Source organism: Numida meleagris, chromosome 3 (assembly GCF_002078875.1).
Source record: "Numida meleagris isolate 19003 breed g44 Domestic line chromosome 3, NumMel1.0, whole genome shotgun sequence".
In the NCBI taxonomy this organism is placed as follows: domain Eukaryota; kingdom Metazoa; phylum Chordata; class Aves; order Galliformes; family Numididae; genus Numida; species Numida meleagris.
The window spans coordinates 77,132,295-77,188,730 of NC_034411.1; the positions used below are offsets into that span (position 1 = coordinate 77,132,295).

Consider the following 56,436-nt stretch of genomic DNA (forward strand, 5'->3'; position numbering starts at 1 on the left):
GAAGTTGAGGGGTATAAATTGATAAAAAACTGATTTGAGAACAGACTCAGGTTCCAAGTATAGTGTTATGAAAACATAACTAAGAAGCATAAATCTTTGAAACTGAAAGCAAATGCATGTTTTCAGTAGTAAGGGACAAATGTTGCAAAGGCACACAATTGCAAATATGCAGTTGTAAATAAGTCACAGCAATAAGGAAAAAGCGTGGATTTGTTCCTTTCAGGGGAGATATGCTGCATAATCATCATTAATTAGAATACACAAAATTAAAGATAATAACTAAGTAAAGACGAGGGCCATGACTACTCTGTTTATTAAGACAATTAAAAAAATCTACTATTCCTTCATTGCTACTTCTTGTTTACCTTTTGTATTATGTGCATAGCTTAATGAAAATTGCCTGACCAGATTTATTTCCTGAATGGTGTGCATAAGCACAAGTAACACAGGTTTGGGACAATGCATGTATTGATACAAAATACTGAAGAACATATCTTCTGTCTGCACTTTTTCACTTATGTGTGCTGGATGCTGTTCTGTTACAGCGGTGTTTATTCTTCTGCATCTTTGGTGTGCTCCGAAAAATTTGTAACTCAATATGTGATAGAAATCAGAGGATACACATATCATCCTTCTTTGTGTTTAGAGATGTCATATGTTAAGATTGGATAAACCTCTCCTTCCTTCCTCCTCTCCCTTGGTTTCTGACCATCCTTATTTCTTTCCCACTCTTTCCACTTGTTTTCTTCTGATGCTCTGTGAGTGCTTTATTTATGCAAAATTTAACCTTAGAATCTCTGATTTTTCCCCCAGCCTGGCTTGGTACGGTGGAGATAAAGCTGGAAGATTTAGGTCTGTAGTTTTCGATGTATGTCTGAGTTGGTTCAAGTTTTTCTTAGCTTTCTTGTTGCAACAATAAGTTGTTTTTTCTTTAGACTGCTTCATACTTCTTACAGTAAGCATTTGCTCATGGGACATGGGGAAGGCTGGTGGTTTTGAACCATTGACTAAAATCAGCGGGCAGATATTTGTATGTTGCTGTGATCCATCAAGCCTGGAAATCTTTCTAGCCTTGGTTTCTCTCAGGGCAATTTGTTGCAGCCTGGGAAGAGGGGAGATCTGGGGAGACACAGTCATTAGGAGGTTGGTGCCTTCTTTACCAGCGTGCCATTGTGTTCGCATGGAAATACTGTCATCTACTGCCTTCAGAAGGTCTTTAAACCCCATGTCCTGCTGAGGCAAAGGACTCCTGGTAATAGCTCTGTTTGCCATTAGTGAGCGGGGAGGCACTTTGCTTGTGCTTGTCATTGCTTGGATGTTTGAAGGAGGTTGGTTGGTTGCTGCTGTGGTCTGTGATCTTTCCTGAAGGCATGATTTTCTGGCTTCAGTCAAATCCTCAAAATCCTTCAGAGTCTCCTGGAAGTCCAAAAGTGGCTGATATGTGGGTCCACATAGTGTAGTTTTGCTTGATGATGTAGGAGGCCCAAGATGAACCAACTCTCTGTTTGCAAACTTGGAAACTAAATAGAATACAGGATAGGTCAGATTGGCGTTTGCTGCAATGAAGAAAAATAACATTTTAATATCAAAACATCTTTGTCACATATAACAAAAATGTGATTGAATTCAGAGCTCTAGTAAAAGCATAAATAAGAACAGGTCTTGACATGGGATGCAATTTTGCACTTAAGATTAAAAAAAAATAATTATCTGGAGGTAAACAACCAGCAGTTTTCTGATTGGATGAACAGTCTTAAATGAGCATCTCTGCATAAAGCTGCCTGATTTAATTTTGGTGATTATGGTGATTTAATTTTAGTGATTACCTTTATGTTTCTGGGGCTATTTATCCAATTAATTTAACCATATCTCATATGTGAATAGATGTGGGCATGTAGTAACCAGAGCAGGAATAGGTCGACATTCAGATTTGGAGTTTGATGATCCACTATTATGCATCTACGAGTACATATGTTTTTAAAGACTATTGAAAACGATGCCATGGAAGTGAGTGCAACACCTTCTTGAGTGTAGCAAAGGTGTGACTCTTACACCATACCAACATTCAGCTTGCAAATTTAAATAATTTCCTTTTTTTTAACTGATAAATGTATATTTTTAGACGCACTGTAGCAACTTCCCTGAATAACAACATACAATTATTTGTAAACAGAACCTGCAGAATATAAATTAGATCAGGTGTTGGATTGCTAATTTGTTTTTCACCTGATCATCATTAAATTAATAACCAAACTTAAGGGTGGGAAACAATTGCTCAAAAAATTTGTCATTTCAAACAAAGTAAAAGGATATTTCTATGGCATTTTCAGGAACTGTGTTCTCTTTTATTTTTCCCAGACATACGTCCTAGAACTCTTTCAGGCTGAGATGCCAAGACTGTATTTCAGAGCAGTACCTTTTGTCAGTTTTTCCTGTTTTTCAGATGTAATTGCAATCTCATCTTGTTGAATAGCGTCTGGCACTGCCAGGGTTACTACAGAAGGGAAAGTCTTACTGTCATGATTTCTGAGATTTTCCAGAGTGTCCATTTCAGCTTGCTGGGAAATTGGATTTTCTGACTCCCCATTCATGTGTTTATTGGGATTAATATTGTGTTTTTCTACAACGTTTTCCCTCTGCAAAATTATCAAACAGCATTTGATTAGTATGGAAAAGAAAAACACCTTGAACTTCAAAGGAAATCACAGTACAACATGTGTAATGGGAAATCTTGCTTATACACAGACCCTGTTTCTACAAACTAACTGTTCCTCTGAGCAGATGCCATGCCAGAGGTTCTTCTTGAAACTACACTGCATGTGGACTGACAGACCCTTCCTCCCACTGTACAGGACACAGGGAGTTTTCATGAAAATCCACATAAATATCCTGCTACAGTCTGAAACCCCATGATAGCTATCTGTACTATTTGCTGTTTCTCCTAAGACTCTCTTCCCTTAGGGCTGGCCCTCTTGAAAAAGAAGCTTCTGCAATGCATTAATTGTCCACATGGATGTTCCAGTTCATACCAAGCTTTTTTTTTGCACATTCTCTGTATCCTCTCTGACAGACCCACTTTGCTGACATGCAGCTGCCACTTCAAGGATTATCTGTAGTGAGTTTTGATCTTTTCACTGGCATCCCCACCTCATGCAATCTTCTTGCTTCAGAAAAGAATGTCTTTCTTTCATTCTTTTCATAGAAAAATATTCCCCTCGTGAAAGATACATTTTTAATTTAATGAGACATCAGAAGAAAAGTGGGAGTAATTTCAGAGAAGAGGTGCTTTTGAAAGTTTGCATGTATTTTGTGAGTAAGAAAAATGTTTGGAAAAATCTTAAGGGCCTCAAACCTCATGCTTGTGGGGTTACTCCATCCTTCCTACATATTTGCAGCACCCAATCACAGTCAAGGAAATTATTTTTTAAGTATTTATAAGAAGAAACACAATATGTTAAAGTTGACAACATATTGCTAAAACCACACTAGGTCAGCTGGGAATTGGAGATGTCATAAGCATTTTAGGCTATGCAATCAAATAGTCCCCCAGGATTTTACACACTGCTAGTTAAGAAAACAAATTTTCATCTTACATTTTGCAAGCTGTCACCTTATATACAGTATATCAGAAAACTTGCCATGACTGCTTTTACTGCCAGACCTCTTAAGAGCTAATTGGTTAAGCACCTGGGCAGGAAGCTTTTTGGCAGAACTGCTATTTTCTGCAAGGGCTAGCTATAAAGTTCTGGATGGCAAATTGTAATCATTAAGGCTCCCTCTTCTACAACAGAACACATAAAATGTAAATACATTGCTTGGAGAAATTACGATGCATAAAAGGACAGGCTGTGTTTTAAGTTTATCCAATGACTTATGGCTCAAATTTGAACATGGAAAGGATCTTATGCCTTTTTCAGGGTCAGGCTTTCAGCAGACTTCTCTAATTGCACCCAGGAAAATGAGAATCCCATCTGTTTGCATCCAAGAAAACTATTATTTGTATGTACAAATGTTAGCATGTGTATACAAGGAGGAGCTGCAAACACAATGACTCACACTGTTTTCCCAAACACAGTTTTTTTGTACATGAAAATAATTTCCATGGGCTTTTTTTCCAGTGGTAGAAGTGCTGTTAAAAATTTGTCCCCAGGAAATTGTACGTTTCTTTGGTATTGTGTTAGAAATCACACAGCCCAGTCTGCTGCCTGGAAGGAGCTGAACATGGTGGTTTATGAATATGTGTTTGAATTCCAAACATGTTTTGCTCTGATTGTATTGGTAGAGCTTTTATTGCATGTTATTCATGAGCACTGTCATGAACACAAATACTTTTCCGTTTGTGTTGATATTTGATATGTTTGGTTCTTTATGGGCAGAACTTTCAGAGGAGCTGGATGCCAACTTTCTCAACAATTAGCTGAGGGAAGGGAGGTTTTTAGTTTGCTTGTGCTCCTTTCCAAACGTTAGCTCTCCATCAACGTCTCTTTTCTTAGGCAGACAAGAACACACCATATTCTTTATGGTCCTAAACAGAAATCATTTCAGTGGATGGTGGTTTGTTTTCCATCGCTTGGTTTCACCTGTGACTTTGTTAGTTGTTACTTATTTGCTTCACTCAGATTTAAATTGGCACTCATTCAGATGCACAAGAAAATGCTTATGCATTTATTTTATGCCCGCCAGTTCTTGTTGAACTCCATAAAGTTAAAGCAGATGCTATGTTTGCAAGCTCTGGAAAGCTGAAACAATGTTGTGAGGTTTAATGACAGCTCACACACTGCTAGTAATAAATAGCAAATAGCTGGCATTATACAGAACAGAAAGAATGTCTATCTATGCATTTTGAAGTATCCTTTGCATAATTTGCAGTACAAGTGTCAAATATCCATGCTGTTGTAATTAAGCTCCAGTACCATTACCAGAGGCTCAACTAGAAGATGAAGAAAAAGTGGGAAGCTTCCCCCTTCACCCTCTGTTGACATCCTCACACTTTTCACTCTGCTTTGCAGTCATGGCCAGGAGGTGAGACGGGCATGGCAGCCTGCCAGGGAGGTGCCTGTGCTTGGCCTCTTCCGGACCAAAGAGAAGGATCCTCCCCAGGGCTGATGTCCGACCAGTGCCTTTCTTTCTTTTTCCTATTTACTCCATTTATGCTTTGGGCTAAGTTTTGTCTTTGTGACAGCATATGTGTGAAGGAGCTTTTGCTGAAGAACAGGCCAGAGAATACCGGAAAAATAAGAGCATCCAGCAATAAAGCTCCGTGTGATTTCTTAGCCAGCCTTCCCCAATCCCTCCCTTTTTGTTGCCTGAACCTCAGCCCTTCTAGGCAATAGGAATACTATTGGAGAAATTGGCAAGGAAGCAGCAGCACTGGTAGTCATTGTTTGAAAGAGCTCTTTGGGAAGACTGACTAAGGCTTGAATGAAAAGCAGCCGAGAGGTGATCATTGTTAACTACAAGTGTTTGCAGAGCCTTACTGCCAACAAGGGAGAAATAATAATTTTCATAATGGAAAAGATTGTAAGTGGGATTAGAGGGATAAAATTATGGAACAAACAATGTAGAGTGAATATTTGGGAAAAAAACCCATGAGCTTTATGAAAACTCTTTGTTAACAATAATCTCTAAATGGTGCTCTGAATGGTGCTCTAAATGGTAGCAGGTTGTGAGTTTTTGAGTTTAATGGTATCACTTACAAACTCTGTGATTATAAACAATAGGAAACAAGCTTTTAATGACAGGGAAAGATTTCCATTATTCTCCGAGTAGCAGATACTACAAAGCATTGTTTATGTTAGAGTCCAATCTGCCACAATTATTCATCGGTGGAAAAAAACCCTAGTCATGCCTTCCTTAAGTTTTTCCTCTTTTCCTCCTTTCTCTACCAAAATCTTCAGTCTGCCTGGGCAACATATATATACTAAGACTCAAAACAATAATCCATACCATTATTAGCCAACAGTCAGAACCATTTTTGAGGCTGTGTTTGAATTCCACTTGGCCCTCTGCCTTGGGAGGACCCTTTGGTTCTGGATGGCAGGAAGCAGCAAAGCCCGATTCCTGGTCTGTAGCCTGCTTTGCACACTTGCTCGCTGCCCTGCCCTGCTGGAAGAAGTGGCAGAGGATCTGAAATCCTGCCACTTACCCAGAAGTTTCCATCACTGCAGGCTGTAAATCAGCTTGATATCCAGAGGTTCAAGGGAGCTGGTCCACAGCCTTGACAACATGGCTCTTTCTGTCTGAGTTGTGATTTAGCGGACTCAATTTAAAATTATGATAGGAAAAAAGCCAGATATGGGAAGGAAGCCTCCTCCCCCTATGTACGCACACACTCCTCTACTCATATTTTTGAGTTACGGCTCTGCCTGCAAACACTGCTCAGGCTGCTGCTACCTTGGGGCTGTGCATTGGGATGGAGATCTGGATCTGCTCAAGCTCATCTAAATAATTTCTGGAGGAGTCAACTGGACCTTCTCAAAATACAGCTTCTCCGGGGTGAAGGTTTTGAATGGGAGGCTAATCGCTGATGTGTGTTGTTTTGTAGCTGAAACTTTTCCCACTGCACTTGTGTGTTAGAAGCTGGAACTTGGCTTCCTGTCTGTCCAGTTTCTGCCTGAAGCAAAATTTTTATGACTGAGCTGTGAACCCCTGAGTGGAGATGGTTGTAAAAGAAAAGCTTACAGCTTTTTTAACTAGTTGTGGCCTTACTGGTGATTACTATAATATTTTCAATTTGTTTTTTCAATTTTTTATTCCCTCTGATCTCGCTCCATGTCCCTGAGTGAGTAAAAGCTGGAGTCCAGGGGTAAGATATAGTGGTAAAAGTGCCAAAAAGATACTGGCACAGGATTTTACAACTTTCATAGTTCTCCACTCTCCTCCCCAGACTTTGGACCATACCTGCATGGAGCAGTCTGAAACGGAAGGGATGGTAAGGTTGCTGGGATGCTAATGCTCCTTTTCCCAAAGGAAAAATAATCTTTTATGTAATGCAAATTAATTCTCAATCCCATTACAACCAGCAGCTCATTAAAAAAAATAATTATTACTCTTAAAAAAAAAAAAGATATTTATCTCTGAGAAAAATCTTTTAAAATAATCACTGCTGAGAATGCCAGAATGCAGGCTTCCAAAGGATGCACTTAGATCTGCAATTTCTTTACCATTTTGGGTAAGTTTTGTCTCCATTCCACAACCTGCCCTGTTTTCCTTGGTGCTGCATGGCTGTACCAATATTCCTTGTATGAGTAATACAAGGGAGAACACCATGCATATCATGATCATGATGTCTTACCTGGGTTCTTCTGTCTGCTTTCTGGTACCTGAGCAGTTTCTTCAGCAACAAGCAATAAGATGCCATGGCAGAAGAGGGTCTGTTATTTATTAAAATTCTGGTAACTTCTGAAAGACTGAATTCCATCATTTCTGTCATATAGTTTAAAACAACAGGATTCAGTTCACTGAGGCAAAGTCTGAAAAAAATAGTTAAACACAAGCAGTGCATCCAGGCACTGTATCAGGATTTACTACAAGCAGGCAATGTCATTCTCATGCTGTAGCTAGAGGTGGCTGAGCAGACTGAATAGGCACACTGCGGTGCATTGTTGTGCAGAAATGCTGCGCCTGCCGTGCTAACCTCAGTGCTGGGCTGAGATTCTGTGACTGTATTATTAAACGTCCTATTGTTGATACAACTGATTATTCTGCAAGGACACCCACTAGGATTAAGCTTGAAAAATTAGAAGGTGGAAAACAGCATTTTTTCATTCCAGTGTGTGTATTTGGGTTCTCAGTACAGTAGTCTCAAATGGATTAACAGAGGGAGACAGCAACGGCATAAGAGGAAAGGAAGAAACCCAAAGACAGGAAAACTTGAAGGACAAAAAGATAAAACCCTAAGGAGAGTGTGTGATTTTTGTTTTTAGAGACATGAAATAGTAAAATTAAACTAGTTATGTTGTAATGAGAAATATTTTCCTCAGAGGATGCTGAGAGTAGTAAAGTCTACTAGAGGCATTTTAGAAATACTGCAGCTGTGGGTCCTAAGGCAAAGAAGACATATTTTCAAACTTGTCCACAGAATCACAGAATCACAGAGGTTGGAAGGGACTTCCGGAGGTCCAACTTTGATGTTAATGGGAACAGCCATATTTGAGTAGAGGGAGGGTCAGAGATAGGAGCAGTGGGCAGTTCTCAGAGAGATGAGTAAACTGCAGATAGGTTTCCAATAGCCCTGGCTATGGTTGGTGGTAGATGACACAGATCGTGGTAGGAAAGCCTGCAGTTCTTCCTGTGAACACGAGCAAGGAGTTCAAGCTTTTATAATAGTCTTAAACAATACAATGGCTTGCTATGAAAAAGTGAAGACTAATTATGTCCAATTATGAAGATGGATGAGAATCAAAATCTTTAGAATGATAGGAACTTTGGTGAAAAATAAAAATATCATTCCCTCAGGTAGAAATCTGAGACCTTGTTAGGCAGGAAAGGATTAAAAGCAAACTCCAGAAATTAGTGGCACCATTGAAGCATGTCAGGAGCAAAATTACTTATACCATGGATATAAGCAGTTTCATAAGAATGTTTTCTCTCATGTAAAATTTATCTATGGTAAGAAAAGTTGACCTATTTTCTGAAATAAAAGTCTGGTATTTTCGGACAGCCTGGCACCAGTAAAATAAATTTCTAAACAAACAAAGCCATTAAAAAAAAAAACAATTCTGCCCTCCCCAAGCCCCAAATCCTGAAAACCCATGCTAAGAGGGAGATGTGAAATTTATTACCTGTTCTCACTGGTAGTAGTGTTCAGGATTTTCTTGGTGAAACCTTCATTCAACCATTTGTCTTTCATTGCTTCTTTGACTCCAGGCCTCTTAGCAGGGTCAGGCTCAAGTAAGGACTGCATAAAGTGTACAGCTCCTGCACAGGATTCGGATGAAATGGTATAATTTCCAATAAGCCCTGGTTATTCAGGCAGGTCAACAGTTTCCTTCTTCAGAAAGCGTGTCCCCTGCTTCTCTATATTTTAAGAACCTAAACTAAAATCCACTCTCCAGGGCTATCTGCTCCACAAGACAGCTCCAGTTCTCCTGAGGCTGCCCCTGTGTCCCCAAGGATGTCTGAGCAAGTTAGACAGTGTGGGTCCTGCCAGGAAGGAAGATATGGATCTGTGGATGCTGCTATGCATGCGGCGCTGGACCTTGCTTCCTAATTTGCTTGATTTATCCTGATGAATGTGGCATATGGCATAAATAAGCAACTGCAGCATTAAGCCCACTCAGCATTTGATCAAAGCTCTGCAAGGGGGCACGTGGAGTTATTTCAGTCCAACAAAGAAACTAATCACACTGATAAAACTCTGTATGGAAGGAGGGAGATGCACCCCTGTGCCTAGATAACATATTGTGCTTTGGCTTCCTGGTGTTGGGTCACAGCAAGCTTAAACATTCCTATATGCTGGCCACTGAGTTCCAATACTGCATGAAGTCCCTCTTTTTTTTTTTTTTTTTTTTTTTTGAGAAAACTCTACCAAATTCTTCCATATTCCTTGGGGATTCTTTTAAATGAGCAAAATGGCAAGTGAGCATTAAACTGGGGACATAATGCTCCTTTTACTTTGTAATCTCCTTCAGAGGAACTTAGATCTAAAATATGCAATGCTATGCTACTGCTGTCTCACTAAATTCCCAGTGGACAAGAGAACAATGGAGTTATCCACAATCTTCCACTGACTGTGTGGGCTTTGTATGAAAGCAGAGATAATGTATTTATTAGTAGCAGCTATAACAATAACATAAATAGGAAAAATCAGAAATATTATAATTGCATCAATGGAGAGCTTGTAGGAAAATGGATCTGCTATCTGGTAGCCAATCTCCAAGGAAAGATAAATGAGAGTTTAATGTACAAACATTCTGGACAGCTAGAACAGATATCCTCATACCATTTACTGGAGGAGAATAAGAAATTATATTATCACTTTATCTTAATATTGTGACTGCGGACTAGATCCAGCTAGCTCATCCTGGAACTGTCTGCTGCTTCCCAGTGCTTGGCTGCAGGCAGCCACTGCAGCTCATCTTGGTTCCCCTGCTCATTCTTGCCTAATGTCAGAGCACAGCTACACAAAGGGTTGAGGAGGTCTGAACTTGGACTGGTAGACAGCTGGGCAAGACCTGGCTCATTCTCTGCCTTCTGCCTTCATCACTGAAACTGCAGGATTTAAGGGGCTGTGAGAAGTTGCCAAATTCTCTGATGGTCAACAGAGATGGTGCCAGTCCGGGTATAGAGAAAATAGGGACTAAAGCCAGAGGTGTGTAGGAATTTTGAGTTTTGTGGAAGTAAATTTTTGACCACAGATCCAGAATGCACATACACCAATATTGCTTCTATGCTTTAAAACTACAGGCTCTAATCCAGGCTGCAAACTACCTTTCCCAGTAGAAGACTCTGTAGGCTGTAGCTTGTTAAAGATTGTCAGTAAAATTCAGTGGAGAAGGGTGTATTTCAGTGTTTGGTTTTTTTTTTATCATGAAAATGATCAAGATTCATCATGAGAAAAAAAATCCCAAATCCTCTCATTTCTTTAATTACACAGATGCTGTGGATTTTGTTTTAGACAAAGATAAGTTATTCAGGAAAAAAAATCTAATGTTTTAATAACTTAAAAGATTTTTGGGAAAGACAAGAAAGAGTGCCTGGCTATAACCTGCATATGACACACTGAGCATGAAGGTGTTCTCATTTACTGCACAACTGCTATTCTTGTGTAAAAGTAATGTACATTTTATTCCACCTGCAATAAGAACCAAGCACAGTGGTCTTTTGAAAAGAGACAACAGCGTCATCTTCCTACCAGGCTGTCAGACACAGATCTTGTCTAAGACACATAAGTTATTTCTAAGAGGAAACAAACAATTTGGAAAAGGTTCATACTGTCTGCCAAAGAGAATTTTATAGTACTGATAAATTTATCTCATGAGTTAGATCTTATTTATATATATATATTAGTATTCTTTATAATAAAATTGAGTGCATTACCAGGGGAGATATCTGATGGAATTGGGCTGATTTCTCCAATTACCATCTTTTGATGTAGTTGCTTGATATTAAAAGGCTCCACCGTGAAAGGTAATGTGCCAGTTAGCATAGCAAACATGCTAACACCTCTGTAAAAGAAAACAAACAAACAAACATTAGAGCCCTATATAATGCTAATAAATATCCTAAAAAAAAAAAGACAATGCTGTGAGTTGGGTTTCCGAGATTTGCCTTCAATGTCAAGAATGAATTTACAAATTATCATCTCCAAACAGAAATTTGCACTGAGGAGACATCTTACACCTTTTCTGTTGAGTAAATGCTGTTTTATTGATAAAAGAATACTGTGGGATGTGTACATAAAAGAGTTGTTACAGTGAGTGACTGGAAAGCCTCCACTGTTGAAAGTGGAAATCTGCTGTTTATTTTTAAAATAAACTCACTGAAGTGTTAGTGCAATGTACCCAGCCCATCAGAATAAAGTATTTCTGTTTCGAGGCTGAGTGACAACACAGAACGGCAACTGATCTGGTAGATCCTGTTCCAAATAGTAATTCAATTCTTCTTGCTTTGCTCAGATTGCTAAATTAGGTGTGACTTATGCCTAGAAGGCACTTGTTTGGTAACAACTTGCTGTTGGCTAGAGACCTAAAGCTTTAACTCTTGCAAAATAGTAATAGTTTGCTAGCATGATGATCAAGCTTTAGGAAGGCTGAAGACACTTGGGCTGTCCATTCTGGAGGAGGCTGAGAGGTGACATCACTCTCTGCAGATTCCCAAAGAATGGAGAGGGAGAAGCTGGGCTCTGCTCCCTATAACTGATGACATAACACATGGAAGTGGCACAATGCTGCACCAGGGGATGCTCAGACTGGACATCAGGAAAAATTTCTTTGCCTTGAAGGCAGTCAAACACTGGAACAGGCTTCCAACCAACGGAGGTTGTTGATGTCCCATGGCTGTCAGTGTTCAAGAGGCATTTGGATGATGCCCATAATAAAATACCTCATCTTTTGGTTGGCCCTGGAGTGGTCAAGCAGTTTGATTTAATGATCTTTGATGGTCCCTTCCAACTGAAACAAACTATTCCAGCCTCGCCTCGCCTTGCCTTGCCTGGCCTCCAAAGGTAATTGTAGCTGGAATTGTAGTGGGACTCAAACATTTATTAGTGACAACAGGCTACTTCTTCTCTACCCACCAACCTCTCTGGATTTGTTTGAATACAGCAGCTGCTTTCTTAATTCAGCTTGTGCACGACAGCTAATCATTTTCCAGTTTTCCAAAAAATCTTTAAAATCTTATGCAGAAAAATCATCAATAGGCAAAATGGGCATTGCTGTTCCATGTTGCCTCCTAGGAGCATCATCTGTATTGCACTTGAATCTGGTTAGTTTTCTGAATGTGTTTCTGAAGGAATTTAGCTGCCTCCTTCATCTGTAACTACTCCTTGTCAGTCTTACTATGTAAAGTCAGACACTGGAATCCTTCAGTTCCAGGGTCCAGTTGATCTGTAATCCTTTATTTATTTTGTGACAATAGGAGTAAATTATCTTTCTAATCAGTGTTAATCCATCAGAATTCCCTTTCCCACGCTGAGAATGTGAACAATTCAGGTTAAACTGTAAATATTCTTGTATGGGAACTGCTGAGTCATGGCCTGAACCACTGATTGAGCACCTGGAGGAAAGACCCAGTCAGCCCTGGGAGCACAGGTGAAGGCAATTCACCATGTGACTGGAAGGGGAGGGGACGGGGAGAGGGGCAAGTTCCACCCCTCTTAGGCTTCATTTGAGGGCTGACTGCCCCTGAGGAAGGATCTGTTTCTGGAGATCCTTCCTTGGTGGAGGCTTTTTTGTGTGAAACCAGAATCTCCTGATATGGGTGAGCGATCTTCTTCCCTTCCTTTGTAGCACCTTGCTATCGTGCTGGTCCTTCTACGCCTTTTCCATCGTGTTGATCTTTCTGATCCCTACGTATGCTTTATGTTTAAGGCTCAGAATATGTCTGTGTTAAATACTGAGGGCCTTGTATGAATTGTAGCCCTTAATCAGTTATGTGATGTTTATTAATAGAGTAAGCTCAATAGGTGGTTCTAGGGTTATTGTTTTGCCTTCATTCAGCCATGTGAAACACGAAATAAGTATAATCCTATTTAAGTGCTGTCAGCATCCTTTAGACCTGATTCATCTGGGTAATGTCTAAATAAATTCAGAGTAATGCTTTTGAAATCCAGACATACTGAAGTAGTTCAGTAGAGTTTGTCCTTCATCCTTAACTTTGTGTACCACTAATATCCTGTAAATTTAGAGGAAGCTGAGGTATGAGAACCATGGCTAGGTCAAAACCCTGATATATTGTATGTCTGTCAGAAACAGGTCTTGAGAAGAATAATGTTCATTATTTATTTACATGCATATGTGCATGTGTGTCTGTGTATGTACACACAGTGTTGTAAAGCTGATTGAGAGAAGCAGTCTCTTAGATGCTCTGAATCATTCTCTGGGTGACATAATCCCTCTCTCTTTTGAGCATACAGTAACACAAAGCTTTTACTCTAGACCTCTGTGTTAGATGCTTAAATGTAGCTACCAGCGCTACTGTAGTTCAAGCTAAAACACTCTGTCCTTTCTAGATACACAGTTTAGTAAGGACTGCCAAGACCTCCTGAAAGAGACTCCGTATATTTGTAGATAAGCAAGGAGGTGGGCATACCAGTTCTGTACAACCTCTCTTTCCTTCTGGCAGGTGTACAAAATGAGGATGCTTGCATTTGGATCAAGTGCAATATTGTATGCTGAGCAGCAGTAGAATATTAAGATCCATTAGATCAATGCATATGTGGAGTGGGATGGGATGAGGCACTTCTAAGTTAAAAAGAGCAATTACTCTTACATGCCTCGTGAGCTATTTAAAATCCACTTGCTTTTATCATGGGTTTGGTAGCACTCTGAACTTTACCCTACCACTTGTTAGTTGATATACTGAAGTTTTGAAGTTTTCTTTTCTGGCAAAATATACCTTAGACAGAAAATGCCCGTTTTTCAGCACAGGACTTCCAAGGAGCTGAACTTGTGTGCCTGAGTGACAGGAGGGTGAGAGATTCATCTGGGGGGCTGTTATGTGCGACTTCTTTATCACTTCAGAATATGTTCCTATAGCCTGATGGCTCTACCTTCTGCCAGCTTCCCTTGATACAGGGTTACTCCAGAGCAGCATGCATATTGCTCAGTCATTCTTTTTCTACAATGTTTTGCAATGAATGCATATTTCAAAACTCATTTTTCACTCCTCTCTTTTTTCCTAGCAACCCTTCTCTGTTGTCTCTCTGCTTTCCCCATTGATACCCTGAAGCAGAGTGCTCCCAACCCATTTAAATCAGGGTCATACCCAAACCATTCAGTGCTGAGAGTGTTCCAATAAATATATTTTTAGATCTACTTACATGGACCAGACATCCACCTTTGGGCCGTACTTTCTATGAGCAAGGAGTTCAGGGGCAGCGTAAGCTGGGCTCCCGCACTGGGTATGTAACAGCTCCTGAGAGAGACCCTCAAACTTTGCAGTATTGCTCAGTCCGAAATCTGATGGTTATAAACAACAAAAGTAAAGCCAAAAATAGGAGAAAGATACAGAACCAATATGCACTATGGGTGCAGCTAACTGCTTTATCTCCTTGCACAGCATTGTAGTATTGCAGATGCCTTTAGGGCAGAGCTTTGTGATTGTTGCACATAACAGAACAATCTTCCGTATCTGAAAAATGAGGACCACAGGAAGTTTGATTTCCTGAGGGACCATTACTTAAAGCAGCAAAACATATGCAGAGCAATGGAGACAAATAACCCAGATGTGCTGAGGCAGATGATGGAGCCGTTGCTGAGTCCATGCTACTTCACTGGTGGGCCTAATGTGATGGTTGATAGCATGGGTACCCCAGCACACCCGAAGCAGTGGGTTGAGGGACTGGGGCCAAATGGTGGGTCTCCTGCTGCGTGACTGCCTCAGGAGTTAGCCTGGGGTTTTCATCAAGAGAATGGGGCCTGGCGGTCACCGTTGGTGGCCTAAACAAATCCCTGGGATTTGCCTGGAGGAGGAGGAGAGTTCCTATAATCATTTACAAAGGGAAGACAAACTGAGTAACCGTCTCCTCAGGCATCATCTTCTCTTGGCTATATTTGCTGACAAAAGCTTCTCAGCTAGCATTAGCATCTGGTGAAATCTCAGCTTGCCTGCTTGAGTATGAACAAATAAATGTGCCATGAATGACTGGAGCAGTAACAGCAAAGCTACCCAGCCATGAGGCTGTACTCTGGCTTTGGTTGCATTTGGTTTACCTCTTTTGGCTTGCCTCAGTTGACTGCATACTTGTACAGAAGCTCAGCTCCACAGCTGAGTGAGCACAGCTGAATGAGTTACAGCATCTAGCTCAGCAGGCTGCGCTTTGAGCCTGTTGTAAATGTGGGGTAAAATATGTTGGTTTAAGCCTTTTTCTCTGTATGTGTGCATGCGTGCGAGGGCAGGGGGGAGAAGGTGCGATTGTACAGGATTGGCTGGCAGTCAACCTGGGATGAAGAACTGGTTCCTTTTTTTTTGTTCTCAGAGGTGTTAAGCTTTTAAAAGTTTGGGAAACACTGGCTTAAACATGTGGTGCCTCTAAAAGTGAGCTTCCCTTGCGGGGATTTTTCTGTGCGGTTTCCATAGAATAAAATTAATGTTTCTCTGAGCTGTGTTAACTGCTTGGTGAAAATTCCCCCATTTTTCTAAATGTTTGCTTCAGAACCCTCGCAAAGTTTCTGTGAGTGACCAAATGGTGAGGTTTCTAGTTCAAGTAATGACTTGACAGAAGCTAGTGCTCCCATACCTGCGTTTTGCCCCAAAAGATTTATTTCTTTCTCTACAAATCACTTCTACTTGGAATGGCTTTCTACACATAAAAGCTGTAATTTTTTTCTTGCTTCTCCAGCAATACAGTAGGGAAAATGCCAGACAAAATTGTTTGCCTTGTTTTCCTAAAAGTATGTTTCAATTCAAACTCAAATAAACAAGCTGTGAAGTTAGACTTCATAACTTTCTTTATACAAAAAGCTGCAGTATGTTCACTGATAATTGCAAATTCACTCATACCAATGTGTTTTTTAAATAGTAGCTGAATTGTCACTGAAAGCTGCCTGAAGTAAAAAGCTGAAAACACAGTTAACATGTACGTACCAACAATTTTGATGTTGTTGTTCTCATCGAGAAGAAAATTTTCAATTTTCAGGTCCCTGAAGTGAAGACAGAAAGCAAACTTCAAGATTTCTGGTGTCCCAGCTAGCTATTTGCTGTTATATTTTAGCAAAACTTAGTTGAAATAACAGCAATAGCGCTGCACAGCTCTGCCTGCAATTGTAACAAGATCCTAAAATTTTCATGTTGTGGAGTTGTATTTAATGGAGTATTTTATGAGTATTTTTAAATAGATTCTTCATTTTAGAAATAATCCATTCTACTGGTGCATTAGTTTGGAAAATAAATAGTATTTATTTCTTTGTTTGAGTGAAAAAGGACGTTGCAGCATGCTTGGACCTAGAGCGTTTTTTGTCATTGCTTGAAGCACTGAGCGCTGTTGAATATTTCTACTTTCCTGTGGAGTACATTGTGTCTGTGGGATTTGGATGATGAGGGGGAACTGGGAAGAGAGCCATGCCTCGCCCCCAGTGGTGTGTCTGAGCGAGGTTAGAGCAGATACTTGAAGGTGTAGCCACCTCCAGAGTGATATCTGTGGAACCAGGACCATCTGGGAACAGCTGCCCCGCTGGAGGACGTAACTCAGAGCTGCAGGAGGAATGCTGCTAGCTGGCTCAGTGGCTTGCTTGCTTATTGTGGGAATGCTTATATCCTTACAAATTAAAACCAAAAGACAGAATATTGCTCCACACTGGGGAGTGCCTAAGTGGCAGCTGAAATGTTTTGCAGTGCAGGGGAATCCTCTGCTGGTGTAGGCTGGTTGTTGGCAGCCAGTCCAGCTGCCTGCAATGCTTTGCTGGACCCCACAGTGGCCTGTGAAATTGGGACTGGTGTAGCTGGCAGTGATGAAGAGCTTTCCCTTGGTTCTACGGGGATGCAGAAAGGAGACAGTAAATTGGAAAAGCAGCTCTGAGTACGTGGAAGTGCTTTTGCTAGCCTAAAGGCCTGCTAGTGTAGAGGAGAACAAGTCAGGAGGAAGGATGGGAGGAAGAACAGAAGCACAGGGCATGGGCTGGGAGAGCCAGCACCATGATTCTGCAGGGATGAGGTCTGGCAGTTTAATGGGGCTCCCACCAATGCCTGTTTTTTATGGAAGCATCTTTTTGTCTCAGTGGCTCTGGATGAGACAGTATTGCACTTGAAAAACTGACACCCCAGGCTGAGAATGGGATGGACATGGTTCTAATGATAACTTATTAAAAAGTTTTCATTTGAATAGAGTGTGTTCTGGGATGGCAAAGCAGTTGGTGCCCAGAAGCTCAGAGGTAGATGAAAGATAACTTTGTACCTCTGTGGCTCAACTCTGCTCACTAAACTGTGTGGCTTAAAACCAGTTGGGTTTCAGACCATTGCAAATCTGACATATCTATTGTTTTTAACACCCCATACAGCACCCTGATGACTTTTACTTCTCTCCAATTAAATGATGTTACTTTGGATCCCCACAACTGCTGGTCTGATCTCAACAACAGAGATGAGCACTTAGTTAAATGGAACACTTGTTCTCTTGCCTGATAAACCTGATAATGATAGCTATTAACTTTTACAAAGTGTCTGAAGTTATCCTGCATCAAAAATACATTTTGTTCTTTCTTTTCTGAGGAAACCTTCCAAGAAATGGTGTAACTTTAAGCAACTTCATGCAACTTTTCTCATTTCCATGGGGACTTTGGAAAGAGTGCCTAGAGGGCAGCTTATGATGTTTGTCCAGGTCTCTGGTCCAGTAGTGATTCAAAAGGATATATATGTGCTTTTTTTATGGGAGAGGGGAAAATATCCAGGAAAAATTAGGAATTGTACACACAGGCAGATTACTGACACTTAGCAAATGCCAGCTGTAGGAGTTGGTAGCTGGCTATGTGTGTGCACTACCCCAATCCAGTTGCGAGGTAATGTGCTTTAGCTTATATGTATTTATTAGAGGCTTCAAAGCTAAGATGCATTACCTCACTGCTTCAGCATGTCTAGAGCAGACACAGGGATGGTTAGCAGGGCTCAGATGATGACTGCGAGCTTGTGATGCTGCTCTACCTGGTCTTGTGCTTGAGCCCTCTTGTACAGGGACAGCAAAAAGTTGTGTGATGGATGAACAGGCAAATGGGGCCATGCTGTGTCTTATTGCTTATTTTGTAACTCAAACATCAAAATCTGTGCTTTCTCGTGGACAAGAAAAGTAGACTCTGCCTTAATTTAAGCCTTAAGCATTTGTTGGATCAGTGCTGATTTTTGTGCTGAACAGAAGTGAAGCTCAGGGAACAAAATAGCTGTCAAAATAGGGCACAAGGTTTCTGATGGGCCATATTAACTTGGACTAAAAGCAGTTAAGTAACTGGCCACTTTTTTCATCAAGTATCTTAGTAAGACAAAGGGGAATACATTTCTTTTTTTCAAAGGTATATCTCAGGGTTAAAAATCAGAAATGTGCATGTGATCAAAAGTGAATTAAATTAGCCAATTCCTAAACTCATCACTTTGGAATGAGACCTGGTAATCACTAAGCATCTCCATTCTAGTAAAATAAAGAGGCCCAGGCACAGCTCAAGCACTGGCACAGTTATCCACCTCATGGAAGTGTTACCATGATGTCTGGTTTTACCAGCACCTCCCTAGCTGTGCCCTCACACCCACAGGGCAGACCCATTCCCAACAGCAGCTGAGGATCCCTCCCTTCCTTTGGTGGAAGTAATGCAAGCAGTTGAGTTCTACTGAGTACTTAGATGAGAAAATCAGATTGACTTTGTGAGGTAACTTTCCTATTTCTGCGCTCATGTTTCTGGAAACATTGATGCCTTCTTTTTAGAAGAGGATACACCCACAATTATCCTCATTGGTTTAACCTCTGCAGTGAGTTGCCATAAATCACAGCAATTGGAGTTGAGTGCAGGAGCCCTTCCAGATCCACAGGATGTGCTGAGGATGGCAAGCCATCACCTGGGCAGGAGAATTTTCTGCTCCTTTTCAGTCTGCTTCAGGTTGCATGTCATGGCCATTGTTGTGACCCTCAAAGCTAGCAGCAGATCATGAGCGAAGGAACGTATCCCCACAAACAAGTCTCCATAGGAGCACCTTGCACTGTTTTGCTCCTGACTGCTCTTAGTGTGCGGTAAATGTCTTCTCTTGCAAAGCTTTCCCAGCAAAACAATAACAACTGTTCAAGAGAGAAGTAGGGGAAGAAATCAGATTACTCCTCTGCTCACTCAGAAGAGCTGTTTCCAAGCAAAGAGAAGGGAGAGGGCTTGTGAAATTCACGAGGAATGTTGTCATGGGAAGAACTTAAACGTTACGTCTGTGGGCACTGAAGAACTGCTGTAAAACAGATTATCTAGGGAACCAGCAAGTCAGAGATGTCAGCCTGGACTGAACATGTGAAGCCCCTTGCGTTTGTTTTCTGGTGTTTTCTGCTAGTTTCTTTGTTTAAATTCTCTAGCTAGATAATGACTCTTTCTGTTCCTTATTATTAAAAAAAAGTCAATAATTACATGCTGGATTGCAAGCATTTCAAGTTTAGCAAACAAAGCACTTGCAAATGCTGAGCCATCACATTCAGAGCTTATTTGTTTAATGGTTGCTGTAATGATGCAGTCGGGGAATTACTTGTTAGGTCTTGGGGGCTTTCTCAATGAGTGCATTTATCATTTAAATTGAAGGATCTGATTGACTGTGAATTATTACAGAAAAACAGAAAAAATATTGGGAAAAATTGCTTCTTGCTTTTTCTTCTTCTTAAAATGGAAGTTCTTATTCTCCTGCTCTTGGCATATGCTCTGGGGCTCATAGTGGAAGGAAGAAGGTCGGCTCTCTTTGCTCAGGACCCTCCAGCACCAACAGAAGTCACGATCTGTTCCAGTAATGCAAAAGCCAATGTGGCAGGTCACCTGATGTGACCCACTGTAAGATTTTCTCTTTGCAGCTGGTGACCTGTGATTCTCCAGTAGCAGCTCACTCGATTGCTGGTCTGTCCTGGGTGATGGGTAGTTGTTTCAATATGTTGTGGCTAACCAACCTATTTACATAGTCACACTGGAATTTTTCAAACTTGATCCAGGTTTGTCATCAGCTAATACTGAGATATTTGTGGCAAAGTGTTAATTTGTTGTGTTCATCAGCCTCTATCCCTGGACTTTGTTACTTACCCCTCCCTCCCCCCCCCCCCAAAGTACTGCACAACATCTCAATGTCTACAATGACTAAAACAAAATGCCTTATTAATATGGGCTGACAGAATGTTGTCTTTGGAGACACTATTATTGGGAGGGAAAATCAAAGGCATTCTCTTTATGAAGAAGAGTTCTCTTTTCTTGCACACTTTCTTGCTTTACTGTTTTTTGGGAGGGAAAAACATCTTACCTGTGAACAATCCCGTGGCAATGCAGGTACCCAACCGCAGACAGAATCTGCCTGGTGTATCTCCTTACTTCCCTTTCTGCCAGCCTCTGTCTGTCACAGATTCTGTCTAGGAGGTCCCCGCCAAGACACAGCTCCATCACCATGTAATAGGAGTTGTCAGTCTCCAGTGTCTCGTATAGCTGGACAACATTGGGGTGCTTGATCATCTGATGTATCCGAGGCTCCCGCTTCATGTTTTTTAACACGTAGGAATCCTGCTTGGCTTTTCTCTTGTCAATGACTTTTATGGCCACCTGAATTACAGGGTATATGTAAATAGGCAACAAGCTTGGCAACCCAGATTAATTTTCAAAAGTACAGGTGGTAAGCTGGCATGTGGGAGAAGCTGATGCAGTCATGGTGTTGATAACTGCTACCACCAAGGGGGTCATCCCCCATGAAAGGAAACACTTCACTTCTCTTTAAGGCCAAAGCGGGAAGGCTGAGCTCTGCCATATACACCACTCTGACTGCAGTAATCAGTATATTTGTAACACTCTCAAAAAATCTAAATGCTAACTTCATCTGTAGTATACCACATCTATTTTTCTAACATGTTCCCCCCTGGTTTGGTCTAAAAGCCATTCATGATACAGCAAGCTGGGATCAAAACCTTTGCAGTTTGGGAAACCAGCCAAACAGTGATGCTACTGCAGCTGGAAGGAAAGTGAAAAATCAAAAAAATGATTCAGATAGGATGATAATCCACCTTTCCACAGTTAGGGTTTGTGGTGCATTATTTCAGCCCATCTGGAGACAAAAAATTATCCGTGTCCTGCCATACAAGTGAATACACTTGGAGTGGGTAGCTTTCCAAACGTGTTGTCCAAAGCCTTAAGGGTCAGATACATGTCCCTAATTACTCAGTAAAGATTACTAGGTAAGCAGGTTTGAAATTGTCCTTGTGCCATACCCTACTCTCTTTCATAGGGAGTATATCTTTGTTGCCTGTATTGTCTTATAATTGTGGAAACAGTTGTACTCAGTACATAATCGCACATGTGACTGATTATACATGAGCAATAAACTCAGTTTATGAGGTTAATTTATGAGGATAAGGTTCAGAGGATAATTCACCGAGTAGATTGTGGTTTGCAGATTAAATGGTCTGCAGTTCTCTGACATAAGCTACTGCAAGGCTACTCACAGTGCCTGGTGTGCGGTGCCCGCCCTCCCACTGGGTGCTTACCTTCTCCCCCGTGGGGACATGCAGCCCCTCCATCACCTTGGCGAAGGAGCCCTTGTTGATCATTCTGCCTACTAGGTAAGTCCCCACTTGTTTGGTGTGAGGGAAATCCTTCCTGCTCTCCTGAGGCATCTTGCTAAAACAAGCAGGTATTTCTATAGCCTTTATGTTTTCCTCCCATTCTGGTAATATCGTGTCCACATTGCCAGTTTCTGTCATTTTGTCCTCCAAGCCTGCTTTGCTTGCTGTGGGCATCCCTGAAGAGGTGCTGCTGATTTCTAGATGTAGCTTCTGATTCCTGGCAGATCCAGGCACTAAGTCTGCCCGTCCTGTGGTGCAGGTGCCACCCGCTGAGCACAGAGCAAGTAATCCTTTCCTTCTGTGACTTTGTTTTGTCACTGATCTCCACCCCGGGCATACAGCTCTGCTCAAGCAGAACCAAGTGGGAGATGATTAACCTAACCTGATACACGGTGTCAGTGAGTGTCCCAGAGCTGCCCGGCCAGGTGACACATAATCCCAGCACCAGCCTGCAACGCGTTGCTCTCTTCCACCTGTAACAGCTCTCTAAACATGTACGCAGTGCAAGCTGCACCAACCTGAGCCGTGTATCTCCTTGCTGGTGCACGAGGGCCCGCGGTTATTCTCAAAACACAGCGGTAGTGGGCATCAATGCAAAGCTGAGCTATGTACCTGATGCTGTATGAATGTTGATGCATTTGTTGTACAGAGCACATAAATATGCACTTGTAGAGCATTTAAGTCCCAGAGTGCTGACCTGAACACAGGTCTCACAGAGGTGTTTTTCACTTCCTGGGACTTGATTCCTCTTCTGTAAAATGTAGCAATATGTGAGAGCATTTTTATCCCTAGAGAAATGACTCACAAAAACAAGAAAAAATAGTTTTGTAGTTTTTTTCTACAGCTGTTGTCCATCTACATCTGGCTTCATTACCTCAGTCCTTTCCAAAGTCATGGAGGGAAAAAAGCCTTTCCAGAGAGTGCTTTCACATACCTGCAATTTGAGCCGGGAGTTACCATCTCTCTGCACTGACTGCAATGAAACCTCAGAGAACCAAAGCTCTCCCCATAACTTAGCATGATGACGAATCCTTTCTCCACCCTTCATCACTTGGAGACGAACAATAAGCAACGATCTGCTCGCTTGATTTGACTCATGAGCTCAAGAGGAGCAAAAATTTTCCAGGATGAGTGAAAATGAGAAGGAATTAAAAGTGTTTAAAATCTAAAGTGGATTTAATGTATGATTTACAGTTTCAACTGTTGTGGACAAGTTCAGTGCATCGCCATCTGCGCGCAGCTGCTGGCAGGCACAGGCACTCCTTGCCTTTTTGTGCCTAAGGAAAAGATGAAGCCCCGTGAAGCTGTGCATATTGTCTGCTCATAACACAGTTGTCATGCTTTGAGCTCTATCTGTAGTTATGCTGGAATGGGACTTCACTTGCTAAATTACGTGTCTGTCTTTCTGTTCTGCACAGAAATCCAGGAGCAAAGAGACATAGTTGTCCAAGGAAAGAAGGAGAAAATTCTTGATTTGTGCTTGCTGTTTGCTTTGCCTCCTTGTCTTCCTAGACCACCGTTCATCCACTTTCCCACTAAAAACAAGGAAAAAAAACAAGCGAGGGGAACCACTGCTTAGGACAGAAACCCCATATTTCTGGCATGTTTCAGCAGAAAGGAAAAAACCTCTTTAAAAATATAACAAACCTTAAAACATGATAGCTAGCTAAGTTAACTATTGCTATTGTTGGGGAGAGGCCCAATCTGACGCCTTCGAAAATGTTGAAATCGAAAAGCTTCCAAGTACCGTCTAAAATGATTTTTTGGCACAGTGGAGGATTAAAAAGGGGGAGACAGGGAAGAAGGAGCAAAAAAGAGTCCATCGCTGTTAGAGAGTCCACTATTTCTGATCTCAAGTCTCATGAGGATGTAATCCTGTATGAAGACAGGAGCCATCAACCAGCGCTAGTAGTGGCTCTTTTCTGTGATGTAGTTAATACATGGCTTTCTGTACTGCAGTGAGAAAACAGTGTGAGAAGAGACAAAATAAAGCAGACTGCTGAGAGAAGAAAGGTGCCAGTAAGGGTTTATCTCCAGCAGGGAGAAAGGTTTAGCACAGCAGAAGGAACGACCACTTTAATGTCTTCAAAACTCAAGCAGCACTCTTCCCTGAACAGGCGTTACACCAAACCATCTCATATTTTTACCATCTTGCATTTGTTTGGTGGGCAGTAATACTGCCTTGAGAAACTAAAAACCAAACCCAGATGTGAAGGAAGCATACAGTTTTCCTATCTGCAAGTACAAAAACGTGTTTTTGTAGATTGGAGACTAATTCCAGGTTTGAGAACAGAAAAATTTACTTTATCACTCTATACTCTCAGTAACCTTGTAGGGAAACCGAAATGAAAAGCGTTTCTCATCATATCCATACTACTGATCTTGAAAACTTGAAGTTGTGTGTGTAGGAGCTACTTTATGCAAAGGCCAAGCTAGTTTAATAACCTATTTGTGTTCAGCAGAGATGATAAAGCATGATGAGGATTTTGTACCTTTGTAGCCACCATCCTGGATTTTCTGTTGCAAAGCAAAACCCTGCCTCTAGAAGTATCCAAATCTTTTCTTGTCTCAGGTTAGAGATGAAACAACATGGTTTCTGCTTTTTGCAAGTCTTTTTTTTTTTTTTTTAGTGAGGCCTTGGCTTAATGAAAGCTTGATTTTTACTTCTTAGAGTAGCTTTTTGAAGTCCTAATTTATACCCTTGTGAATATTGCCAGTTGTGATCAATCTAGTGTGAGGCTTTTCAAAAAGGCCAAAGAGTCAGATTCCTAGAGCTGCTAAGTCCCACTGATTTGACTCAAGTTTCCTCTAAGTCTGTCCTTTTGTGACTGCAGAATGTGTACTAAAAGATGTGCCATACCTAAAGGCATGCTTTCCAAGGGCAAAAAAAAATGCACGCCAATGTCATGGAGGCTGCAAAGCAGCTGTGCATGAGCCTTGTCTCCCAGATCAGCTCCTTAGTTGGGATGCAGCATCCAAACCTTGAGAAAAAGTCAACATATCCTCCTTGATGGACATTGTCATAGCGATCTATCAACAGCCAGAGCAGATGCAAAAATCTCCAAGTGTGTACTTCAACGCATACGTATTCTTGGGCACTGATAGTTCTCCCCACTCCCTTGACTTTCTGTACCTTTCCCACTAACCCCTGCTGCTGGAGGTGCTGGCTGAGTTCCCAAGCTTGACTTGCTTTGGAGGGCTTGATGTTGTGAATAGTTCATGTTTCCACGTGGCTTAGGATACCTAGGTGTAGGACATAGGCTCGGTAACTCCTTTTAAGACTGAAAACTTTTCAAGTTTCGCACTTAGAAGTGGGGATTTCCTTTTCAGAGAAGGAAATCCAAGATAGTGGCATTTAAATGTGGTGAATGGAGTGAATAAGAGGGAAAAATGTTCTGAAGAAATAATAGCAGGAATTTCAACTAAATAGCAACCTCACAGTCTGTACTGTATTAACTCAATGGATCCTGGAACCACTTCGGCCTATGTTTTATAACATACCTAAGGTGTGCCCTTATTGCACTGTAACACCTGCCATATTGTAAGCTATTTCTGACTTCTCATATGCTTTTTGGCAGCTGTAGAGTTTACTTTAGAAGTTACTGCATGTGCAAGGTCAGCAACTTTTCTGCAGGATTTACATACTGCAATGTGCTAAGGGGTTAAGAAGGCACGGACTCAAGGGTGGGCCAAACTCTGCTCCCAGAATGGAGCAAATCAGGGCTTATCAGAGCAGGCAATGCAATCGCTGTCTTGTGAGAGCCTCAGTACTTCCTCAGGCAAATTGTGGCTGCTCTTTGCCATCATGAGGTCCATGGAATTGGAAACATATGGGTTATTTTCTCAGCATCGATCTGGTCTGGTACTCTCACAAGTAAATGGGAATATTTCTTTTGTCTTCATAAGAAGTCAGATCAGACTATAGAAGTGCTGAATACTTTGTTGTCCATAACATATTAAATATTAATTCATGTAAGTGTGTTTCCAAAATGTCACTCATTGAACGTTTTACCCACAGAATCCATCACACAATCCATATCTGCACTGGGTCTGTCTGACTCTGTACTGATTCCTTAGGCTAGCTGTTAAATTAAAAGAATAAGTTTACTTTCTAGAGAGTCTTTGTCTTTCTGCCAAGCAATAGGTACTTACAAGATTTGCAGAAGTTTTCATGCGTATGGATATTCATTTTCAGATCGGTTTCCATTTCTAGAAAAAAAAATCTTGCACCTTTTATTAATCGTCTGTGAGTATTGATTCATGGTATATTTTAGATGGAGTAGTGTGTCAGATATATTTCATTTAAATGAGGGTCTTTATTCCCCATACATATTGGCGTCTTTGGTCTGTTACCACTTACTCTACTTCTTGAGGTAGACTGTGTAGTTTCTTTAACACTGCAGTGTCGTGTCTGGTTCTTGAATGTATGCAAGACCATCGATACCAAAAAGCATGTGTACTGGGTCAGACTGAAAGTCTGTCTAGTTAGTGTCCAGTCTTTTTGAGTGGCCAAAACCAGATATCTGGAGTCAAGCATGTTAGGTGAAGCCTGTATGATAAGTCCTGGTAATACAGCCACCTCCAACCATTTGTCTCTCAATGGCTTCATAAGGCAAAGGTGAATTCTGTGGATTCAATAAATGTACAATATTTACAATAATGTCTTTCAAATGCTATGAACGCCCATAGATTTTGTCTTCAAAGCCAAAATCTGAAATGCTGTGCTATAATTAGCAGTAATTATCTTCCACCTATCTGGACCAGGTAAAGGAATGGCAGAAGTATCTCAGTAACCTAGTTTCGATTTGGCTTGAAAGAAACAGTGACAGGAGAAGCAACAGCCATTTCCAAATTCAGATCTCATCTATCACCAAATGTGCCCACAGATGACACCTACAGCCATCTTTTGGAAACTGTACTGAAATTTTCTTTTTGCTTCACAAAGGCACGAAGGATTTATGGTCAGACGCATGAGGTGGATTCTGAAGGCTGATAAAAGTGAAGTTTCAAAGCATTTTGCTGAAACTGGAGGTCTATTGTTTTTGTTGTTGTTGTTGTTATATCAGTATATTCTTTTCTGTTTAAAAATTTCTCAAAATATTTTACGCTTTAAAAAAAACAAACAGGCCAGGAAGCAAATCTGTAATTATCTAAATGTGCATTGTCACAAAAAGACTGATCTGTTGCCACATTTTTAAAGGAAAACAACAGCAATCCGGAGAAATTACAAATTTGCAGGAGATAGAAAAAGTTATTTCAGAAAATAATAAAATAGAGTAGCTGCATGTACTATCATAGTACAAAAGAGCAAGAAAATTGATGAGCTGGCTAGTGGGAGACAGAAAAGTTTTAAAGAACAGATGTTTTAAAGAAGAAGTTCTAAAGATAGCCAGAAATAAACAATACACTAAACAAAAAGTCACACAGGGAAAATGTGTGCAGATTAAAGATATTGTGCTGCATTCAGCCCTTGATCGATATGGGGCGCACAGAGAGAAAGAAGGGAAGCGGAATGCTAATGCCCCTCTAGGTAGTAACATGCTAGATCCCAGTGTTACCTGACTTTGCCCAGCTTAACTTTGAAAGCCAAAGATAATGCTTGCTATTTAACTCCAAAAAATGTGAAGATCGAGTGTAGACTGTAAAGAGCTTTATCATCCATCCATCTATCTATCTATTTAATCTACCTGTCTATCTATCTTTTTATCTATTTATTTATATGACTGGGAGAAGATATTCACCAAAGTGGCTGCAAACTCTGCAGTGTGGATTGTTTTACTTGTTTACATATAACCTGATGAAAAACCAAATTGTTACATGTTCATAAAAAGACACATTGCTAGGGGTAAATATTCACTTCTTGAGCACTTCGGCATCTTCAGCTATTGCTGATTGAATTAAATTCAAGAGTAAGACACCACAGGGACTAGCAAAGGGGTTCAGTTGCCTAAATTTGGGCACCTAGTGGCATTTGAATTGCTTGCAAGTATCCAGTCAACTCTCAGCTTCTGCTAAAGGTGGATATGTGTATCCCTGGGGACCCATGTCAGATTTTCCATCCCCATAAGCCGACCTTGGAAACAGCAGGGCATCACAAATGACACTAGACATCTACATGTAGTTAATTGAACCAAGCTCACAGTGACAACTTGATGATGAGATGAATCACTGCCAAGGCTTCCCCAGCTACACTAGGATCTCCATGAAAAACAGTGGGAGCTTTGACCCTCGTCTTGCCCACAGTGTAGAAACTGCCATATGAGGTTTTTGATCTCAGACAGAATCCAGTCCTCAGTGTGCAGAGCACATGTGTGAAGATAAGACTGGGTCCTTGATAACATGTTAGTTTAAAAATTACTTTTATCACTGTGGCATCTTAAAATATTACACATAATGCTATAATTCTCAGCAGCTTGATGACTTCAGAAGACAAAGTTGTATTGCTGGGGCAACTCATTCATTAGATAAGGTCGGGTCTTATTATTTACTTTCTTCATTAATGCCTTTCAAAAAGGGAGAGATTCTTTTTTTGGTGTGTTTCTCTTTATTGAACTCAGGGGAAAACAACAATATCAAACTGTAATTCTTAATAGATTGAACTTAGAATGAACTTTTTATCATTTTTCTTTGTTTTATATTTGCTTTACTGCTCTGAACATAAGTGATAGTGTTACTGATTGGAGCCAATTGTAAAGGGGCAGTTCCTCTCTCCCTTGAAACTCTCAATATAGACCTAACACTGTCCTCGCTCAAGTCAATGAAAAACTACCTCTTGCTGATATGGGAGCAGAATCATTCTGACAAATAGTCCTGAAATCCCACTGAAGGTAGGCGGAGACCATGCCATTTCCTAATGAACTTTAATGTAAGCATATGTTGGACCTTCATTTAATAATAATCACTAGAAACCAAAAGAAGGGTGGATAATTACAAAAAATGGTTTCTTGTATGTTTTACTCGTATTCACAGTCTTAATACGCAACTGGCAGTGAAAAACCAAATAGGAGCCTTCAGTTTGTGTGACTGTGGGACTTCTCATTACTTTCCTTCTCTCTATTTCAGTCCTCACCATCCACAGTTTCTGAGTACACAGTACCATGTAGGAGAGGCACGGCCCAAAAAGACTGACATACTGGACATGTAAAGATCACAAATTTTACAAGATCAACATGTGTTTTTGTGATATAGAAAATACAAATCATTGCTTTGTAATACAGTATCCATGTTCTTGATTGTCTATCTACCAGCTGAAGTAGCATAGTTCTGTATCAGTTTGCATCTTCTGTTTGTCAAACTATTATGCAAGCATTGTAGTAAGCTGTTACAGTAATAATAATAAGCTGAAGAGTTGAGACAAGACTCTATATTTAGGAAACACATCCTATTGCTTCCATATTTGGGTGATTTTGTACTTTTGCTTGTGTAGTTTCTTTGGACAATCAAAAAATTCCTTGTGATGAATCTGAGAGAAAAAATTCTTTGGGAGGAAATAAGGTAAACCAAAAAAAAATCTCTTTTGTGAATAGCAGCACTGAAGAAGTATTTCCACTTTTTAACAAGTTCACTAGAATATTTATTAATGAAGTGTTCAAGTTTTTGAGCAGTAGTGTGTTTAGAAGTTCTAGACCTGTCAGAACAGCAAATGTTTTGCATAACTTATTCAGCCTACATAATTTCTCAGCAGCTGCTAAGTCAAGCATATACTCAGGATATCTACACAATGCGAAAGCAGTAAATCTATGATCAAATGGTAAATGGAGCCCCAGTTAGAAGACTTTGAACTGAGGAAAGAAGTTTCTTGCAGGATAGTGCTGATGGCATCCCACTGCCTTACAGCACATATTCCTTCAGAAGCAGTTGCTGAAATTAAGGAGGGTGAAATAGGAGTCACAGAGCAAAGAGAGCGTCAGCACAGAGAAACCCTGCATGACAGATCATGGGCTGAGAGCACTGTGTGCCTCCCAAATAAAATTCAAAATCCTGGTCCTGCTGTGCCAAGAACTGAAATGGGCATTGAGAAGAATGTAAATGTAGGCAGACTTAATGCATCAGGAGGAACATGCCCATGACTGAAATTCCGTTAGATATTTTGACTATCATGTGAGATTTCACCAAGCCAACAGCTGTTAGCATTAAAGATCCCAACTTGAGCAACCACCATCTACTGTTGTTTGTGAGACTGGAACAGGCTGGGATTTCTTCAGTGAAGGAAAGTATTGCTAGGCATATATAAAACTATTGTTTTATGGGAATGAAACAATTCTGCTGAAAATGATTTCTCAGCTCTAGGGTAGAATTTGATCCAAATATGATAAATATTACAGGACCAAGTAAATAATAATCTATTAATGCTAAATCTTTTGTATGGACTGTGGGAGACGCATTCCTCTGAAGCCCTGCTCTTAAGTCTTCTGGCACAGAGAAATGTTTTAACAGGAATTATGGGGTACTCCCTCAGTTCTGTGAGTGAAGGAGGGTTTATTAAGCCAGAAGAGGCAAAACTGGATTACCAGCTCATGGACTAAAGCATTGTCTTAGTTACAAAAGCAGCTGGAAACAGAAGGATTTGCACCTCAGTTTCTCTTGTCCTAGAACATCTGGTGATTACTGTGATGGTCTCTTTGCACTCTGTTCTCTTTGTGGATAGAATTGCAGTGATTTGGTGGCATTTTAATGCCAAATGTAATATTTTTGTTTTGTTTTATTTTCTGTCCTGGAAAAGCCTTATTATGTGAGAAAAGCATTTGTTACTCAGTTCTGACAAGTTTGAGCCCAATATTGGCCAGGTCTCACTCCTCTGAAGTCAGACATAAGATTCCCACTGACTCCTCTTGGAGAAGGTGATTTCTTAGGAATCTGCTGCTCAGCAGAAAGATGACATTCTTTTACTATTTTCTAATTCCCTAGGACTCGTAGAAGAGCAGGCTGTCTTATGACAGTGTGCCTTCCAGAAAAGCAATTCTGCAAACACATCAAGAAATGCAATAGGATTGAAAGGGACACAAGGGTTAGAAGCAAGGGAAAGGGTCCCACTGCATTAAGGCTAAGTCACGATGTGCTGCCCTTCCCTCCTTCCTAACCGTGGTCTATAGAAGACAGCCTCAGTGGAGGTCTCTATCCTTCACCCTGTCCTGGTACATCTTTTTTATAGGATCCCCTGTAACCTACTGGAACCTTCATATGCTTGGGTTTGAAAACTCAGAACAGCACTAAAAATGGCAAAAAAGAAAGAGGAAAATATTAACATGTTCTCTATATATCTCATTTGGGCTGTGTCCTTGCTGACTTTCCATTAAAATGATAATTTTTGAATTTGAAAGGAAGTATTAGAATTAAAAAACATGCTTCCGTGCAAGTTATTTTCTTTCTTTATTGAAAATGACAGCTGTGTAATTTGTACCTACAAACCAAGCAACAGAAAGGAACTGGAGTACAGGCCTTGGGCTGTCAGGTTTAAGTGACCTGGAGTTTGATGTACCGTGACAGTACACCAAGACCACCGCAGAGGTGGCCAATTTCAATAATGAGTAGTTACAAGAGGGAAGAGGAGAGAAACACATGTTCTTCCCTCTATGAAGCTATGCAGAATGCAATTTGTGCTACCATCAGATTCTCATTCCCCTGTGGGTCAATAAATTAAATAACACATCAATACCAGAGAGCGAATGAATCTCTGCTCCCCACTGTGGGTTTCTCTCTTGGCACGAGAAGTGTTTGATCTTAGTGTGCTGTCATAAAAAATAAGACCTACTTCATCATCTTCGGGGTTTTGACTTACAGACTAAAATTGGTGGGGTACCTGTTCAAGAGTACCTGAGGTGCTTTTATTCATTTACTCTTTCATTAAAGAATTGGCTTTTAGGGGAAGAATAACAGTCTGAGAAGGAAATACTTGCGGGGTCTTTAGGGACTGCCTTTTGAGCAGCTGCTACACAATAGTCCAATGGCACATGAGGGCACAGCACTCCCCTGGAAGCCTGCTCTGCACGAGCAGTGTTTGGTGGGGCCAGACACTGTTAAACCAGAGCCGGATGCAGGATTGTGGAAATAGTCAACGCTCCTCGTGCCTCATCAAATGGGGCCCTGTGTATGGCCTGCAGAAAGAGCAGCTTCATTCTGTTAACCCAAACATGGCATTTCTCGTCCTCAGCACTGCAATGTCACGATGATTTATACAAGAGGACAGGATGGGAAATATCTTTTTCACGGCCTAGAGTTTTGTGCAGCCAAGGCAAGCTGCTCTGTGCTTGTGTTAGAGAGCAGAGCTCTGTATGGGAAGAGCATGAGGCAGGAGGATGGTTTGTTGTACAGGGAGAAAGGAATCATTCCCCTTTTCACCAAGCCAGGAGTGAGGCAGGATGGATTAAGCTCACAGCCCCTTCCAGTAGGGTGACTTTCCATGCCACATCTGCCTGGAGCCCGCCAGCTAGACAGCAATGCTTGTGAGCTGCTTATAAATCAGATAATTAGAGATGTAGCTGGCTATAACATCTTGAAGGAGGCTCAGCATTGGGCAGTGACTTTTATTTATCATTCAGCAGTTAAATGTATTATACTGCATAAACCTTGAAATGGCTTGATTATAAAATGTGTTTTGGAAAGTCCGTGTGCCTTCCCCACAGAGTGCTAAACCTGGTGAAAAATGGGTAGCATCAATAAACACCAAACCTTGTACCAATAAATGTGTTCCCTTCATTACTCAAAAGAGCCCTGAGCTATGGAGGTATAAAAGGCCCCATTCTCCCCTGCAGGGGAATAACACATGTAAGGTAGAGGAAACTCAGTGAATTTCAGCATGCCATTTCCTGCTTGTTTCTGCATGGCAGGGGAATGGAGAAGGATTTTGGGCATTACTTTCTCAGTAGGACAAAAAATAATAAGATAGCCACCTCTCTAATTTACAGATGCTGGGAAACTCAAAGAGTCAGGAACATCTTGTTAACTATTCTGCAGATTCTGCTTTCGCAGCTTTCCTTACATACCCCTCATCAGTGGGTTCCTCTGCTATGAAATTCTGCAGGATGGTTGTACAGCTCCCTGTGTTATACATGCTTTATGTATATGCATAAATATACAAAGAGAGTGAGTTCGCAATTTCTACTAAACTTTTAAAGAAACCCACTTGTCTGAAGCAGTTGAAGAACAGAAGGACTTAGGGCACCATGGCAGCAGCCTGCACAAGCCCAGGAACTGAACTGGGGCTGCCTCAGATGCAGCTCCGTGCATGTGAATCCATCTGATGGAAGATGAGTGCTGGTCCCTGGCTTAGACAAGGTTTTCCTTCCTGGCTGGTGGGGAGTCCAGATCGTTTCCACTTTCTCCTCCTTCCTCTTGCATTTCACTAGGTTGCTAGTGATAGGACAAGAGGTAATGGCCTTAAGTTGAACCAGGGAGGTTCAGGCTGGGTATTAGGAAAAATTTCTTCTCAGATGGAGAGGTGAGGCACTGTCACAGGCTGCCCAGGGAGGTGGTGGAGTCACCATCCTTGGAGGTGTTCAAGAACTGTGTGGATGTGGCACTGAGGGATGTGGTTAGTAGACATGGTGGGGGTGGTTCAGTAGTTGGAGTAGGTGATCTTACAGGTCTTTTCCAACCTTAATGATTCTGTGATTCTATGATTTGCAAAGCAGACCAGAATAAAATTTGAGTACATTGCAATGACCGAGTTCCTTTTTTGGAGAAAAATTTCTTCCTTCGATTGCGAAATCTCAGTTTGAATCTAAAGAAAGTCTTCTCCCAGATCTTGAACCAGAGATGAGCCTATAGACTGTCTGCATGTGTGTGTATGTTTTTTAGTATGTATAAAACTCTGACATCATTGGTCATTTGAGAGGATTATTCTCATTATTTCACGTGACTTTTTGACCTAATCTATGACCCAAACAAAGATTCTCCCGTGCCACTTTGGTCTTGCAAACCTGTTGGATTTTAGTTCTGCTGCTTGCCGCTGCGTGGCAAGGGGAACCTGGAGGAGCTGGCACCAGGAATGAACAAGAATCGCTAGCAGGAGGGAAGAGCAGCTGGCTGGGATTCACAGCCAGGGGCTCTCACTCTGCTGGAGTTTTTCTCATTATGGCTGCTGAATTTTCTTAGTGAGACTGTTTCTGAATAAGCCTTCCCTTACCTCTCAAGCACAGACCCCAGCACTGTGTCCCACCATGCCTCGCTGCGCAGCCGCCGTTCAGAAGCAGCCTCCCAGCAGTGCCTGCAGAGCCATTGCCCCTGTGTGGCAGAGGAGGGAACGAACAGCACAGACACCACTGCACTTAGTGCAGCACAGGAGCTCCTCTAAAATAAAATAGACTTTTTGCCCTAATCTGTTTCAAAGTGCCGTAAAATTACAATTTATTTCAGGCACATTACCCCAGCCCTTGTTTTCATTATGTGGCTCTCTGAGATTTTGAGCTGGTGCATGTGAGTGCAGACCCCATGCCGTGGCTCAGATAACCAGCGAGATTCTTGCCCTGAAAATTCAGCAGAGGTGCAGAATTTCACCACTCGGTTTCCCTTCTGCAGCCTGGGGGGTTGCCGTGCCCATACAACCCCAAGCTCCTACCGATAGTTTGCACTTGCCCCAAACACGAGTGCTGTTGTGGCCTTAAAGAAAGCTGCTTTTGCCTCTAAATACCTGAAAAAGCTTTAAGAACGTATTATTTTGGACCCCAACCCTTCCTGGCAGTGGAAGCAGGAGGTGTGTAGCACGGTCTATTTGTTATTTGCCCGTTTCTGTAGACAGCTGGTAGAGTTACAATAACTTTGATCTTTTGTTTTCCCCGCTCGGAGAAGCCCTCATTACCAAAGCATCACCTCTGACCTCCTTTTATATTTCCAGCGTGCGTTTTATTAACTCCTTTTTTCATGCGGGACATGTGGTGTCTGCCACTTGGTAAAAAGGAGGCCAAGTTCGCACTTTTGATGCGAAGAACAGCAGCGAGGAACATGGCCCCTTGCCAGCAGTTTATGCAAAAAGCCCATTCTGGGGAGGGCTGCATTAAATCTGCGCGTATGGGGCGCGCAGCTGGGACATGCCTATTGCACTTACTAGGATTAAGCTGGGGGAGTGGGATGCGGCTTTATCACACCCCTGCACGCACCTTACGCAGACATGGCAAATCTCTACTGGTGGGCTGAGGAATTTATTTTCACGGCACCTCTTGGCGGGCTGAGAAAGGAGGCATCCGGCCCTCCCCTGCCAGCAGCACCACGGCCTCTGCGCCTATCAGGAGCTCAGCAAAACTGTACATGACAGTGAAAATTTACTGGATGTTGTGGAAAGAAACAAGGGAAAGCGAAAGCGCAGCCCAGAAAAATAAGTGCTGTTTGTGTGTGCTTTTATTGATCTCTGACAGTCGTGGTATTTTCAGGGGCAACAGAAGGGAAAATAATTTCTGTCTGTGAATGGATGAGTGATATACAACCCCTTGTTTTTAACTACTCTTGTATATATATATATATATATATATATTTGTCCTGGTATGTGCATGTGTAGAAGGGTGTCTACCTAATTGGCCTCGAGAGGGGATTAAACTAAATAAAATCACAGTCCACAGTGGGCCTCTAAATAGGGCTTTTTAATTTGAAAATTTTTGTGGGTTACAGTGTAATTCAAGCTTTTCAAGCTTTATTAGTGCATAGCCGCTTGGGCAGCTTGCAGAGCTCCCATCCTGCCAGCCCGATATGCTGCGGCAGAAGGCAGGGTGCTCTCTTTGGCTGTGAAACGAATGCTGCGACACAACCAAAGCCCTCCTGCAAACAAAACACGTGCTAACAACAGCAGCGGGAGGCGGCCGGAGCCAGTGGTGTGCATCCAGTGATGCTGCCTGGAGGTGGCTCTGAGTGGGGCAATGACAGCCGCCGAGCATCCCTCCACTCTGCCTGTGACAGAATGCAGGGAGCAGATAGCAGCGAACACCAGCAATGCTGCATGTTCTCTTGCAATAACAGTCAAAATATGCAGCTCGGTGTAACTAATTGCTGTGGAAGGAGAAAGAACCAATAGTGCTCGTTGCTGTGAAACTGTTAATGGAGAACTTATGGAGAGAAAGTCCGAGTTCTCTCGTCCAAATTGGAATGTGAAAGAAATCTGTTGGAAGGTGATGACAGAAATGAAGTAAAACAGTTGTTTCCTGATCCATGTGCCAGATGTGTCACATACTGTGATAAATAAGATCTGCATCTTACACTCCAGAAATTGGGGAATATTACAAGCGTTTATTATAGTGAGGTACAAAAAATGTACTTGAAATGCTTTGTTTCTCCTGGCACCAAGCAGTGAGAAGTTATTGCACAATGCCTGGAGCTGCTAATTCTTTTGTTTAGGTTCAATCCAACACAGCCTATTAAAAGCTTAAATTCAATTTTATTGTTAAGGTATTTATTAACTGATTATGAAAAGACATTAAAGGGCTCATAATTAAACTACTAAATTGTTCCTTACCTTGACGAATCCCCCTGTTTTCCAAGACTGACTTCCACTGTATAAAATATCTGGGTTTTAATTTAGAGAAGAATGCTGCTCATGGGTGAACCTGAGCTGTTGCTTCAGCTCCTGATCCCAGGCTGCCTTGCTGCTGTTCATACGCCCAGAATATCATGGCAGAAAGCCTAATGCATTGGTGGCATTTCTTGGGAAGACTGCTCTGTAGGTTTGTGGCATGTTGTCACACATTTGCAGAAATAGCTGCGTGTTGATGTTGGATAACCCAACCTTGTTGCTTAGGAAAAAAAAATATCTTATTGACTTTTGGCCCATGTACTGTTTGAAATGTGTGTTGTGAGCAGCCGGCTAGCCCTGCTGAGATGGAAGGCACATGCTTCCAGGCAAAGCTGGTTCCCATAGTCGGATGTGGTTCCTGGAAACCTCCTATGTATATAATCCCCCCAAAACCCAAAGTTGGGAAGGCAGGGAGAGATGAGGGACTGGACCTCACACACCAGCTCAGCATACAACCTCAAAGAAGATGTTGGCGCTCCAAGCCATGGATCTTATAGGACCAACTGCCTTCACCTGGATGGCTGATATGTGGGTTAGATGTAAGCACATGGGAGGCAATCAAGGAGGGGTTGATTCTCTTGTAGCTTTCTCTTTGGGATTTGCGCTGTTCATGCAAACGGTTGTGTGTCCCGAGCCTGCTCCAAAGCTAATTGGGGGACTGGGTTGTCTACCTGGAGGTAACTCCAGTTCTCAGCTGGCTCTGGCTGCCTGCACCCTAGCAGAACTGACCCGCAGGCTGTAATACTCAATGGCCTTTCATCATGACTTCATCAGGAGCCTTTTGCTGTCAGGACAAGGAGAAAGTATGCATCTGATTATCACAGGTTGAGAGGAAAGCTTGAAACCTCTGATAAGCACCATTATGGGAACTTCTTCAGACCCCGCAACCTGGTGGTGAAGAGCAATAACCTGAATGTCAGCTGCTTTTAAAAAAAGAGATACAATCTCATGGTCTCATCATGCCCATAACAACCCAGACAAACTTTCTGTGATTTGCTTTTGGGATCTTGCCCTTGGCAGTACCAGTGTTCCCAGAACTGTCTGGGATGTGTGGAGCAGCTCACATTTCTCCTGTCTGATGGTTCAGGCTGTCTGCAGACTGAGTATATTGCCCGGGCTGGGTGCATCTGGCTGAAGGAACTGGCAATAAGCACCTCATGCAAGCTGAGATGAGCTGCAACCTTTGACCATGAAGGGAGCCGCACGGCTGAGTGCATGTGGATGGAGCTCATCCTGGTTATCGTGCTTTGCATTTTTCAGGGTTAATGCAGAGAGATGGGTTTGAGATGTATTTCTAAAGATGAGATTCACAAAAGTGTGGCTTTGGGGAATTGCCAGCACCCTGTCTCAGTGCGTAAGACGTAGGTGAGTCTCAAATGGGAGCACCTTCTCTTCTGCTGGAAAATGCCCAGTTTGCCCACGCAGATCCCCGTATGAAGATTTTTAACCTTTTCTGTGTAGGGTTAGCCTGATCCACCCTCAAAATGTAACAACATCTACAGTCTTCATCTATATCACATCAGCCTTTACTCAAATTTCAGAGGGAAATATATCCCAGTCAGTTTTAAAATTCTTGGAAACATCTTTATCGTTATCCTACGTCTTCACTACTGGCAGTGTGTTTGCTTACTCCATGGATCTTGCTCTAAAACCCCAGTCTGGAGGAGCACAGGTAGCTTTTATTTTAAGGTAGGCATTTCGCTCCACCAGGGATTTGCCTTCATTAGCTGAATGGGCATAGAAGCTCTCTTGCCCTTCCCTTCACTGATGTTTCTCAGTGAGATTCTGAATTTAGCAACCCCATTGGAAAAACAACTCTTTTTTTTTTTTTTTTTGGCAGAGAAGCTGCAGCTGTAAGTGTTTATGGGAAATAAAGATATCTGATTAGGGTTTTTTTTTTTACACACAAAGCTGCATACCCTCTGGTAACCTTATTTGCTATCCTGTTGGAGGCTGTGGAAGAGTGGAAATATTGCAGTGTCTTAGCAGTGTATGGAGAGCTGGCTCACCCTCCGAAATACAGAGGTGCTGTTGCTGTTCAGAGATGTTTTATTGAAGAAAGCGATACTGCTTTTGACAAAACCAGGCCCAGCCTTACAGTAAGGGTTAGTTAGGAGCCTCAGCAAACTGTTATTGTCATGCAGAGCTGTGTTTGCCCTTAAGGGACACATTAGGGAAAACAATGGACAATGAGCCACGCTGACAGATTATGGGAGCAAATGAAAGAAATAAAATCTAGTATGCTTTTGTGAAGCTGACATGAAGACAGCTGGCAGAGGTCAATACGTTACAGCTTTGCAAATGGTGAAAATATCAGTTGTCCTGGCTTGTGACAGAAAGTGCAAACACCTCTTGTGTATGCCAAAAATATGGAAAAAAGTAGGTGATACTTATTGCAGTGAATAGCCAGTGATGAATGTGGAGTATAACTTGTGGTGCACATCATCCAAGCCAGGGAGGGGACTCCCCTGGGGCAGAGAATATTTTTATGTCACCTCTTTATACAGTGTGGGATTTCCTTCTCCTAAATTGAGACTATAGAACCTAAGACCCAAAGTGCATTGCAGCCATGTTCCTATCTTCACAGGCAGCTATGTTTGTGAGGTGCTTTTCTCCCTAGGCTGAGGGATCCCTGGACAATGAATTTCAGTGGCCAGAGGTAGCTGTTCTGGGACCCGGAGGCAGTTGGAGGAGAGCATCAGCTCCATCTGGGACAGGACAAGTGGCTGAATTCAAACATGGCTTGGATCTCAACAGAGATTTCTGGATCTCAAGAGATCCAAAACTCAAACCAACACAACTGTAGGTCTCTGCAGGAGCCTAGGAGAAGTGCACTCAATGGGGAGCATGTACCAAAGCTGGGAGGAATGACTCTGTGCCTGGGTCTTTTCAATTTTAGCAATAATTTCAGAGGGACATGGACTCCATCCACTCTGTGGGACAGGGACCAAAAATTGGAGCTAGAAGCCACTGGAGTCCAAAGAACTGGATGTACTGGATGTCTCTCAGTGTTAGCAGTGAAACTAGATTCCAGTCAAGTTCATTCAGCATCTATGCAATAAGGGTGAGAGTAATAACTTGGTATTATTTATGTCACCACAATTCTGTAAGTTTGTGCTGTGGATTTCTTGGTCCAGCACAGCTAGACACTGCCAAAAATGTGCATTCCTAACTCCTGTTAGATAATCAATTTTTGCTCTTTTTATCTGAATTCTTGATGAAAACAGGTTGTGTTGGGTTTTAGGCTGTGGCTGTACCTTGGCTTCAAGTTTACGCAGAAGCTTGGAGCGGGTCCCTTGGGCTGCCCCATTTTTTGGGCTGCTTTCACCTCATCCAGGTAAACTGGAACAGCCGACATTAGAGTCCCGAAAGCTCTCAGGATCTCTGCAGAGTCCTTTTCCTTTGTGCTGCCCATTATATGGCTGGTTGGTGCGGGTGGTGCCATGGCCACAGGAGATGTCAAATTGGACACGGTGGTGGAAAGAGGACCCCCACAGCCCAGTGTAGCATTCCCCTGTGACCTCTGCTGACATGGTCTACAAAGGAGAATCTGGTTATGCCTTGTGGTTTTTGTTATGGATTGTATGTCTGGATTTAGAAAAGAAAAGCTTGTCCTGTCTTTATAAACCCAGCACTAAATTCTGTCTGTGAGACTGAAATGGGAGAAGGGCAACAAGTAGTGTAGGCGCAGTGCATTAAAGATCTCCAGTGTCTGAAAGGATCTCCAGTGCAAACCTGGCCCTGCCATCAGCTCCACTGAGGACGTGTCCACTAGCAGTCCCAGCCTGTAGGTGTTACTGACTGACAGACAATTTTGGAGGCAGAAAACTGTCAAAGTGTTAGAAAAGTCAATATTATTAAGACCTTGTTCCCCTTGCTTCCCTGTTTGGAGTAGTTTCTTGAGTATGACCAATTACATTCTTTTTTTTATGACCAGTCACAAATGCAGTTTTTATGAGCTGGTTTGCTCAATGATTCAAATGTATAGACTTTATTTCAATCTCTTTTGAGTCGGAGGAAAGCATACGAGGATTTTTGCTGGCTTAAATTAGTGGAACTGCCCCTTTGGCTGAATGACAGGGCCCTCGCCTTGCGGAGCGGAGCTCCAGCCCGGTCTCTGACATTTGCCTGTAAATTAGTTTGTGAAGTGGTGTTTATTGCTACATTGGGAGGTTAAGACAGCCTAATTGTATGTTTGTACAGGAGAACACATCACGCCAGAGCCTTGAGCAATTATTCTTTCCATGTCCTTTCACTGTTTAATCTTGACACTGTTCAGAGGGGAAAGGAGACAATTTGTCTTCACCCTGCAGCCAATTAGCAGTGAAAGTGCAGAATTGTTAATGCAGTATCCACTGGAGTGGCATCATCCATTCATCAAGATAAGGACTCTGGAACAACAGGCATCTAGAACTCCTTCCTGGGAGTTGTTCTGAGCTCAGCCAAGGACATGGCCCACAGCCTACTTTCAACCTACGATAAAGTTCAACACCTCTCCTCCCTCTTCTCTCCAGTGGCTATCTCCTCTTTGTGAAGGAGTTATTCTCCAGCAGATCAGTCTTTTTCACAGGCCATTACTCACTGAAGTGTTCTGACTTTTCTTAATACCTAAGGTGAATCACAGGGAATTGGCTTTCTTTCCTAAGGAGGACATGCCAAATATAAGCCAGACAAGAGTAGTGTCTTCTCTGAGTTGCCTAAAATGTGTGGCACAGTAAAGATAGATCTTTGACATGGCCCCCACTGTGTTAAAAAGAAGAAATCTCTCTTTCTGACCATGTCTCATGTGTGGAAGTGGCAAATATCTTCTGTAAAGCCACCCAGATCTTGCTTTCCACGTGTACGTGCAATAAGCCTGGAGATCCACAGTCAGTGCAGGTGTAAATGAATAATGACAGTGGAGCTTTGAGCAGTTCCACATGATCTGAATTTGGTTCTGGATGTCCAGGATACAGTTTCCTTGAAAGTGCCTGCACGGAAGTTGTCTCAATGCTTTTCTTGTCTGCAAAATACTTCTTTCACAAGTGATGTATAAAAACCATAAGGATCCATATTCCTTGCATAGTCCAGTGGGCTGTACAGATCATTTTTGACAGATGCTTAAATATATGCAGAAAGTACAAGCTCATACTCAATTTCTTCTTTGAACTGAGAAGCCATAAGTTTACTGGGCCTCTGCTAGAGTGATCTACTCCTGTCTGTTTGAAAGAGGTTAAATTCAGCCCTTGGCTGTCGGTGCAGGCAACTGCATTGCAGCATGACTGGACCTAACTCCTAATTTCTGTAATAAACAATACAGGAGGAGACCTACCCAGAACTGGTTATTAAATCCTTAGTGTGCTTCTTCACCATCACAATTCATTTTGGTGGAGTAAACAAAGGTTTTTCTTGAAGATGCTGAGTCTTGATACGGGAAAATTAGACTTTTTTGAAGAGACTTTATTTGCTGGAAGGAATAAAAGGGAGGCGCCAAGAACATTTTAATCAAATGCTCATTACTGAGAGGATGCAAGAAAAAAATGCTGGCTCCCCTGTCCCCTTCCGAGCCAACAGACCATTTTGAAGGCTTCAGCATCCATCTAGCTATATATATACACACACACAAGATGTTCTTACACTTCCAGCAAAGGATAAGGTGGAGGAGGACTGGTGGTTAGGAAGACAGGAACAAGATTGCATGTGAGACTGGTCTGGGAAACATGTTAGACAATTCTAAAGCTTCAGTTTTGACCTTTCTTCAGCAAAAAAAAAAAAAAAANAAAAAAAAAAAAAAAAGAAAAAAAGAAAAGAAAAGAAAAGAAAAGAAAAGTAAAAAGAAGAAAAGTGCTTTATGTAAAAGTCCTCAGATCTTTAGTTTCTAAGAGAAGCTGTCTTTTGCCAAGTAACACAGTCACTTACTTACATTCCATATGTCTCTGCCAGAGGGTATGTCCCAGGTCTGATGCGCTAGTAAAATGAGGAGTGTAAATCTGGGCGAGGTGTGCATGCCAAGCTCAGTTGTGTGAGAGGCAGGAGACAGGTTTTAAATGCTTTGTTGCCCTAAAACACACCTAGGAAGCTGGTCATAGGTGCTGTGCTGTGATGAAACTTCTGCTTCCCAGGTACCCTGAGGGCAGAAGTAATGACATCAAGGTGATGTCACGGTCACCCTGAGCTCCCTAATGTTATTCACAGCAGCATCTGCCTCAGGGAAGCATTTCTGGGAGAAAGGTGTCAAAAACATGACACTTTCCAACCATGGTTGGAAAGAAGAGTTTCAAGCAGTAAAGTGCTGACACCGCATCCCTTGGGGCATGAACTGTGTCTCTTCTAGGTGTCTGACTGTCAAATCTGGTGCAGTGCATGTTTTTCCTCTCTTTCATTTACTTTATTTAGGACGGCATCAGTTACAGCTGTTTAAGAAATATCTGAGCAGGTTGTGACGGGAGGGGACAGAAGTTATTGCTACATAAACACAAAGCTCGGATGGCTTTCTTGCAAAGATGAAGATCGTTAGTGTTTTTTTATTAGGGGCTGTTTAATGGGAGGAGAGGCATCTTTGGTGTGAAAGAGCTAGTAGAATGGGTAGTCGGGGATTTTGGAGTGCTGACAGCGACTCTGGCTCTCAGTCCTGCTGAAACTTAGCTAAAAATTTTGAATAGGAGTCTCTGAAAGGTTGATAATAATAAGTAATAGAGCTGGATGGAGAACAAGAATTCTGTTTTGTAAAAAATGTTGTGGTTTCAAAATTTGTTTTCATTCCAGTGCAGAAAGAATATGAGATCTTTCTTCCTTTTTTTTTCCTTTTCAAGGGACAGGGGAAAAAGTAGAAAACAGGCAGACTAAAGAAAGCCTTCTAGTCTAGTAGGTTAGGGCAATGGTTTGGATGAGGAACCTGACCTGGCATCCCCCTTCACTAGGTGAGATGAGGATCCTGGCTATCCAAAGCTGGATTTCCCACCTAGATTTTTTATCCCAGAGATTAAACATTTCCTAGATTTTTTTTTAATTGAAACATTTGTGTTTCTATAAAAAGTTTTAATATTATGTTTTTTAATTATTATTTATTTAGAAAGAGGACTGCCCTATTTTTGATCATTTATAATACTCCATTTGCATGCATTTTTTATTACTTCTAGCCAATTCCAGGTGCAGAGACCTGTCCTTCATCTCTTTGACACAATTCATCTGCTTGCTGAAACTGGGGGAGATGCAGACACCTATTTGGCCATTTCTATATGAGGCTGTCTAACATTCTGATTGTGTGTTTTGCTCTGCAACTTCAGGCAGATGTGTTTGAAATAAAGGCCTGAGTATCCCTGACTGAGAATCTTCTGCCAATGAATATCTTTCTGCCTCTGAAACGTCACTGGTTACACTGGTATGGCTTTCCGCAGATGGAAAAGATGTTGAAAAGTCTCATTAACATCTGCACAGCTCTTTGAATATGACACCCTCAGGCGCATTTATGAACACCTTGCAATCTGACAAGGTAGTCAGAGCTGTAATCAAAGGTGCAACACATCAGCAGTAGCACTGCAGATTTATTTGCACTAAACCAGCCAAACAAAGGTCCGGTCGACAGTCCAGCTAATGTCTGTTCTTCGTTTTGGCCCTGGCATAACAACATGAGATCATTTATAAGTAATCAATGTTTGTTTACTCAAGTGTTTTGTGTAAAAGCTTTGGAAGGTTCCCCTAGGTATGGTGAGCCAACGTGAAGTACAATGGGGATGAGGTGCAGCTGTAGCTACTACTTTGCTTGTAATAGCTAATAGCCAGCGCTTAAGTGGCGCAACAGGAGATGAGATTGCATTTGCAGGGAATTCACACAAGAAACAGACTTCTCTGCAGAGTACTGAAGACATTAGACCTACAGGTGCAGCCTGTGAACTTGTAAAGTCTCTTCAAAATTCAGCTGGGGCTTTTCCAAAGCAAAATACTATTTCTGTAGGCAAAATAGATTTAGCACCTATTCTTACATAGCTGCGAGTTTCCTTAACTAGCTCTGAAACCAATGAAATCTAAAAATGTGATATTGGGCTCTTGGTGTATATAAGGCCTATAATAGCTGTATGCTGACTAGCTCTTGGGTTGCCATCTTTTAGCCAAGCAGGAAAAATTACATAAGCAGGACTACAAAATCCTCTTGTAGCCTTCCATCATCTGTTTACATCAACTCATGGGAACTCTTTCAGCTGAGTTTGCTAGAATCTGACCTTGTGAGCTTGGTGGAGATCTACAGTAAGCTTTAGGACACTGGGCAGTGACTATTTTCACTTCTGCATTGGTGATGTCTCTGCCAAGTCCAGTAACATTCAGCAACAGCAGCAGTAAGGACAAGCTGTGAGATGTTATTCCCAATGTTCATAGTATAGTATGGGCTTGATTGAGTTTATCTTTGTTACACAGCCTCTGAGGTACCTAAATATCTTCTCTCTGTGTAGGTGAGAGTGGGAAGTTGGGTTAAAACGGTCAATTTTTTTCTGTAGTAAGGGAGGTGAATATGAAAATCTCCCTTTTTTTCTCACAAAAAGCAGAATGCTTTGACTGAACTGCTTCCCTTGTGAATGCTCAGGATCAGAATAGGTTCGCAGATTGGGGGACTTACCTTTTGATTTTCCTTTGCATGCATTTCTGTCACTTTGCTGCAGCTCGGGCACTGATTTGGAGCTTCAGCCATACCAGTAGAGGTTTGCCCCTGGGGGCTGAGCAAGTCTCAGTGTTCTGTTCATCCTGAAAAAAAAGTAACACATCTCCAGGGCAGAGAAAAGATCTGGATTTCATAGATAGGTACACATTTGTGACCGCTGGTAAAATTCAGTGAAAATCCATTGGTTCAATAACAGGTTTAACACTTGTCATGGTTTTATGATTTTTGGTTATTGGTATTCCACATCATAACATCATGTAGTGCACTGGGAGTTAAAGAGTTTATGCTCCAGTTCCATGGATCATGGATAGTTCCGGGTACCTGGTCCTCAGAAGAACTACATTTCCTGGGGGACTTTGCTGCTCTGTTACCATTTCTGTTCAGAGAGAAAGATAAAACTCTTTGCAGATCACGAGATGCTCTCTTCTCTTCCTGTCTCTCATCCCAGCAGCATCTCACTCCTCTGCCATCTCACTGTTGGTATTAGAGTAAGGCCTACCTTGATTTTGGATACTCTCTCTCATTTTATTGGATTTATTAACTTAAATTGTAATTATATTGTATTATATTGTGTTATTTTGCATTCTGGTATCTTATTTAGTAAATTAGTTTGTTTCTCCTCAGATCGTTGCTGCTGGTTTGTTTTTAGGCCCATCTCCCTACCCTTTTTCCCTTTTCCCTTTCCCGGGGCGTGGGTCCCCCGCCCCCAATAGTCATGGAACCGGGCCAAACCTGCCCGTAAACCATTGACAACACTGTAAGTATGATTCTTTCATAACATGACAGTTTCTGGGAAAAAAAGTTCATGTCTATCTCTACATTAGGAAAGCAAGCCCTTGACCTTTTGTAAGAATTATAGGGATAGAAATGGCTGGCCCATTATGTAGGACACAGAATTGTCCTCTTGAATAAGGGAATTACACACAGTAATACAGTGGCCACACAGAATTGCAGGGGTTGGAAGGGACCTCTGGAGATTGAGTCCAACCTCCCTGCTAAAGCAGGTTCCCTACCGTAGGTCACACAGGCAAGCAATAATTTTTATTCTAATATTGTGCTGTATTGAATTAATCCTCTTTAGCATCTGAAGTTTGTGTAGCTCCATGGTTAGGTTTGAGTTAATGCCATAGCTGCAATTTTCCTACCCACATTCACCTACAAGTCTAACAAGTCAGTGATATTAACTGTTTTGCTACAAGCAATTAGCCAATAAGATATGAAATCTCACTGTATTTAAGGCCACAGACCCCAAAATAACAATTTTAAGGCCTGAAAATGCATGTTCTTAGTTTTGATGGTTTTGTGTTATCATATGGAATATTAGCATAACCAAATAAAGGGAAGGGAGCTGGGTGAGGTTGGTAGCCCCAAACAAACAGCTCTTGCAAATATCTTATGACATTTTTTTTCTGCTCTTCTAAGAAATACTGTCAATGACATCAGGCAGATGATTATATATATTCATGTGAGGATAGAGTTATGCCTTTGGCTTAGGAAGACAAGGTCAAATTGGTGGCTATCATCTTCATAAATGCAGGAGAGTAACTAAAAGTTCCCTGCAAGGGAAAGGATCCACTGAGGGAAGGGACTTACCCCAGGAAACAAAGTTTTGGCTGCTGCCACAGATCCATTTTCCCAAGGTTAAAAATAAAGCAAGGGAAGAGTTTATGGAACCATCTCCTGAGACATCAGGTTTTTGGAATTTGGAATCAAAAATTGATTCTTTTGGCCCACGTTTGGTGAAAACAGTGGAAAAACTAGATTCGTTTGAAGGAGAAATTAAAAAAACATGAGTGGTAATAAAAAATAGTACCGACGATGACAGTAGGACAATTTATAATTGGGGGGTCAAGTATCCTATTAGTTTGGGGTTATTTCTCTTTAAATAGAAGACCAGTCACAAAGGATTCCTGAGAGATGATATAATCTGAAACTATGTTGGAAAAAAGTTTGCTTCCCTCTTAAATTACCAGGCCTTTTGTATTCTAGTAAAATACTTTATTACTTGATCTGGCTCTAGAGAAACAGTGATTCCATAACAAACCTTTCCCAAGACTTTAATTATTTCCTTTATTATATCTTGAAAAGGGACCAGGTCACTTCTGAAGGCCACGGAAAGAATAAAAAATAAATACCTCCTGAGCAAACAAACAGAAAAAAAAGGAATGTTTCTTCATATCTCAATTCTATATTAAAGTTAGGTTGCTAAATACTGTGAGTGAATAGCTTATTACCAGAAACATCTCAGAATATATTTCAAAGAATTATCTGATGGTTTTCCAGGAAATCCCTTAAAAAACAGCCCTACCCCAATGCAAGTATGAATCTTCCTTGTCACTTGGAATATAAGGAGAGCTTTCAAATGAAAGCCCACGTGGCTTGTGAATCATTTAGTTGCTTCTATAATGTTTGATGTTTCAGTGACAGACCCAACTGTGCAGCACAGAGCATGTTCCTGCTTTCAGTGACCATAAATTTCTGACAGTGTTTGACTGCTTCCCTGTGTGACAGTCAGTTACTGATGTTGTCCTCTTTGAAAAATGCCTGCTTAGGAGGGTATGCTACCTGGACTTCCCAGGGAAAACTAGAAAAAGATGTGACAAAGCATTTGCACTTTGCAAAACAAGCATGCATCACAGGAACCTCCTCCATGTAATTATGCCAACATTTTTTTTGTAAGAAACCTGTAAAATCTGTACCTTGATTCACAATTAAATCGCTAATCCTTCCTCCCTTCCTCCCTTCCTCCCTTCCTCCCTTCCTCCCTTCCTCCCTTCCTCCCTTCCTCCCTTCCTCCTTTCCTCCCTTCCTCCTTTCCTCCCTTCCTCCTTTCCTCCCTTTCTTCCTTCCTCCCTCCCTCCCTCCCTTCCCTCCTCCCCTCCCTCCCTTCCTTTTATGGTTTTTTTTCTCCCTTTCCTCCCTTTTATAATTTTCCTCACTTTTTCCCTTTTATCTTTCTAGGTAGTGAACTGTAAAGCATTTTATTTCCTCCAAATATGATTCCGTATATGTGCAGGAAGGGATTTACTTCCCCAAGGAAGAAGAAAAGGAAGAAAGAAAAACCACAATCCATGCCACCATCTCATTAAATGCATAAAAAAATAACTGTCCTCATTATAACTAACTTCCCTCTTCCTCTATTATTGCCTTATATTTCAGGGCATTCAAAACCTGACATTTATTGAAATATCCCAAGTGAATAATATATAGTCCCTGATTGACCTTAAATGTATAATTCAATCATGGGCTCCTACTGACATTGGAAAACACTAGGGTACAACTGAAGGGTTTACAAATGGCAAGAAGGCTCCCAGGTTGAATTACGGCTTTGTTATTCAATCTGAGAACACATTTCATTATTTATAGCATATAGAAAAATTGTATGGACTCCTTTCAGGTGAAAAATGATAAATCAGAGTAATGATAATCACTTCTCATTTCAAACGTAAAGTCTATGAGGCAGGGAGAGAAGGATTAATGTGCACACAATCCGTGGTTATGGAGGTGTGATGGGGAAGGCAGAGGACGGATTATAGGGAAATCAAAGGAAGTATTTCACTGGAAAGTAAGCCCTTTCTGTGGAAGTTATTAGATGACCAATGACTTCAACTAGTCCCAAAACCATAGTAACAAAACCCAAACAGAAAGACAGTCTGCACCAGTGGCTTCTCCCTCCCCAGACACCTCAGGTCTATCTTTAGTTATGAATGTGCTGTTTCTGTATTTGCCATTGGCTGTACCCTTTGTATCTCCTGTACTTCTGCTGCTCTGGGAGATTCTGCAGATCTGTTGATACCAACAGGTGTTGGTATATCAATAATATCAATATCAATCATTTTGAAGGGAAACCAAGAAAACTCCACTCTGGCACACAAAAACTCTTGCAAACTTCTGACAATATGAATTCAAATGTGTTTATTTCTTTCTGAATCTTTTACGTTAAAAAAAAAAAAAGGCAAGTGGTCATAGCTGGTTATTACATGTTAGCTGGGAGTACTTTTATAGCCAGAGGTGATTCTTGGTTATTGATTCTCAGGCATGTGCAGGTTCGCTCTTCAGTGTACCAATTTAAGAGTATCTGTGGTGGTTTTGCAATCCATTTACCTGATCTTTCTCCCTTGCCATCTCTTCAATACTTTGAGCCTCATTTCCTATATAACAGTTAATAAAAACAAACTGGCAAGAAACCCTCTTTCCAAATTTATGAAACTTTTGTCTTACTATTCTTTCACTTTTTTCTTCTTTTTTTTTTTTCTCTTCCCCCCCACCCTTTTTTTTTTCTCTTTTGCTCAAGGTTTTACTTGCCTGTCAAACTCATTGAGTTCAAACTTTCTGAATTTTAGAAACCTAAGTGCACACAGTAATTGGAAGAACAGTCCCATAATTTCCAGCTCCGAGGGGAAGATATCTTGGAACACAACAGCAAAAAGAAACCGTTGGGTGAAAGAAGAAACCTGGTCAAAATAAAATCACAGATCATTGATTGAAAATGTAGATGTGATTATTTCTAATAACCAATGAAGGAAGGCAATTAGAAGAAATGATGTACGTTTGGAGCCCAGCTGAGTAGTCATTTTTAGAGTGATGAAGATTTTTTGAATATCCGGTTTAAAGAAATAAATGCAAATATTATGGGTTCTCATGTTGGAAGCTATCCCATAGGCATGTGCTTAGTGTTGCATCAATGGAGTTTAACTGGTGAATGGACCTGAAGGCCCTCTGGTGCCTCTGCTTTCACCCTTTGCATGCTAGCCTGCAGAACTGCACTTTGATTGGGAGCATTGCTCTCACAGAGGGCCCCACCAGCCTTATCAGCAGATGGTGGTGTATTGATTTAACCAGAGAAGCTGAAAGATCAATTGTGGTCCAGTGGTTCCACGAACAGAGCCATGCAGTGAATATTGGTACTATTTATTCACAGCCTTTGAGGCTGCAAGTTCTGTTCTGTGGCACAGGCCACAGACCAGCACTGGTGCTCTTCTCTGTGCTTGATGTGGCTTCTCAGTCCTCTCTGCTGCAGATTGCCTCTCTCTTGGGAATGAGGTGGGGATAACTTGCTGAACAGAAACTCAGCCACTTCCGATAAAAACCGCTTCCTACCCTCCACTAAATTCTCTGTTAGTGATGTTAGTACTGTAATCGGTATGAAACTGGGAGAGGTAGCCAGCACTGAAAATAATCAGGATTTATGTATCTTATCTAACACTCCGGATTCTGTCCAGTAACAGCAATGTGCCAGTGTGGACTTCAGAGACTCTGTACCAGTGGCAGATCCTGGCTCCTTCCTCCCCACCAGTTCTTGGCATGCAGTGGGAGCACTGCTACTCAGCACCACCAATGGCATCCTTCAGTGTGGCAAGAACCATGTGAAAGGCAAAAGGATGAAATCACTTTTGTAGCTGTTGTTAAGATAAAGGTCTGGTATTGGCATGGTCGATGCAGGAATTTAAAATACCTCTACGCTTGCTATTTTTGGAGCAGGTGACTTTCAGCATTCTGGAATGTCAATGGAGCCATTATATCTCAGAAGACAGTAAAGGAAGCTTGCCACTGAGGCACTGGATGGTGCCCCAGGTCTTTCTCTGCTGTCCAGGCTGCTCCTCAAGACCCCAGGTACCACCCAGCTGCCCATCTCCTTCATGGCCTCCTGCATGCTCTTCTTTAGGGTTGCTTCTGCTGACTGAGAACATGGTGGAATGATGGGAAAGGCTTGGTCCCTCTCCACATCTTATGGGCAAAGCACTGATGGAAGCTGGCAGCTTGGTATCTCTGATCTTGAGGTGTGATATGCGGGATTGTTCCACAGACCCATGCTGCCTCTAATTTTTCCCAACTCAGGTTATCATAGAATCATAGACTGTGATGCTAAAACATAGACAAAGGGAACAAGAATCTCTAAGGCTCTCCACATAGCGTCTGTGCTCAGAGAGGCTGGGGACATTCCATCCCACATCACCTCTGCCTTTGCTGTGCACAGCTTCATGGCCGTGTCCCAAACCTGCAGTGCAGAGGCACTTCGCTGCCAGCGCACACATTTTCTCTGGCAGAAAGAGGCAAGGAAGGAAGCACCTGGATGCTTTCTTCCACTCCCCTGTTGTGATGGTGCTGCCAGTGGGGCTGGCCTGGTTGCCTGTGGAGCCATGCCGAAACCAAAATAGCAAGAATAATCCAGGTTAAAAAATATAACATCTTTTCCAGGAGAAGGTCATTTTTGTTTTCAGCCTCCAAATTGCGTGGCCTCCCCATGGATAATTGCTTCTTCAGGTAAACAGGATGAAGAAATGAAGAGCTGCACATAGAGAGGAGCAGGGAAAAACCATCTTCACTGCCAAAGGAAGTGCATCCTACATCAGCTTGGCTACTGAAATGGGGCAGAGTAAGTTGTAGCCAGTGTGCTCTCCAGGTCTGACTCCAGCCTAAACAAAGGAGGCAGCCCTGGCTGTCCCTGCTCTGGGCTCTATTTTCATACCCCTGAAAAATAAATAACATAACACATACTTCCTACAGAAGGTAGCCAAGGACTTGTCCACAAAGCATTGCACAATGTCATATAATCTTCACATCCAAGGGAGGCTATTCCTCTGTTTTCAATATGTGAAATATATCTAGCATACTCAAGGATGGGGTGACAATTAGGGTGTGTTTTCCTCTTTGTGAATTACCTTGAGATCTAGTCACACAAGCCGCCATACACAAAGAACAGGTATGGAAATTCAATCATAACCTCTGAGTTTAACTCCCCTCCTGCTTAGCGGGACCAGGATTTCACCCAAAGCATCGCTAATACCCAATTCATCAGCTGACACGAAGTCAACAAATGCAACAAATGCAGAACTTTCCAAGAATGGGGAAACGAAATGCCATACAAAAAAAACTTTATAGCCGTCGAGCTCTGTGGAGCAGAGCAGGAGGGTAGTGGCAGTCCCCATTGCAATTAGGGTCATGTCCCTGTTCCCTGTCAAAGGAATGGGGCTTGCCTTTGGCCCTTTCCTTTTGCGGAGCTGTTCCTGGGAACGCAGGAGCTGCTGGCAGGCTCTGCTCCAGGTGTTCTCCCCTATTAAGCTGTTCTTAATCTCTGCTCTCCGTCTTGAGCTAAACAGGCAGCTGCAAACTAGAAGAAAGGAAGTGGTTACTCCAGTGCCTATGGGAAAGGCATTGATGTTGCAAGAGGGCTTATCAACAACTTCTATATGTACAAAATTCATGAAGCGGCTGCGTCCCTGGGGGCTGGCGAAAGCGAGTTCCCACTTCTGCTGCTTCTGAGACTGACCCAGTGCAGAGACTTCTGCTGACAGAATGGTGTTTGTCTGCAGCATGGTGGCTTTTAGGAAATCTTTGTATTGACAAAATCCAGAGTGGAGGCCCAGCTTGCAACAGCAAGGCAAATACTCGTATTACTAATACCTTCGCCAACGTGCTCCTTTCTTATTTCGCTGACTACCTCTGCCTCTCTGCAAGAGCTCATAAGTTAGTGAGGAAGGTGGCTGTCTTCCAGTGGTACCACAGCTTAGATGAGGACATGTCCCAGCACATAGATGGGTGGGAAATCTTTTACAGATGGGAGAGATTTATGGACTAGTGGCACAAGAGGGGCTGTTACTAGTTAGCTCCAGCCACTTTTAGCAGCATACACTGGGATGTCCAGAGGCATTACCTGTAGGAAATGGTACACGGAGACAACAGGGTCTCCAGAGGGATGAGTGGTGGCCAAGTTCATTTTAAAGGAAAAGGATTTGGGGCTCAGACCTACACGGGCACAGAGGCAAGAATTATGTACCTAAGTGATTGTGTGCTCCAGCTTTTGGATGCTCATGGAGTAGACTTTTAATATAAAACCGTGTGAGAGTGAATGATACAGAATCATCTAGAGACCTATGGAAATGTGTATATAACTACTCCTTCCCCAAAACAGACACTTGGCTGTCTTAAAGCAGTGGTAATTGTGCAATTCAGTCCTATGGCATCAGGAACAAATCGTTAAGAGACTCAATAATGATAGTATCCCCAAAGTGTGACCATTTTGCCTGTGTCTGTGACTTCCTCTCCTTTTTATTTTTCTTTTATCAGGATACTCTTTGTCAATGAAGAAGCACAGAGGTTTGAAGGACACACACCTGCAGTAGTGATCAGCCCATAGCAATTGTGATCTCTTATCTCTGGTGATAACAACAGGGCCCGAGGGAACAGCACAGAGCTGTGTCGTGGAGGGTCAGGTGGGGGCTAGGGAAAGGTTCTGCACCAGAGGGCGGTGGGCATGGAACAGCCTGCCCAGGGCAGTGGGCACAGCCCCAAGCTGCCAGAGTTCAAGGAGCGTTTGGACACCGCTCTCAGGTGTAGAGTTTGAACTTTGGGTGGTGCTGTGTTGGGCCAAGAGCTGGACTCGATGATCCTTGTAGGTCCCTTCCTACTAGGGATATTCTGTGATTCTCCAAATTGTACCACCAGCTCTTGCTGGAAGTAGATCCATTAACTTGTGTAGTAGATTGGCTGTAGTCTTTTCAGCTGCCAGAGCTGGGTGCATACAGAGACCAAGAACTGAAAGAGGAGACTGCTGGGTACAGAAGAAACTCCTGAATGAGAAAGAAATTTCCTAGAAAGAATTGCACAGGAGAAGAATATTATAGTGTTAATGCCAGGGAATTTATCTATCTGTGTCACTTCCATCTCCTCTGTTATAAAGGATCCTATATGACGTACCATTTTTGGTAAAAATATATTCATTTTTTCTTCCAAAATCTTTTAGTCAGAAGAAAAGCATGCCATGTTTCTCCAGTTGGGGAGTATTTTATCAAGGCAATAGAGGAAATCCTGTCACTTGGAAGTCAACAGAAGTTTCCAAAAGGGGAACTCCTGATTTCAGCAGGGCCGAAGTTTTACTCTATGAACTGTTTGATTTATCCCACAGTACATGAATATTTAAAAATATTAGACTTCTATTCTTTGAAATTTGATTAGAACCTGCTAAAGCAAATAGCTCAGTAAAATACTTAATCCACTACAATAATCTAAAACCATGTGCTTTTCAAATCACCCTGAAAAGGGTCAGATCTGCATACAGTTTCCAACATCCTTAGACTGTAAAATGTTTTTTAATTTATACTCTCTGGCTTGCATCCAGCAGCTTCAGCCTTCAATATTGTATTGATGCCATCCTCAAGACATCAAGTGCTTTGGTTCCATAGGGACAGCTGTGGTCTGAGGTTACCAGTTGACATGGTTTTGAGTACACATAGTTATGCTAAGGTACAGGAAATCAATCTATAGCTCTACCAATAAAAGCTTCACCACTATGAGGCAAATTATAACTTCTGTCTTAATGCAAAGTCATATGTTCATTACTATAAATAATCCTTGAATCTGCTTCATCTCTATTTTGGGAAACAGGTTCGTGGTGATTTTTTCTATTAGGGATCTTAGGTCTTGTCCATGCATGCAAAACTGACTGGCTTAACTAATCTAAAATAGTGCACTTCCAATATAATTTAACAATGCCAGAATATCTCCCATATTCTCTCACACGATAAAACTAACTCATAGAGTAAAACTACCTATCCTGAAGGATAAAACTAACTTTGTTTGAAAATAATGGATATTCCACCTGTAAAAGGTGGAGCTGATTATTCTGGGAAAGGAACAGTTTTAATTCAGAAGAGGGGGTCCAACTGTGGGGTTGGAGGGGAGAGCTGGGAAGGGAAGATGGTGGGGACTAGATGATCTGAGAGGTCTTTTCCAACCTTAATGATTCCATGATGCTATGACTGCTTGACTCTGTCCTGTGCGAGTGCATGAGCCAGAGGTTGCCCTTCTGCATAACCCAGGATTTCACCGGGGAATCCTGCTTCTGGCAAAGTAGGTTGGACCCCCAGGAACCAGCACACAAAACAGCTCACTGCTGTTCCCTGGGGAGCTCAGGGGTCAGGAAGGCACAGCTACACCTGGACCTCACAAGGACGGAGTGAATACTGTCAAGACTTCAGAGGTTTAAGAGGTTTTAAAGGTGTAGTGGAAGACCAATGGGCACTGCTCTTACACATGGCTGTGAATCCCAGTTAAGAGTTAAGCCCCTCAGCTCATCTTGCAGATGGGTGCAATCCTGTGCCTTTTCTTCAGGCACACTTCTTCAAACTTGACTCCATGCCAGATCCAGTTCTGAAGCTGAGCTATGCAGCATTTATTTATTTATTTTTGTTGTGTGCGTGTGGGTCCCACTTCAGCTTGTTTGCCAGCTGCTTTGCTGAGGCTTTGAGGTCTCCGCCTGCAGTGTGTGAAAGCTTAGGCACTGCAGTGCTGAGCCTAGCCCTATGCCATTTCACGTTCCACTTATGCTGGTTTAATATCAGCTTGCTCTCCTTTAATATCCGGAAGCTTTGCCCTCAGTGCCCTTGGGAAAACTGTTCCTCAGTACTCAATCCGAACATCTGCAGCTGCAAGCCTGTCCTCTTGCACAAAATCAAATAACGTGTGGGACAGATAAGAAAAGAAGTCTAGAGCAGTTTCTCTGCTTCAATACTGAGAGAGGACCCCCCGCCCCCACAAGAGGAGAACAGGATAAAAAGAGCACTTACACTTCTCTGCTAGATTCAGAGATGAAAAGGATGACTAATTGACCAAACCTGAGCGTGTCTAATTGACTTCAGCCCTCGAGTTATTCACTATCCTGCACCTGTTTTGGAGAGAGCCAATTCAGGGCTCGATCCAAAGCTCTCTGATGACTTCAGTTTTTTTATCAGAACTCACATTTCAACTGAAATTGAGCATTTTTTGTTGATTTCAGTGAACTTCATTGCAGAATCTTTGTCCTGTCATAGTGTCTTAGGTAACCTATGAAGCTGCATAGTGAAGTTGATATACAGGACTAATGAGTACAACTGAGTTTCAGCAAAACACTTAAGAATATCCTGTAGGCTATATGGAGTATACAGCTATCAGACAGTACTGCTGACATTCATTCGGTGTGTCCAGTCCAATCTAGTCTGAAGGTCCTGTAGATGATGGAGAGGCTTTGGAGCCCTAATGCTGATTTTAGGGAAGCTTACAGATTTGTTAATCTTGCCATCACTTATCATCCACTGGAACTTTCTGTTCTGTTCTCTGAGTTCTGGATGCAGTGGGAGGTCTACAGCATCCATCAAGTGGGTGGCGCACCTGGCAGGGAATGCTCTTCTCCTTCTCTAACACACCACATCCAAGGAGATCTCTAGGCTTCCATTTCCTGTTGAATATCTGGATCAGAGACCTTTATTTTTATAGGGACAACAGCTTCTATCTGACACAAGTGATCTTTATATCACTGCAAGTCTTGGTAAATCCTGTACTTAAACTGTGTCAAGCCTCTGCAGAGGTGGGACCCTTCCATCCCTCTTCCCCTTCCCCTTCCCCTTCCCCTTCCCC

At 42.0% G+C, this 56,436-nt stretch overlaps 1 protein-coding gene across 1 annotated transcript; it reads right to left on the bottom strand.

The window, feature by feature from the left end:
* Positions 7,160 to 22,097, bottom strand: LOC110396394 (hormonally up-regulated neu tumor-associated kinase-like). The gene is made up of 7 exons (XM_021392010.1): positions 21,842 to 22,097; positions 20,614 to 20,906; positions 16,249 to 16,304; positions 14,483 to 14,621; positions 11,041 to 11,168; positions 8,784 to 8,919; positions 7,160 to 7,472 (listed from the first exon to the last, which is right to left on the bottom strand). The coding sequence occupies exons 1-7, from the start codon at positions 22,091 to 22,093 to the stop codon at positions 7,160 to 7,162; spliced, it is 1,317 nt and encodes a 438-aa protein (XP_021247685.1). The 5' UTR covers positions 22,094 to 22,097.

Excerpts from the sequence above, each read along its gene's own strand:
- LOC110396394 (XM_021392010.1), bottom strand. The coding sequence starts at position 22,093 with ATGCCCACAGCAAGCAAAGCAGGCTTGGAGGACAAAATGACAGAAACT. Across the intron at positions 8,920-11,040 it reads TCCATCAGATATCTCCCCTG|GAGCTGTACACTTTATGCAG; the intron begins GTAATGCACTCA and ends AATCCTGTGCAG. Across the intron at positions 7,473-8,783 it reads ACTACTACCAGTGAGAACAG|ACTTTGCCTCAGTGAACTGA; the intron begins GTAATAAATTTC and ends TATTTTTTTCAG.